This window comes from Rhopilema esculentum, chromosome 1 (genome assembly GCF_057945365.1).
Source record: "Rhopilema esculentum isolate cy_ngs chromosome 1, ASM5794536v1, whole genome shotgun sequence".
Lineage (NCBI taxonomy): Eukaryota > Metazoa > Cnidaria > Scyphozoa > Rhizostomeae > Rhizostomatidae > Rhopilema > Rhopilema esculentum.
In genome coordinates, this window is record NC_142815.1 from 696,007 (window position 1) to 768,095 (window position 72,089).

Sequence of the window (72,089 nt, forward strand, 5' to 3'; positions counted from 1 at the left end):
AGATGATTGAAAGTGAAAAATTATGTCCAACAAAAGTATGGTATTGTCATCAATTTTTCTGGTCACACAGGCTATCATACAGCATTCAATTATGTTGTCAAGGTGGATAGTAGTTTCATTACCAGCAGCAATCACCCTGAAACTGTTTCTCCTCCAAAAACAAGCAAGGCAACAAGGAACAAAGCTGCGAAAAACTCTTGAAAGCAAAAGAAACTGAAATCAAAGCGTCTTTCAAACGTTGATGTTGCCAATATTATAGTTGAAAATAAGATGCGATCATGATTAGATGTTCTTGTTTGGGCTAAGTCCAGTTTTGAAAAGGGTGACAGAAGGTTGTACGAGTTTTTCCTGAACAGAGGGGATAAAAAGCTGAATGATCTTCTGGACACCGTATGGGAGTTGGAGACTGCCAAGGAGAAGCAAGAAACGGCTTCTTTGTCTAGAATAGACATCCTTAAGGAACAGCTTACCGTTGAGTGCATCTGTGAAGGCCAGTGGCTCGAGTGTGCTCTCCAAATCCTTGACAAAAATTGCATCGATACGTCTGTGTTTGCAAATGCCATTGTCAAACTGCTTGTTATGGGTCGTGGCAAGGGTCGTAATATTTACATTACTGGCTCCGCCAACTGTGGCAAGACTTTCATCTTGAACCCCCTTAGAGTGGTGTACGATAGCTTTCTGTCCCCAGCTACTTGCTCGTATGCATGGTTTGGAGTTGAGAACAAGAAGGTTATATTTCTCATCGATTTTTGTTGGTCTCACGTTATACTTCCTTGGGCTGACATGCTGCTGTTGCTTGAAGGCCAGGTGGTACATTTTGCTGCACCCAAAACTAATTACAGCAAGGACATCGAGTTCACGAGGGACACTCCAGTGTTTGCTACTGCCAATGCCCCCATCTCCTTTATCAAAGATTGTGAAACAGAAATGATGTCTGTTCGCTGGCGCATATTTTCATTCAGGCATCAGTTTTCTTTGGAAGAGCAGAAGACAGTCTCTCCATGTGGCCATTGTTTTGCAAAAATGCTCTTGGAATAATAATGTAACATGTTAAGGTTGTTTTCCATTAGGCGGAAAAATGTGAGCGGTCCGCTCGTAAAACCAAGCGGTTTTTCCTCCTGATGGAAATTGCTTGGCGGAAAATAAGGGACGGAGCGTGGGAGAGACGAGACAAGATGGCCGCCGTAAGTTCACAAATGAAAATAAAGCTTCTGTTGTTGGTTCTGCTGCGGAGAAGATTAAGAAGAAATGAAGAAAAATACAAGAAAAAAATGTGGGTCAGAAAAATTTACCAAGACCGTCACTTGAAGGGTGAATTTCACTTGTTAGTGAATGAGTTAAGATTATTTGATCATGAGCTTTTCTTTGCTTGTTTTGGCATGTCACCATCTACCTTTGAAAAACTATTATCTTGGGTTGCTCCACACATAATAAGACAGACAACAAGGTTTCTTGAGCCAGTACATCCAAATGAGCGCCTTGCTGTGACTTTACGGTACTTAGCTACGGGTGATGCCAAGTCAACAATAGCCTTAAGCCATCGAATTAGCCCTACTACAGTTGGAAGGATTGTTGAAGAGACTTGTAAAGTAGTGTGGTTGGTGCTTCTGGAAAGGAATTTTCTATCAGTTCCAAATAGTCAAGCTGCATGGAAAACAATTGCCAAAACTTTCAATGAAAAATGGAATTTTCCACATTGCTTAGGGGCAATAGATGGGAAGCATGTTGTAATGCAAGCCCCTTCACGAAGTGGCTCTGAGTTTTACAATTACAAAAGAACACATAGCATCGTTCTTTTGGCGACCTGTGATGCTAGTTATAAGTTTGTCTTGGTTGATGTAGGTGATGCTGGGAGACAAAGCGATGGTGGGGTGTACACAAACAGCAAACTTGGCTTTGCAATTGAAAATCAAAAATTGAATCTCCCCCCACCGGAAGTGATACATGGAACTCAAAAAGTGTTCCCATTTGTATTTGTTGCTGATGAAGCATTTTCATTGAAGCAGCATATGCTAGAGCCATACTCTTGCCATTGCCTTGATGAACATAAGCGTGTTTTCAATTACAGGCTATCAAGAGCAAGGCGAGTCATAGAAAATACCTTTGGAATCCCGGCTTCAAGATTTAGGATTTTCCGTCGACCTATAATTGGAAAGGTTGACACTGTCATTGCTATAACAAAAGCCATTGTGGCTTTGCACAACTTTTTGATGTCATTGGATGAGACTGACAGATGCATATACTGTCCTTCAAATTTTGTAGATAGGGATCAAGACGTTGGAATGTGGAGAGAAGAGGCCCAGTCTTGTGAAGGCTTAATAGAGATCCAAAGTCAAGGTTCCAATAACTATTCAAAGGAAGCTAAAATAGTTAGAGATGACTTCAAAGATTATTTTTGCAAAGAGGGCACCCTTAGTTGACAATAGCAAACAGTCAGATCAACTGCTAATAGATTTGATGAAGAATAAACTGGATAATCTCAAACATTTTATTGAAATATTTTCAAAATAACCATAAATATGCTTGCAAAATAAAGTTGTGAAGCAAAGGCCTTAGTTGTCTTCCATTCTGACCTTGAGAACATCTCTGTATACTTTTGGCACAAAATGTGAACAGAACAGTATTATTATAGCAAATACCATAAATTCTCTACTAAGCCCCCCAGGGGCCTTATTGATTTCAAGCACTCTAAAGGGGGCTTATTAAAGAGGGAAGCCTAAAAGAGAGAGGGGGCTAAATATATTTCTCAAATATCAAAAATTCTCAGTAGTGCAGTTTATTGAAAACTGTTGTCTATTGAGTGTGATCAGGCTTACTACAACTACTTTCTTCTACAACTACTTTCTTCTACAACTACTTTCTTCAAGCTAATTTATGACACTATTCAATGCTTTTGGGGGATGAGGCTTAATAGAGTGAGGGGCTTCTAAATTTTTTGCTTCTAAAAGGGGGGCTAATAGGAGAGAGGGGGCTTAACTGAGAGGGGATTTAAAAGAGAATTTATAGTAAGTAAAATTAGTCAAAAGATAACAATCAGTTTATGATACAAATCAATTTGGTGTTTCAAAGCTTTAGTCTGAAAACTCAATATTATGTAGCAATTGCTGGATTTCCATTTTGGCTTCACTGTTCTTCTTTGGAGGTAGTCTCTTCAGGGTGGCAACACAGCTCCTGCAGAAGAGGGAATCAGCATCTTCATTAATGGATGTCTCGGTATTTTTTTTCTCATTTTGTGACATATCCGTGATAGTTGATAATAACATGGCATCAACTGCCAATCCCAAATCTTGTCTTGCCTTTTTCCTCTTCCCATTTGGAATTTCTAAATTTTTCCTTTTTACAGGCTCTTCCTTTGATAATAAATGTGTGCTTGGACAAACATCTCTGTCTGTTAATTCTGAACAGGTTGGTTCGGTTGGTTCAAGTGAAACATTGCTCTCTGTCTGACGACTAGAAACCTTGTCATGCATGAATGAAAGCTGATCAAAATATTTACATTTTGGCAACTTTGCGTGTGAAGCTCCAGATCTTGTTTCCTTGTTTCTTTTGTCCAGACATCGTTTCAAATTATCTTTTAGATACTTTAACTGTGTCTTGAGAAAATCAACTAGAGAAAAAATGTCAAGTTTAATTCAAGGTTTATTTTTTTCAAAAATTAACCCTTTCCTAGTAGTTTAAAGCAAATCTTCAAAGAAATAAAGAATTTTTTGATTGTGGATTCTCACACAACATTGCAGAACAGTAATAGGCAAACCCCAAATAGTATAGGTGTTCCTGGGATGCTCCTGGAGAAATCCAGATGCTCTTGGAGGAAAAATATTGGTGACAGGCTGACTACTGAAACAAAGCAACTCCATCCTTACCATTTTTACCAAATTTCTCCGATAGAACCATCCAGGAATTTTGCTTCGTGTCCTTTTCGTGATAGCTTCTCAGTGAAGTATTCCACAAGCATGGGAAGTTCTTAAGTTCTTCGATGAAAATTTCCACATCAAATTCCCCAGTAACTGTCCTAGGCAACTCATCAGACAGAGGTTCTTGTTGCAAGTATGTGGCTTGTTGAGATGACATTGCATCCGACGACGAAGGCCCAGGTGACCCTTGTGATGCTTGAGCTTTTATCATTGTTGCAATAACAGATTGCAGATCTAGGGGAACCAAGCTTCCATCCATTGTTAACACAATTTCCACTCGGTCCGCCCAAAAAGTAGAACTTAATTCTACTTTTCAGCGTGCTCGAAATCTCCACTTGATTTGGACTAAGCTTACCAATGCGCATGTCCGATGAGCGTGCGAAGCGGACCGCTCGCAGTTTTCCGCCTAGTGGAAAACAACCTTTATGATTTCCAGATGCTGCTTCTTAGAGAAGCTGCCCCGTACAAAGTGGAATGGAACCCCGGCAGCCAAACGACAACGGTTTACCATCGCATTTCCCCCTTGAATTTCTCGTTTTTATGACAGTTTTAAAATAATTCCCCGCAAAAAGTGGTACAATATGATGTACATTCCACAGACAAAAAAAACCATTCTCGCGTTTGTCTATTCGAGTGTAATTGAAAGAAATCACCACGGTTTACCATTTTCCATTTAAGAACAGGAACAGGTAAGATTCATATTTTTCAAAAATGATAAACCGTGAACATTTTTGGCTTTTTCTCAAAAAGTATCTGTCCAGTTTCTTAGAAAGTTATGAGTCTTGTGGTACGTTGTAATGTACCTCCTTTGGGAAAACTACCCAAATATACCTGCAACCTGTTATTTTTTATAAGCTTTTTTAAAATGGTAAACCGTGATGGTAAACCGTGGCCAAGAGCATTTTTCCAATCCAATTAAACTCTATCACTTTTTATTACGTAAGCAATGGACGTTATCCAGAACTTTGAACAACAATACTAATTAGTCAGTTATAAAGGGCTTTTTGAAATTTTTTCCTGATAAACAATAAGCAATAAATTCAGATGAACTGCTAGTATGAGTATTTTAAAATAATCTTCAAACACGCAGCTTAGGGAGGAGCTGTCAACCACTACAGAGAAACAAATCCATAGAGAACAAAAGCAATTTCAAAGTTGCAGTTCAAATTTCATGATACACAAGTTAGAAACTTTCATACAAAAAAACACTTTTGAGTTTTTTTGAATTAGTATTTAGTTCTATATCCATCATTTATGGCTAGAGTGCTCAAACGATCATGCATGCTTCGAATAGTTCTATCTATAACAGTTGCATCAAAGTCACTAAGTGTCTGCAAAACAAAGTCTGAAAGTCCTCTTTCACGATTTTTCCTCTCAACGCCTCCTGTCGCAAATTACATTTTATAATATTGAATAAATTCTCAATAGGATTCAAGTCCGGTGATCTTACTGGTATCTCAACAAGTTGAGCACCCACTTCTTATAAAGCATCTCGTGCCAATTCGCTCCTTTGACTGGGGTCATTGTCCATAACAAATAACAGTTTTTCCGTCTTTTTCATTGCTGCACATTCTCTGAGAGTGCTGTCCAATGTTTCATGCACAAATTTTGCGAACCACTGGGCGTTCATCTTCTCGTACTCCTCCGCAACAACAACCCATGCTGAATAGGAAACACCAACCAAAAAATGTAGGGTACGCCCTCCAGGCAAGTTCTTTGATCCTTTACTTGTAAACACAAGGCCCCCTTTTTTTTGTTCTCCACACTTGTCCCCTTGGGCACAAAGCATCGTTATACGGATTTTGTTTGTGATGGAATGAAACTCTGTCCAGATACATCAGAATATCGTCTGTCCAAAAATTTCTGTCATGTTTCTTTAAAGCATCCCTGGCATACGATACTCTCTTCTTCCTATCCTTCGCTGACAGTATACTCAAAGCTGCCTTCTTATGTTGTGATGTTTCGCTATGTCTTTGTAGAGATGTTTTTGAACAAGACACAGATTTTTGGCAAAATTTGCATGAGGCATCGCTGATTCCAGGTCTAGGGCACCTAGCCACCAGGCTTTGAATGTAGAATCTGAAAGCCATTCATTGCATACTTCTGTGTGTACGTCTTTTTAGAAAGAGCTACTTTTTTCTTGGGCGAAGTTAAACATTCGTCATCAGAAGAAACTGTTGCCATCTTTCAAGAAAACACTCAGGAACAGACTAGATATTTGCAATGAAAAATTTAATAGCACTACCAGAACAGAAATAACTTTAGAATAATGACTGAACTTCAGAAAGCTTGTGGCACTTCCCCACCAAAATATATTGGTATTGGTTGCCTAAATCATTAGCAAATAGATTAGTTGGGTGTTAGATGTGTTTTCCGGCTTATCATGCATGCAGCTGTTTTGCGGTTGACCATTTGTAAATAATGGCAGTTGTGACTTTCCAGTTATGTGACAAAAAACAGGGCCAGCGGAAGCAAATCTCAACTGAATCCAGCTGGAATTTAATTGTGCTGTAGCCTCCATGAGGCATTTGGTGTAGTAGCACAGTGACATTCTTGAACTTCACCAACCTCTTCCTTGATTTCAATTTCAAGCCTTGGATCATTGCATTATTATAAAAAACGTTAATTCATTGTTGTTATAATTTTCATTCAGTAGAGTTTCAGTTTCATATAATAAAATTCCACTACTAACAATTTATAGTCATAAATATAGAAACGAAAAACTAAACTACAAAGATAATGTTACAGAAAATTAATACAATGATACGGAGAATTAATAAAATGATACAATGATACAGAGAATTAATACAATACAATAAACAAATTAATACAAAAAGGAGCTAGATAAATTTCATTCAAATATATTTTCAGTATTAAAGTTTGTACATACATTGCAAAAAAGTGGTGCGGCTGTAGCAGGCCACCCTAAAAAAACCAAAATTATGCATATTAAGCAAATTTATGCCTCTAAGGAATTTTACAAAAATCTATGGATATTTTGGTGATATTCTAATGATTTTTTTATGAAGCGAAGTGAGAGCCCTGGATCATTCGTTATTGGCAGCAAAATCACCATCTTGCTATAAGGAGATAACAACAAGTGGGATACTGGTACTGCCAAGCCAAAGAACACTGAGAGATTATAAAAACTTTATTTGACCCAAAAGGGGCTTGCAGGAGAATGTGGTTCAAGAACTAATAGCGTTAACAGACAGGTACTTTTAAGTGCAACGACATGTTCTTTTGCTATTTGATGAAATGAAAATCATGTCAAATCTTCACAGGTGAATTGATCTATTTTTGATCTACTAATTGATCTATTTTTTCATGCCTTTATATTATGAAAATCACGCCATCCATCAGTTTAGAGTCAGCCGCCAAAAAATAACAATGAAAGAATATTATAATGTTTAACTAGTTTTTATTTCTAATGTTTCAGTTACATGTCTACACAAAGAGAATTTTAAAATTTACGCAGAAATCAATTGCATATCCTATCTATATTCTCTGAGCTTCAGTAGAACATACAATATATATAAATGAGGTTTTACAAGAAGAACATATTTTTAAATACATTGGACCATAGTATGACTGGAGTCATCAACAAGAAAATAAGATCAGTCACAGTTCACATAATATTAATAAAAGAATGCGATTTTTTACAAATTTACAAAACATTGTTGAATTGTTATGGTTTATAATATGGAAAAAACAACAGCAACTTTAAATAAACTTATATAACAAGAGTAAAAACATACCATTTTTCTCTGCCTATAATTTTCCCTAATGCATGCATTACTCTGCCCATAAGCTAAGATTTTCTAAACACATCATTGCTGATTTCAAGCCATGGCTACAGGAGTACTTTTCAGATCGAAACAAAGAGTTAACACAAGAATAGGACTGTACCTGTTCTTTTCTTAATAGATAAATATTTTGTTTTTCTTATCGAGTTTCTAATGTAATGTTCTTTTTGTTCATTTTTCACCAAAGAGTTAATAGTTTCTCACTGAACTTTTTTTGATCTGCGAATAATCCCCCCTATGGATAAGCACCCCACAGATCGGCCTGCCAAAAAAAGCCTTATTAACACAGATAAGCCCTGGCCTTGTAGGCAGAGAAAGATGGTATGTACGTTGAAGTTGTCTTAAATAACAAGTGGTGATTGTTATTAGCAAATCAGTCCAATTTTACCTTTTTAGTCAATTTCTGTGGAGGATCTACTGATGACTTTGCAAAGTGCTTTTGATTTCAGCTGTTTTAGTTTTATTTTTTGTTTCTGTATTATGTCCTTTACAAAAGAAAATGAGCGAACTTTTACATACAAATTTGTGATATTGTAAAAAACATCTCTTGCTAATTTACTGTCAATTACAAGGTCAGAGTCAGATAGCCAGGCATTGTATGCTGCAACAACTTCTGCATCATGAGTGGATGTTGATATGACACTAGCAATAGGAATGCTTTTCAAATCAGTTGATGAAGTGCCCTCTCTGAAGTAGTGTTGAGTTCTTCCAAAAATGATCTCACTATTTTTTGTGATTGTTCATAGACCAACACAATTTAAGGATGTAGTCAACTTCTGTTCCATAGCAAAAGGGTCTTCTAATTTTCCAGACTTAAGTACTGACAGTGATTGCTCAGTTTCTAATGACTTCTTTGCAATTGCATGCTTGTTGTAAAGCTTTGGAAGCACATAACCTTCAATGTACTGTAATCCAGGTTTTCTTTATCAGACAGTTAGGTCGAGGGAATACATGTATGACTCTCAAGTTATTTCTCTTCAGCACTACATGCAAGTATGCTGTCAGCAACCTTAGTTGATAGTAGGGTAGCAGCCCTCCTTGATAATCCTTCAAAATGCTTCATAGCATGCAAAACAATATTTGAGTAAAGGCAGCATATAATCTCTCAGCGTTTCCAGAGTCGACTAAACAGTTAAATAGGTTCTGAATTTCAGAGAATTCTGATGTTATGTTGCAGTTGAAGGACTTGATTTCTTCTCTTATTAGCTGTGGATACATTTTGCAGTCGCACAATTTTAATTTGGCTTTCTCAACAATCCTTCAATAAGTTTCGGCTGTTAAATAGCTTTGTCGTTTTCTTTGGTCTTCCTTTTTGATAACTTTGTGCTTTACAGTTCTGTGGCGTTTCAGTCCACTCTTGCTCTTGCATTCCTTGTGACATTGTTGACATTTAATCCTTTTGAGTTGCAAACAAGAAGAACCTGTCATTGGTGCAAACAAGAAGTTAGTTAGAGTTAGCCTTCGTTTAAATAAGGATAAAAACCAAGTACAATCAATAAAATTGATAAATGATAATAAAGTTGCTGCTTAAGTTCTGCTTGTATTTCATGCTTAATCGAAAAAAACGGTTTCAAGCAAGAGCTAAAACAAATCAGAATTGATCTGGTGATCTTTTTCTCACTTAGGCCGAAACATTGAACTTTTATCACTAAAATTGCCAAACTTTCAGCAGACTTAAACACATACTTCATCGATAGCTTCTTCAAAATGTTCATCGATCTCTTCATCTTCATCTAGCATTTCTAAGATTCCGTCGAAATCGTCTCCAAACAAAAATAAATCATCCATGTCAGCCATGTTTGCCTTTGTTGTTTTGGACTTGAGATTGACGCCTGCACGGTGATGGTATGTATGGCTCAACCTCAAAAGCAAAACTATAAGTCGCTCTTTTGAAGTTCACCGGCTTTCCAAACAAGTCCCCCTCTACCAACTATTATGATTGCCAGTGGAACCCCTGAAATACCTTTGTTTAGTCTTTCTTCACAATTTGAAAAAATTGTATTCTTCTTGCGCAAGGCTTTAACTAACTACACTTTTCAATGATTTAATTTTGTTTTTTTCGACAACGCGACTTTTGGTTGGAGCATTTTAACTTTTCCTTTGGTAAGTTAATGCGACTCTTGCATTAATTACATGAAAAGAGTAAAATTGTTAAACAACGATGATATTTGAAGAAATAAGAGCTCAGTTCAAAATACACTAACTTAAACAGTTCAATATATACATGTTTGCATCATTATGAAAATCTCTTTACATTGTTTTATAACTTTTTTATTTTGTGCTCCTCTCACAGAAGATATTATTTGGTATATCGTAAAATGTATCGGTTATATTGTCAGCATCAAGTCTAACCTTTCTAAGACATTTTGGGAATTGTTTACATCTTGTCCGTACTAAATCATTTTTCAATATTGCCTTTCTACCAACACGCTGAATACTTGATTCTTTGAAATGGTCTGAACAGATCCTTGAGTATTGACTTGGACTCCAGTCTTGAGTCTTGACGATGCATGTTTGCTAGCCAAACAGATCTTTTTGGGTAATCAGATAGGAACCTTAAAGTAATTTGAAAGTAATGTGAACAAACTAGGTGCTCTAAGTAACACTGATAAAAAACGATCGGTACCTTGATTCAAAAGTAATAATTTTGTAAATTTATCAATAGTTATGAATAACAAAGTCAGTAAAATGTGTCTTTATATCATTATTTTAGGGCAAGGTTAGATATCAGACCGGTTTACAGTGCGAGCTTTCTCTTCCAATAGTTTGCTGAAATAAGTTTGTGGTGTTGATTGGTTTCAGGTAATGCAGTTTTTCTAATTAACAATTTTTCTTTTTCCAATATTATTCCCTTGGAAATAAAACAATCCAAAACAAAACAAAAATTTGTGAAAGCCTTGAATAAATGGATTCAAAACTAATTTTGTCACCTAGAAACTAATTTATAAGTGATTTCTAGGTTACTATGGTGTCTAGGTTTATAAGTGATTATAAGCGATGACTAATTTAAAACTGCCAGTTCTCAATTTATAAGCATTTGAATTTGATATTGAGTTTTGGCATCCTTTTTTTCTTTTATTTATTTTTGTTTTTATTTTGCATAGTTTAGTTCTTCATTGTTTTTCTTTTTATTAATTTGTATTTGTTAACCTTAACCTTTATCCAAAAATTGTGCCTTAATGTTGAAATTTTTCTCTAGTTCATGGTATTCAATTTAATTTATGCATGCAATATAATAGGGCAAATAACTTGATAGCTCATCTGAGTTCTTTTTATTTGCCCTAGGCTTTATCAATTATAAGGATGTTTAATCATGTAGCCTGTAATTAAAAGCTTTAGTATATTATAATTGAATTGAAAAAAAATTATTATAATCCTAGAGCTTCGTTTCCAGTTTATACCATCATTACCAACTAGGAGCTATGATGGTGACACCAATAATGCAAGCTTAGTTTCTTTTAATATATGTGTATATGTGCCGCCCAATTTATCTTTGGCTTGTTTTGCTCTTGATACACAATACTGTCTTGTCTGTGTTGTGAGGGGGCCGAGAGTTAGGGACATTTTTTTATTTCCATTACTTTATTTTTGAATTATTACACATTAATTGCTATTGAAAAACTTAATTTTGCAATAATAGCCCCTTTAGCCTCCTCACTTCACATGGGCTTTTTTAATATCTACATCTAAAGCTTGGTTCCCACTAGGCGACTAAGTGCGTTCAACTCTGAGTGTTCAAGTTTAACGCCAAGTGGGAATGCTATGGGCGTTTAACTTGGAGGAGATGCAATTGAACGCTCAAAAGAGTTAAACGCTAAGATCAAAAAATTTTGAAAGCATAGTATACTGAAAGCATAGAACACCTACAATGCAAAGGAATTGCAAAATTTGTGCCACGAAAATGCAAGGGAACTTAAGTTGCGAACCTGTTTCTCTTGCGATACTTGATCGGATAATTATGGCCTTTACATAATTTTCAAGAGAGGGTTACAACATTTTACAATTGCATAATTCATAAGTGATAAAAGAGCAAAAATGATAATTATCTTAGTGTGATGCTCTGTGAATGAAGTAATTTGATTTTGAAAGTCATCTTAGTCTTTAGCACGCAGCAACTCTTGCAATTTTGTCTCAATTTCCAAATCTGGAATTTCTTCTACCTTAGGGCGAATCTCGGGACCATTCAGCAAACGTGACACATTGCAAGGCATCATGTAGCGTGGTCCTGCACAGCCAAGCAACAATGCCAGTGCAAATAGTGCCCAGATCGATAAAACTCTCCATTTCTTACTTTCTCAACATCATTGATTAAGCCTTATGTTTGCCCATCACCTGTGCACAGAATGTGCTTCTTAGCATCTTCAAGTACCAATGTAAAATACTCTTTGAAAGGTCCTTCTGTATCCACAGCAGCTTTGCCAACAAACTAGACCTTAAATTGCTTGGCATCGTCCGCAAACAGGCGTTTCACCTTTTGGGTCGTATCCAGCCACAGAATGATCATATATGGATCTGCTGTTGAAACACAGACTGCTAATCTTTTGCCACGCTTAGGTTTAAGCTTCTGCTCATACTAGTGCCAATACATCAGGCCAACTGAAATAACCACCATTTCGATGTGCTTCTTGGGAGGCTGCTTCTTAGTTACACGGGCTTTCCATGTGTTTTTCTTTATCCCCCTATATTGCTCAAACGACTTTATCTCTCTAATAGACTGGAGGCAGTCAGCTTTGGGAATTCAGTAACACATTCATCAGCCTAGCAGTATCTTTGACATAATTGGTATGACATATTTGGAAAGTATGACATAACTGGAGTTTTTACAACAGTAGACAATGCCATCATACAGACAAATGGACTAAATCTACAGGGTCTGCAATTAAGCCCAGCCTTTGCCTTTATGCACTGTTCAAAGCTCTTAATTTCCTTATTGAAATGATTTTGTGCTTCAAACGTTATGCATTTTGCAAACAAGGAAGGAAAGATTTGCGAAGATTCTTACTCATTAAAAAGATCAGTGACTTGAGAAATTGTTGAATAAAAGTGGGAATGAAGAATAGCTCAGCTGATGTCAATGCCCTCAAAATAATATAGAGTTTATTTCTAAGCCGTATCTGCAATCAGAGAGCTTCCCTCTTTTTCCTTCATTTCTCGTTTTTCTGACATTTTTTGTACTCTTTGCATAATTATTTGTTCTTTGATGCCAAGCACTTATCTCTTTGCACCTTTTAGATTTCCTTGCAATTTCTAGGAACTTATTTCTTTTCTCCTATGATAATTTCTCCCTCTAATCCCCCTGTCTTGTTAGCTTTGAACATAATAAAGCTTTCAATTGCAAAATCACTTGCTTTTGGTTTTTAACTTTATTCGGTTGTCTGGCATTCCAAAATATCTTTCTGATTTAACATAACTTTTCTCTACATTCTTTGTTTCTTTACTAAAAGCTTATTCTCTCTCTTTATCCTAAAATTCACCAGACAAATTCAGATGCATCTGACCCCAACAAAATAAATTTATCATATAACCCTTGGTAAAAAACATTCATATCTAAAATATGTCTATCTTTTAAAATTGCTCTCCAGAGTGGTCCAGTTATTAATTTATCTATGATACCTAAAGCTCTGCATGCTGTTAGAAAGGATGTAAGATCTTATTTAATTGCTGTGAGAAACGTGTTTTCTTTCCCACAATGCTAAAAAAATCTTCAAATGTCCTCCTAAAAAATAAGTTCCAGTAGCATTGTGGAATAAAATATTGAATTGATTACAATATTTGCTCTCCAGAGCGGTCCAGTTATTAATTTATCTATGATTCCTAGAGCTCTGCATGCTAATAGAAAGTAAGTAACTTCAAGATCGTATTTAATTGCTGTGAGAAGCTTGTTCTCTTTCCCATAATGCTAAAAAAAATCTTCAAATGTCCTCCTAAAAAATAAGTTCCAGTAGCATTGTGAAATAAAATATTGAATCAATTACCAAAAGATGGTGCCAAAGGAATTCAATTAAGATTTCTTTCTTGCTCTAAAAAGGTTTTAAAATTGATCATCTGTCCAGACCTCTCGCATCCTCTCTCTTGCAATGATTTACAAACAGTTTGGATCAACCTGTATGTCCTTGATTCACCTTTGCTGTACCCCCAGGTTGCCAAACAACTAATTTTCTTGTCCTTTCAACACAAAGAATTCCAGATTTTGCAACAAGCCACTGCTTGAACTGCTAGTGCTACAAACTAGTGTAACCCACACAAAAACTCGTTCACTCCACTTAACTTTGCTTTTTCCACATTAGTCAGAGACTCCCAACCCTCAACAACAAAATATCTTTCTGATTTAACATTACTTTTCTCTACATTCTTTGTTTCTTTGCTAAAAGCTTATTCTTTCTCTTTATCCTAAAATTCCCCTATATGATTCCCCAGTAACCTCTTTGTCACAGCTGCAAATCCACAAAAAAATATTTCTAAACATTGCTTTGTCGTCTGCTCATGTTCTTCATCTCTAGGCAAAAAAAGATGTTCAAATACACAATCTTTGTTGACCAAAATGTCATCTCCAAATAATTTCATATCACCAGACAAATTCAGATGCATCTGACCCCAACAAAATAAATTTATCATATAACCCTTGGTAAAAAACATTCATATCTAAAATATGTCTATCTTTTAAAATTGCTCTCCAGAGTGGTCCAGTTATTAATTTATCTATGATACCTAAAGCTCTGCATGCTGTTAGAAAGGATGTAACTTCAAGATCTTATTTAATTGCTGTGAGAAACTTGTTTTCTTTCCCATAATGCTAAAAAAATCTTCAAATGTCCTCCTAAAAAATAAGTTCCAGTAGCATTGTGGAATAAAATATTGAATTGATTACAATATTTGCTCTCCAGAGCGGTCCAGTTATTAATTTATCTATGATTCCTAGAGCTCTGCATGCTAATAGAAAGTAAGTAACTTCAAGATCGTATTTAATTGATGTGAGAAGCTTGTTCTCTTTCCCATAATGCTAAAAAAAATCTTCAAATGTCCTCCTAAAAAATAAGTTCCAGTAGCATTGTGAAATAAAATATTGAATCAATTACCAAAAGATGGTGCCAAAGGAATTCTATTAAGATTTCTTTCTTGCTCTAAAAAGGTTTTAAAATTGATCATCTGTCCAGACCTCTCGCATCCTCTCTCTTGCACTGATTTACAAACAGTTTGGATCAACCTGTATGTCCTTGATTCACCTTTGCTGTACCCCCAGGTTGCCAAACAACTAATTTTCTTGTCCTTTCAACACAAAGAATTCCAGATTTTGCAACAAGCCACTGCTTGAACTGCTAGTGCTACAAACTAGTGTAACCCACACAAAAACTCGTTCACTCCACTTAACTTTGCTTTTTCCACATTAGTCAGAGACTCCCAACCCTCAACAACACTTGGCAAAATATCTTTTCTGAAACAAGTAAACAAATTATCAAACTTTGTTTGAACAGCACAATGATCTGACATCACATCCTTAATACTTTTAATAATTTTCTTAATCCAACCATCAACAACAAGACCAAAATTCCCAACATCGAATTAGTCAGAGACTCCCAACCCTCAACAACACTTGGCAAAACATCTTTCCTGAAACATAGAAACAAACATCAAACAAACATCACCAAGTACATCTTGCAAAACTTTTATCTGTGTAGCAGAATCTTCACTTGCAATTTCCCTCAGGCCAGTTATTAAACATACTCCATCATATTTGAAAATATCATACGTTATAAATGACCTGCCTTTCCTTTAAGTTCCATCAGAAAGCAAAATCCTGTTCTCTGTGCTCCAGTTTTCTTTTAATTCATCAAAAACATGAAGCTGTGCCAATGCCCTTGCCTCATAATAACATCTTCAACATTATTTGTGCTAACACCTAAACAAAGCAGGTCTTCATACAGCATACGAATCTCATCAACATATTTCCCATTTTAGAAAAAAAATCTTATCTCCCTTCAAAAGAATATTTATTCTTTCCTCAATTTCCAACTTCTCATTCTCTAGTTCAGTTATTCTTTCTTTCAAATCATCAGTCTTTGAATTAAATATATTGGTGCTACTTTCAATAGATTTATTTCTTAATTGTGTTTTGTAATGAGTTTTAATTTTTTTGTGCACATAATTTTTCATGGATGGCTTTGTTTAGATTCTCTATTAGTTTGTCTATCTCCTGGTTCTTCTCTGCAAGCTCTTCATCTCTGTCAAGTAACTCTGTGGATAAATCTACAAGCACATCTTCTTTCTCCTCTTTTAATTTATTATGCATCTGGCATATTCTTTTTATCTTCTGATTAACATTCTTTGCATATAATGTACCAATTTTCCCAACAAGATCTTTTAACACCCCCTCCCTAGCCTTCATATCATTGACAGCATCATTGAACTCCATCTTAAATTTTCTCAGCCTTCTGCAAGTATTCTTCCATATTTCTCCTCATTCAATCTATCAATTAACTAACCCATTCTAACTTCACTTTCATCTAACCTTTCTAATAAAATTGTAATCATCTTTGTTTTCTCTTTAACATTAATGTGCTGAGAATCTGACACACCTGAAACTAACTCATGCTTTCTTTTCTCATATCTATTAACTGGTTTAATAAAAAATCATTAAGAAAAATGTTTACATCTGGCCTTTGTTGGTGCTATTTGGGGTCAGTAACTCTTTTCTTCACTTTTAAAACTGCTGTGCGAAGACTTTCCTCAAAAATTATTTCATTATCATCACAACAAAATATACAAACCCAATCTTTGAAGTTAATCCAAGACGCATTAAGTTTAACCTTGGCGTCCTTAGGCAAAACAACATTTCCCTTGCACAAAGAGTCTAAAAAATTCAAGCTGATACCCCTGCTTTTCAAAACAAAGCAATCAGAGGTTTTGCCTGCATCAGCAATCTTATAAATGGGCTAATATATTTTGGAAAAATTTTTCTTAACTTTTCCAAGTGTACTGAAAATACTCCTTTTAAGATTGCCTGGTTTTTTTATTACCTTTACAACCATCTTCTAAAAGGGTAGAGCTTGCGAGTTAGATTGACAAAATGCATTTCAGATGTTTGTGACAGCAACTAAAGTATTCAAGGCAAAAATTTTATATTCAGATAAATTTTTAGTCCACACCCTCCCAACAAGGCTTGCCTTGCGACAACCCTGATTCTTCCTTCCTCGAATCATGCTCAGACAAAAAGCCTCTGGAACCTTTGTTAAAACATGTACACATTTGTCCGAATATGATGGTTACTCAACTTCTAAGGCTCTCAATCCATGATGGGGACTAGTGTCATAAAGTTTGGGCCTCCTCGTAACATGTTTCTCATTGAAAACAACATCTACATTTAGAAGCTAATTGATATGTTCCCTTTTATTGAGGTTGGTTAGAGATCTCTGTTCCAGGATATTGAAATCTATGACATAGTTATTTTTACTCGAAGAAAAACAAGCTATTACTTTTTTGGCAGGTTCTTCCAAGTAGTTCTTCAAGTACAAAAACTTATCAATCTTTGAAATATCGTCTTTTTCATTAACAGCAGTCTTGTAAATATCTTGTAAATAAAACTCCTACCTGCGAATAATTTGCTGTGGGTGGCCAGTATTTTATATCTATCTGTATCTCAAGCTGCTTCAAGTTTGATTTATGGTCCAAATTATCCTTAATTTGCCTGATAACCTATGTTGCAAAAGCTTTACGCCTTCCTCCAATATTTCTTTTCTACCCCAATTCATCCATTATTCATTCAGTAGAACACAAATACATGCAGGATCGATGGACCAGGTTTTTTGACCTGTCAGGATTTATCCTTGCTGATTCTTTTGAACTTTTTGTTTAGGAGAGGACACCAAAGAAGCATTCATCTCTGCTTTTCACAGATCATTTATCAACATATCAGCTAAGTCTGCAAAGTCACTGCCAGTTGCACCCACACAAATAAACCCTTTACGATCTATATATACTATAGTTAATGCAAAATAAACTACCAATGACAATGCTGCATTCAATTTACGTCAAATGGCTCAAGCTTCAGTGTAATTGTTATAAACAATAAGGAAATAAGGTAAACAGAAAAACTGAGTCAGAAAGTCACAAGATACTGCTAAGTCCTAATTGCACTAATCTAATAACCTCATTTGACTATGTAATGAAAAATTCGTTAAACCCGGACATATACATGGAACAAATGGATGATAAAGTCGTCATATTGTTGTTATAATGAACAAAACATTCAAAACCTATATGGTAGACCTTTATGTTTCAATGTTATAAACATATATATCTATTAAAAAGAAGGATTTCAATGAACAGGGATGTGTCATCGGCAAATTTTATAAGGCTTTTCTAGTGTGAGAAGGGCGAGTGTCAAATTACGTCGGAAGAGCAAGCTTGGAATCTTCTGCTCAGTAGCCTTACAGAATGTGATATAGGCATTTGCGATGGTTCTGTCAATAAGGCCGAAAAAAGTTTTTTTCCACCAATTCATTTTTTTTCTGTTGATGCCTCAAATTGCACAGTAAAATCTGCCTTATGATTTCTACTCGTGTTATTGTTGTAACTGATGAATGCTTTTGGGCAACTAAAAATCTTTCTTGAGCTATTCTTTTGTTTGTGCATAACAATACTGTGTCCTGATACACATCTTTCTGAATCACCTCGCTTCAGAGCTTTGTCATGTTTAACAAGCCATTGTCATCACGTTTAACAAGCCATTGTCATCACGTTTAACAAGCCATTGTCATCAAGACCCCTTTGCAGCACAGCTGAATTTCTGATATCTAAAATAAATTTTGGCCTAAGCACCTAAGTGCATTCGACCAGCGGTAGTTGGTAGAAGTTCAATAGCGGATAGAAGCTAAACCAAAGAGAGAGCAGGGAAGGCCTAGTTGTGAAAAGGTTATAGAAAAAAAACAGGTGGTGTGTCAATGAAAACAAAGAAAATGAAAACATCATTAAATTATCTGATAAATTCTACATAAGAGGGCACAAAAATGAAAAATGGTTCACAATTGAGAAAAGAAAGATTTTTACCCAGAAGCAAGGGCCTTAATTTAGAAATTATAACTTTCATAATGTTAAGTGTGTGACAAGTTTGATCCTAAAACTAAACCGACTTAAAAATATTATAATATCCTGACCGGGCTGTAACCTTGGAATTTAATTGAAACAAGCGTTATATTCTTGAGGTTAAGATCTTGAAACTCAATTGGATATTTGATAAAGTTTCTGTTGAAATGAATTTCTGCAATGAAATGAATGCAAAATGCGGAAATGCGACTTAGATTGGCTTTTAGAACTGAGGTTTTCATTAAGGTAGCTAAATAGATTTCAGGGTTGCAATACATACTTACCTGGTGATCAAGTAATGAGAGAAGCAAATTAGGCATATTATCGCATGATAGAGAGGTTTTTTAAGACAAAAAGTAAGATGAATAAAGCGAAAACAAATTACAAAACTTTTGTAATTATGTTATTGCCATTGTGCTTTATGTCAATGTCTTCCAGCTCAAGCAGGCAAACTGTGATAGTTTCAATATCTCTCTCAATATCAAGGTTTTCTTTCGCTTTTTAGAGATCTTGAATTGGCTCGGAGACAAATATAACTGTTTGCCATTTTTTTCAAAGAGCAGCTGAATTAAGGCTTTGCGTTTTGAATTTCAGGCTCTCTTTGGGCCGTGTTGCGTGCATGCACAGACATGCCCCTGATGATTCCATGCAAGATTACTTTTCGCTTTGGGTTCATCTCGTTGATTATTGAGATAATTGCATCAATGGCTTGAAGTGAGACCCATCGTGAGCAGCAAAAAGTAGCAAGATCTTCTGTTAATGTGCATTTGCCATATAACACTTTCCCATTTGGATTTGATAACAACATTTCATCAAACGCTTTGACTACCATGTTGTCAGGAATGATGCAAGCTTGGGTCGGTGGTTGAGGTTCTTTCTGAAACCATTGCATTTCCTGCTCTACATCAGTCTTTACCTTCATAAGTTTATGGGCAGTAATCATGTTTCCAAGGTCCTTAATAGAGTAGCACTTTCCCCAAGCTTTTATTGCATTGTAACCATTAGCCTTGGATTCAAGGGTAGACATTGCAGCTTGACAATCAAACAGTGGGAACATACAATCAACATTTTCAAACTTATTAAAACCAGGGTTTTTGGACTTTGGTGTATATAACATCTGCAGCATGCCTTGTTGTTGGAAATTTGATGGCAGTGAGTTGCCCTCTTGTAATTGTGTCATGTCTACTCAAGTTATCCTAAAAGATAAACAAAGATCATCGCATTTTCCTAAATTTAGCAAGGATTTGGATAGCAAGAAATATTTCAACTCACAAAATAATTCCTGTAAGATTTGTCAGTTCTATGTTTAATAGACTGAGGAGAAATAGAAATAATCAAACATAACTAAATCTAACCAAATAAAATAAAGTGGTGACAAAGTCATATGATTTCTTTGCTAAAAACTAAACAGCCTTGTTATACAGATTTAGACACAGTATTGATCTTCACCATTTAGAAGTAAGCAGTAAGTAAAACTATTAAGCTGGAGGAAAATGAGTGATGCAGAGGTTCATACCCAGTTATCAATTTTATTTGGAAATAAACTGTTCTGCTAATGCTCGCAAAATCAATGTATCATTGAAAGAGAATTGAAAATTGAAAGAATCGAAAGTTTTTTGTTACTATTTCTGTTTTAGGCAAAGTACTATATCTTATCCTTAAGCTGTGCTTTTTTTGTTTTTTCCGTTGTGGAATGTACAAAACATCATGTTACTTACCTTTGACAACATTGTTCCTCACAAAGATGCTCCACAGTGTTCACATTGTTTTCTGCAAAAGGAAACAGAAGGATTATTAAAGTTTAATAGGTAATGATAGGAAAGAGGGAAATTTCGGCGATATCTTATGCTTTCTCTCTTCTGGGTCTTAATACTAGGCAGGTGGAAACACAGAATTTGTATGCATTTGACAATAGAGAGTTTCCGATTCAAGACGACTCAAGTGAGGACGGCTCATGGAGGTCTGGGTACTAACTGAGTTGAGGGGCCCTTATTCGCGTGTTCAATTTAAGTTACGAATGCGGAAGACGACTCAGAATAGGCGCCAAAATTGATTTTATATCGAAAATGGAGGAGGAAATGTTAGTTCTCATGCACGATGACGGCGAGATCGATGATGACGAATTCCTTGTTTTTCATGAGGCAAATAGACACGGAAACCTGCATGTTGGACTTCCATATTGGAAATATGAACGTTTTAATCTGGATGGGATGCGAGAGGACGAATGTGAGGTCGAGTTTCGGTTTAAGAAACAAGACATAGCCAGGCTCGCTGCTGCATTACACCTTCCAGATGTTTTTAAGTGCTCAAATGGAGTGGTAGTGGGGCCAGTAGAAGCACTATGTGTTTGCCTGAAACGTTTTGCGTACCCATGCAGATATGCAGACCTGATACCAAGGTTTGGAAGATCCGTGCCTCGACTTTGCATGATAACTAACCTTGTTGTTAATTTTTTATATGATTCATTTTCTGACCGGCTTCAAAACCTGAACCAGCCATGGCTTTCCCCACAACACCTGAAGATGTATGCACAGGCAATTCACAACAGAGGTGCTGCATTGGATAACTGCTGGGGATTCATTGATGGCACAGTAGGACCGATTTGTAGGCCCAAGGACAACCAGAGGGAAGTTTACAATGGACACAAACGGGTTCATGCCCTTAAGTTCCAGTCAGTTGTGACTCCCAATGGTCTCATTGCAAATCTTTTTGGTCCAGTTGAGGGAAGAAGACATGACAGTGGCATGTTAAATATGTCAGGCCTCTTGCATGATCTGGAACATCATTCATTTTCCCCAACTGGCCAAGCATTGTGTCTTTATGGTGACCCAGCTTATCCCCACAGAGTGCATCTCCAATGCCCATTTGCCAGAAGGGCTGACCTTACTCCAGAGGAAGAGGCATTTAACCAATCAATGAGTCAAGTTAGAATTTCTGTTGAGTGGGTATTTGGAGATATTGTGAATTACTTTAAATTCACAGATTTTAAAAAAGATCTTAAAATTGGTTTGAGCGCAGTTGGCAAGATCTACATGGTGTGTGCATTGCTACGCAACGGATTGACATGTTTATATGGCAACAACACCTCAAAATTTTTTGATGTCGATCCTCCAACTATCGAAGAGTATTTCCAGTAGGTTGTACCAATCAAAGATCTAAAAAACAGCTTTTGTAAAAGCTACCAAGAATTCTAAGTTTTCCTTTTCTTTCACACAGCACACGATTATCTGTTTTGTTTTTCTCTTTAAAGAAATCATGGAAAGGAAAATTTTTTGTAACTACCATAGGATGCATTCCTGCTGTAGAATATTTAAAAAGTAATGATCAAACCTTTTGGGTACCAAAGTATGTAAAAAAAACAAAAGCTTTAACAGATTCCAAAATTTTGTCATCATGAATATTTTTAACCATTAATACTTGACTTGATCGTTCCTAGGTTTCACTTAAAAATTTAAACATCAATCTCTTGACCACATGACAAAGAATTATAGAAATATTCACTTTCAAATCAAGGTCCTGGTTTTGTTTGCCTGTTTCTCAAACTTAAAGAATCTTTTGAAAAGACATGTAGCATAGTGTAAGTGAAAAGGCAAACAGGAAAATAAATTGTTAATCACAGGCAAGAAAAAAATATTTTTAAGGCAAAAAGTACCTGCTTTTTAAACTGAAATTGAAGATTAACTTATTTGAAACAACCAATTAAATAAATAGCACTGAATAGAGATAATCAAAACTTTCATAAGTGATGTTACTGTACCATATTTATACAAATCTGTGTTTTAGAGGGGCGGAGGGGTGGTGCTTATTTACAACTCTTTTGGATGGAGCACGAGAAGATACCCAAACATTTGTATTTGTACAGAGTTAAAATTTGAGATCAATTATCCAATATTTCTCTATGAAATGAGTTGGAAAAGAATTTAGAATAAAAAAATTCAACATAATTTTACCTTTTGACTTTTTTAATACAATTAAGCAAATATCAGCAAACAATATTACTTTTCAAATCTTTCTAATATTTTTAAAATAGTTAAATTTTGTTCCTCAATAATTGTCAATTTATTTTTTATGCACGCTATTTGAGCATTCATCATCTTTTGCCCTTCCTCATATACTTTAAACTTCTCTTCAAATTGTTCATGCTCCCTTGCCTTTAATTCTTGACTTTTCTCTTTCACCTCTATCTCCCTCACCCTCAACTCAAGTTCTCTCTTTCTCAACTCAGTTTCTTGGTCCAACTTTCTTTCCTTTATTTCAACTTTCTTTCTTTCCAAATTAACTTCACTCTCTCTCAGTTTCATGTTTGATTCACGTTTCTCTCTCAGGTACCCAACATACTCACTTGTCTCACCACCCTTTTTCCTCTTAGAACATTCTCTTGCCTTAGTTTCTGAGAGACTCTCCATAGCCCTTTTCCTCACAGCCTGTGCCATTTCCTTCTCTGCCCCTGTTGCCTGTCTCTTACCATCATCACACTTTGCTTGCTGCTGCTCTGCACTGTCTTTTCTTTCCAAAATATCCTCCATTGCTTCATCTAGCTCACTGGGTTCTGGTGCTACCCCACTAGCCGTCATTTCTTCGTTCATTCTTCTTCTAAACCCCCTTTTTCTTCGTTCATTCTCCTTCTAAACCCCCTTTCTAATTTTACAAATCTGTCCCTAACAGCTCTCTGATCAACACTGAACTTTGGCCTTTCTACTCCATTTAATGCATCTGCAATTTTGTCCCAGCATTTCCCCCTTTCCCTTGACCCATGCTTATTTTGATAAGGCTCCTCTGCCAGAATTTCACGGCAAAGTAGCACATCATGATCTTTAGTCCATGTCATTTTAGGCCTATTCAAAATAAGTTTATATCAACACATATACAGGAAAGTTTTGGCTGAGACCTTAAAGCCCATCCATTTCAGGAGAGACCAGGAAAAAATTTCAACTATTTCAGCAAGGTAAACTAACCACTTGTTCTACTCAAAACAACATAAAACAGATTTCAATTTAAATAAAGTTTATTCAAAATGTAAATTCAAAAATGCATCAAGTACAAAAGCAAGTAATTCCAGCAAGTTAACTTTTTACTTTAAGAGTACTTCAAGATACAAAGTTGGTGACCATTCAGATACTGATCATACATAGGCTTTCTCCTTGTATGTAGTGATAACTTCAACAAAACATCAGGAAATCTGGCAGGCTTTTGACCATTATTTTGCTGTCTCTCAACGGTAAATGCCACTTGATTTCGGTTTCAGGATAAGTAAGTTTCAATTAGGGCTGTCCAAACCTTCGGATATTCCTATTCGGTTATTCGGCTTAAAATTTAACGAATATTCGGTTATTCGGCGAATATGGGTGTGGCAAAATGGGTGTGGCAGGGTGGTGGTAAAAAACTGCAATCTGAAAATTTATTGTAATTTGTTGTGCTTAGCTGTGAATATAGCTAATCAGTCATTACTATTCGATAAGTTAGAACCATTAATTTTTTGTTTTCCTATTGATCTTTCCTGTGTTTTGTGCTGCAAAGCAATTTTTAAAACGATTTTTCGTCAAAAATAAATGTTTTCTTGAACCTTCTCTAGCATTAGTCACCCCTAATGGCCAGAAAGTCAATATCAAATTGACGAGAAACTATAGTCGTAAGTCTTCAAAAAGGGTCGTTTTCCAACATTTTGTGAAATGTAAAGCTTTCTAGCACGGGCTTCGACACAGGTTGGAAAGTGGAGAAAGGGGGGGGGGGCAAGAAAAAATTTAACACTCACAACAGAAGATTTTGTGAAAAGTTATATTTTTCTGCAAAATAGTGATAGGGACATAGCCCCCCGGCCACCCTTCGTCTGAGGCCCTGAAAAAGCCCCATGACCCCCACCTGCAACCCAGGCTCCACTCCCCCTGCCCCCTCCAATCTTGCTTTATTCGCTTTGTAATTATTTCTTGGGTTTGCGATTTTTGAAGAAGGCCCGTATCCATGAAACTTTCTCGAAGATTGAAGATAGGAAGTTGCCTTTCCCTTTTAGAGCAATCCTTGCTATTCGACCAGTCAATGCTATTCGATCAGTCACGGTTATTCGAATAGTCACAGCTATTCGATCAGTCACGGTTATTCGAATAGTCAACGCTATTCGATGAGTCACGGCTATTCAAACAACCATTGTGGACCTCCAACAGTGAGGTTATTCGCACTATTCGTCTCCAACCGAATAATCGTACTATTCGAACTATTCGTTTGTAACCGAATAATCGTACTATTCGAACTATTCGTTTGTAACCGAATATTCGCTTTGGACTTCAGCTAACCGAATAGTGAAACAGGTAACCGAATACCGATTATTCGACCTTCGGTGGACAGGCCTAGTTTCAATGCATTTGTTTAATAATGGAATGAATACAAACATGAGTGTTCTTTTGTGTGAATCTTCACAATTGGCGGCCATTTTGAACGATTGAAATGTATCCTGGAATAAAGATGTAAAAACAACGTTACTATATGTCTATTGTGGCACTGGAAATTTAGATATTTACCAACAATTCAACTTGAAAAACATATAATGCTCAGTGCCATTAGGATAGGCAGAGCTGAACACTCCGTGGTGTGTAGAAAAGAAAGGTTCTGAGCAAAAACTCAATAAATACACTCCAATTTTCACACCTAATGCGATCATCAGGTAACTGTCAATGAATTATCTAAGTTTATAACGATGTATTACAAAAGTGTTGAAGAAAACTCACCTTTTATTTCTGCGTCGAGCTCGCAACGTAAAAATCGAAAATTTGAGTCGTCCTCAGGAACAAGACGGCTCAAGCAAAGTGGGATTCCCCTTGACCGCGCTAGTTTCTAGATCCCTGTGAGCCGTCTTCGCTTCCCGCGTCGTGAATCAGAAACTCTCTAATGGCTTTTATTCTGCTTCTGTTTTTGATATTATTTTCCTTTCATTAATGTTTGCTCTTTCTTTTACCACTGATTTCTGAAATCTGATGTCTCAGATTTGTTTTTTGAATTGCACCTATATTATTGTGAGACAGTAAACACCATCTGCTCTGTCACATTCTATTCTCTACTTTTCTACAATCTTCTCTTCTGGTTCCTCATAACAATTTTCGTTTTATACATTTAACAATATCCATCGTACTAGGTAGGTTCCCCTTAGGTTTCTTTTGTTTTTATTGTTCTTTTATGGTGATTTAGGTTGATTTTATTGATGAAGCGAAAGCGAAACAACGTACGAAAGTGTTTTCTTTGATTCTATATAATATCATCGAAACATTTCACACAATTGACTTTTGAATCTATATTTAATGTTCATGCAACTTTACACTTGATTATCCAATGATTTGCAATCTCAATGATTTCAATGATCAATAATCATGTCAATGATTTCCATAACAATGTTTGAACAAAAGAGCCTCGATTCAGAGAGGTATTAGCCTCTTATTATGCTTGGGAGGTGAGCTACGGCTAATGGCCAGTTTCTATTACCCCTACCTAAACGTCCATACTTGCATAGCACGAATTGGCGGTACCCTGCTTTGCGAAAAAGGACTCATGTTGAAATCCATGTTTTCTGCTTGAATATCACAATGAGCTGTTATGTTTAGCTTTAGGACATCCTTGTCAAGGCATAACTTGCGGAACATATGATATGATGTCAAACAAACTTTCCTTCCACAGCATTAATTTTCCTCTTCTTTGCCCATATCGATACAAACACTGTAGTTCCATGTCTGGATGTAAAGATATATCATCGATGAATCTTTTTCAAAACATTGGAGTATGCCCTATTGGGGCATTGTGTAAAATATGTTGTTCTTTAGTTGTCATAAATATGTTGGCATAATTGGGAGGGAAGGGGCTACCCATTGCAGTGCCTTGAATTTGTTGATAAAATCTACCATTAAGGATAAAATATTTGTGTTTAAGTATGAATACCATCATTTGTTTGATGTAACTTGTATGCAATGGCGGTTTGTCCCCAAAATGGTTCCGGATGGCCTCGAGGCATGCCTCGATACCCTCGTCGTGGGGGATGTTGGTGTATAGAGATTTGACATCTAGTGTAACCACCCATGAGTTTGGTAGAATGCTAGTGTGTATTTCGAATATTTGTTGTAAAAAGTGAGTGGTGTCTTTTATATATGAGGCACTTCCTTCTACTATCCGTCTAAGATAGTGATCAAGGTATGACGAGAGTTTCTCCGTAGAGGAGCTGCAACCTGACAGTATAGGCCTCCCTGGGATGCCCTTCGTGTCAGGTTTAAGATATTCGAAAAGTGTTTCATCAATATGGTAGTTGTGGAGGAGATGTGTTAAAAAGTTGTTATCTCGGCGGATGTTTCAATTGTGTGATCTACTGGGTGTTCCTTGCAATAGTTTGCATTTTCATGTTGTTTTGTGGCCTCGCATAAATACATGTCTTTAGGCCATATTACAATTTTGCCTCCTTTGTCAGCCTTTTTTATTGAAATATTGTCTATTTGTTTTAGGCTACGAATGGCCACTTGCTTCTCTTTTGAAATATTTTGAGGGTTATAGTAGTTTTGTGTGTATAGGTTTAAAATGTCTGAGTGTATGTTTTCAAGATATGTGTAAATGTTGAAGTCTAAATTTCTGCTGCTTTACATCAGAGGCATATCACTTTTCTTAAAAAGTTTACAAGATTTTATAAAGCAATGAAAGAGGCGGGCGGCAAACATGACCTGACTATCATTCTTGATGACAGTGCCATGCTCAAGTGTCATGTCTACCACGGCTCCCTGATGTCTAAGCGCACTTTTCTTAGGAAAAAATCAAAATGTTGAGTTTATATCTAAATTTCTCCTGCTTTCTATGAGAGGCATATCACTTTTCTTAAAAAGTTTACAAGATTTTATAAAGCAATAAGATAGGCGGGCGGCAAACATGACCTGACTATCATTCTTGATGACAGTGCCATGCTCAAGCGCCATGTCTACCACGGCTCCATGAAGTCTAAGCGCACTTTTTCCTGGTTAAAAATCAAAATTTTGAGTTTATATCTAAATTTCTGCTGCTTTACATAAGAGGCATATCACTTTTCTTAAAAAGTTTATGAGATTTTATAAAGCAATAAGAGAGCCGGGCGGCAAACATGACCTGACTATCATTCTTGATGACAGTGCCATGCTCAAGCGCCATCTCTACCACAGCTCCCTGAAGTCTAAGCGCACTTTTTCCTGGTTAAAAATCAAAATTTTGAGTTTATATCTAAATTTCTGCTGCTTTACATAAGAGGCATATCACTTTTCTTAAAAAGTTTACGAGATTTTATAAAGCAATAAGAGAGCCGGGCGGCAAACATGACCTGACTATCACTCTTGATGACAGTGCCATGCTCAAGCGCCATGTCTACCACGGCTCCATGAAGTCTAAGCGCACTTTTTCCTGGTTAAAAATCAAAATTTTGAGTTTATATCTAAATTTCTGCTGCTTTACATAAGAGGCATATCACTTTTCTTAAAAAGTTTACGAGATTTTATAAAGCAATAAGAAAGGCAGGCGGCAAACATGACCTGACTATCATTCTTGATGACAGTGCCATGCTCAAGCGCCATCTTTACCACAGCTCCCTGAAGTCTAAGCGCACTTTTTCCTCGTTAAAAATCAAAATTTTAAGTTTATATTTAAATTTCTGCTGCTTTACATAAAAGGCATATCACTTTTCTTAAAAAGTTTTCGAGATTTTGTAAAGCAATAAGAGAGGCGGACGGCAAACATGACCTGACTATCATTCTTGATGACAGTGCCATGCTCAAGCGCCATGTCTACCACAGCTCCCTGAAGTCTAAGCGCACTTTTTCCTATGAAAAAATCAAAATCTTGAGTTTATGTCTAAATTTCTGCTCGTTTACGTTACAGGCATATCACTTTTCTTAAAAAGTTTACAAGATTTTAAGTCGTTTTGGAGTAGTGGGTATGGGTTCGGGAGGGGCCAGGGGTGGGGCTTGGTGGGTTAAGGTGGGATGGGTTCACAGACTTGACTTTTTTCTTTTTTAGTCCCAGTGAGAGGCCTTTGTCGGATTTTGTTCTGGTGTAATCCTGCTGGGCAGGTTTTTTCTGGGAAGATCGTACGGGGGTCAGGTCGATGTCCATCAGATTGGTCAGTTTGGTGGTGGCTGACAACACCAGTGACGTCACCATGGTGGCAAAGGCAATTGTGCTGGTCGCCATGTTTCGGGATACCAGATCTGCAGGGCACTAAAAGTAGGAGGTGGTGGACGTTTATGGGGTTTGGATAAAGAGAAAGGAGGTCGAGGAATGGAGGACACAATGGGTAGGGTAACAGTAATAGGGAGGTGGCCTAATGGAGGCCTGTGCTGTGGATACGGAAGGAGGCCTATGTGTGTATATAGGTCGCAGACGAAATATAAAATAGTAGAACAAGGTATCAGCTAGAAAATTACGATATTTAGCAATAAGATTGGTAAATATGGTTGGCACGGGCGTAGGGGATAGCAACTAGTCAACAAAAGTGTGGAAGAATAAATGAAAAAATTATGAAATGTATAAAAAAGGGGAGGGGGGACGGTGAGAAGAATAAAAGGGAGGAGGGTCGTTGAAGATAGGCGGGGGTTTGTGAGGAGGGGGAAATCATGCAAATTGCGTGGGTGGGCATGAAAGGGCAAACCATGGGAGGATATGGGACGGAGGATGGCAGCGGGGGGTCAAGCTTGTGGCAACTGTAATGGGCCTAAGGTGTGGGTGGGGTGTGCAAGGGTGCTAAAAGGAGAAGATGCAACCAAAACGTATACAAGAGAAATAGGAGGTAGAAGAATAAATAAATATATATAGAAAATGAGAAGTGGAGGAACGCCAGGTAGACCTAAAGGCCCTAAAGGGGCGGGCACCAGAAGCTAACTGCGATGTGTACGGAACCGCAAATAAAAACAAATTGCAATACTAAGGTGGATGCTGGAGAGTAATATCAATAAGTAATAAGTAAATAATCGGAGCTGATAGGTAAGGAACTACTAATGTAGACAATACCGTAGTGGGAAATACAAATTGTAATGGGACGCAATTGAACGCTGGCAGATTGTCCAGCGTGACTTACCACTGTCTGTGATGGATTCTGGTGAGGATAGGATGTCTTCCTCCATAAAGTTGGCCATTTCATATGTTAGAATGACGCGCCTAGTATGATAATAAGTAACAGAACGTAGGTGAACTTACAATCTTGGCGGCGTGGTGAAACAAACAAGTAAATCATAGAACTAGGCCTGGACTGTTTTAAGGTAAAATAGATTGTTGCTGACAGCAGTTGTCAGGTAGACAGTATGAGATGACTCCTTATAGCAGGGGAGTATTAGCACAGCGAGCAATGAGGCACGCTGTGAACCATGTGTAGTAAGCCACACCCCAAGTGGGAGAGGTGCACACAGGGGCGGCCCGTCAGGTTTAAAAAGGCTAAGAAACTTTAATAATTAGCAGTTTTAATTTTCCAAGTGTACACTCTAAACACTCTTGAAATTGAACATCACTGTATATTGCAACTTTACACTAGACATGTAGTTTGCATTCATTCTCAGCAAATTGCAAACTCCAGAAGTTTCCTTGAAAAAAATTATTTGACTTCAGCTTGACAATGATGAAGTTAAATGAACTTAACTGTTTACAGATCTCAACAGCCATGCTAGGAAAACAAAATTCCTTGATGACTTTGTTAGTTTATCTTTTAATGTGAGTGAACTATTTAATTTACCTTTGAAGCATGACTATTCAATACTCATGTGTACAAAGTCAATAGACTAAGGTTGGTACTAGGCATTGAACGAAAAATTGTAAGCACACAAACACAATAACCTAAGGTACCTGAAGCAACGTCTCTCGGCACCCCGGTACCTTACTTCAAAGTGCCAAGTTGTGGAGACCAGTCTATTTCGCTTCAGGTGGGCAACAATTTTAAAAAATGTCTTAAAAAGAATATAAGCTATTGCAAGTAATTAAAAAATTGACTATTAACAATAAAAAGCAAGTATAATTAAAAACAAGTATAAGCATCTAATGAAATAGTGTTGAAAGTAAAGGTAAATCACCTGTTAAATTCACTTTGAAAAGTACGTATGTCTTTCTCTAACCACAATAACCGCGAAAAGAGGTTGATTGCTTGTGCTTCAGTCTTTTATGCCGGTGTACTATGCGTTTCTGCATGGGCATGCGTTTCTGCATGGGCCGAGACGCATATGCGTTTCAAGTGTTACAGTGTAATGGCGGACATGCAGGGCCTAGCTGTGAATGGCGTGAAGCGCATATGCGTTAGACAGGACACAAATGTGTTTCAACGGATGTGCGTTTTCTGACAACTTTTAATAAAGCTTTGTGAAATGATCCATCGCCACAAAACTTTAAAAACATATTTAGACTTGTAAGTTAGAAAACAGCAACTAGTTAATATAAAGCTAAGAATATGTGATATAATCATGCGTTATACGAATAAAATTATGCAGATTTACACAAAGAGCTTCCTCCTAAAATGATTCCCAAAATTCAAAGCCAACGATATAAAATTAGTTGCTGATTTACGACTATTCTTTTGGCTAAAGAACCAGATAAACTTGTTACACAGGTCAAGGAATCAAATTCTGGGCAATTTTGAATAAATCACAGATAGTATAGAATTCCTACCATTCTGATAAAAAAGTAAACCAGTTAAAGTTGATTTACATCCTCCACATCTCTATTTTCAGTAATATATTAAGGTTTGCAAATAAATAAGGCTGAAGATGCTTACCAATCACTTACAAAAATATAAAATTTACTATTAAAAACATAAAATTAGTGAAATACTTGTTACAATAAAAAAAACCAAAATTTGAATAAAATATCTTACACTATCTGCTTTTGCAAGCTTTGCATTTATGGGCTTTTATAAATATATATTTTGAATATCTAAAGGGAGTCTGAGTTTTTCAACTCTGGTTATAGTGTTTCTCGTACTTTTTCCTACAAAAATAATGGTTTGATATTGATTCCAAGGCAAGTTGACAATTGTAGTTCATCAAGAGACGTTAGATTGTGAGGAATTTTTTCCACCAAAGCTAGCTTTATGAAGCTAGAACATAGATGTGATATTGGTTTGTAGACCTCTACCAAAAGCAAATACAGGTTCATTTGATGAAGGCTTAAAGAGCTATCAGTTTCAAATAATTTTTCAAATCTAGAAGCATCACAAATATATGCTATTATAAGCCCCTCTCTTAAATTCACTTTATCTTATTGTTCAAATTTTCTTTCTCGAAACACCCAAATCAGCAGGCAATAGCCAATCTGAGACATCAACGGTTTTAGTTTCACAGGCTCCATGAAAATTGAAATACGAGTTGAAGCATGACTAGATGTTTTACAGAACAGTTGGACATGTTTTTAAAGCTCGATTTCTTATTCAGATTGATGCCTTATTGCTTCTTCTCATCACCGAGGGTGTCTCGATCGAAGGGTGTGGGGTTTGGGTTGTCACAGCCCCGCAATAGTAGTTTTATAGGAATTTTCAGGGAAAATGAGTTCAATGGAAGAAAGATTGTAAGTAGTTCAGACCCCCTACGTCTTCAGAGATCAATAAAGAATCTGAGGCAATGATTGTTACTCCGTTGGTTAATATGATATTCAGGGACAGATTTACCAGGACGGGGCTGTAGGGGGTGCGCCACCCCTCAATATTTTTGTGTCCTTTGGTAAATTTTGTTTTGATTCGGTTGAAAATATTTTTGGTGGTTAGTAGCTAAAAAATAATTGAACAATTTACTTTTTTTATTTCCTAAACTTCTTCACCTTGAAGCGAGAAGTTTAATTTCTAAAATGGGCCTTTCCATCATTTTCCAGTTACCTGAAAGGTGTGGCAACAATATCCAATCAAACACCCCCCAATCATTGCCGCTGAAATCCGTCCCTAATGATATTCCCGCGAAGGTTTTGAGATTTCTTGTTGGTACTAAATCGGAAAAACCAGGCCTTCTTCAAGTAATTTCGAAATTTCCTTACTGCAGGAATTTTTTTCACTCAGGAAGTTTCGTAAGCAACACCCCCCTCCCCCCTTTCCTAACAAGGCCTGTCTCGCTACGGCTCTATTAATCACTTTTCTATTTTGGCCTCTCCCAGTGGCAGCTTTTTTAATCGATTTGGGGGCACTACTTTTCCAAGTACCATTAATACTCGATTTGGCCCGGGGAGGAGGGCGGTTCTTGTAATTGGAGATGTTTCTGTAATGGGCTAAAGCAAATTTGCTTTTTTGAAAATTTTGTAGCGCTGCCTGAAAAAAATCAAAATTGTAAAAGCTATGAATTGAAAAGTGACTGTTTGCATCGTCTTTAAAACAAAAATAATATCATCAAAACAGATCTTTTTTAATACATGATTTATCACTGGCTAAAATCATGTACATTATTCAACGATAAGCCTCAAGTGGGGCTTAACAACATGGGAACTGATTTGTCGGGGGCTTATACAGGAGGGACCCATTGGTGGCTTTTTCTATTCTCTGCTGCATCGCACTTGCCTCTTACAGAGAGAAAAACAACAGAAATTATGACATTTCCAAATGAATGAAGCATTCTCGCAATAACTTTCTTACGCAATAAAACAGAGCGCCTAAAAACCAATATGGGTTTTTTAATCATTCATTATCTAAACGATAAAAATTGCTTCTAGTAAGTTAGTTTAATCTTAAGACAGCAACTTTTTTTAAGGATAGATCTTTTTTATAAGAATTTGATTTTAATGCGGGTTCCAGTTTTGGAAATATGATCGTGAATGAAGAAAGGGCTAACTGTTTTAACACCTTGACTATGTTTGTTGATTCCCAAATGCTCTCTACATCGAATCATGAGATTTCGAGATGTTTTGCCATAATAAATGGCGCTGCAGCCACTACAAGTAAACTTGTAAATAACGTTAGAGCACAAAAGTGGAGTGTCGCGGTCTTTAAAGATGAATGAATTAGAGATTGGTTTAGATGATCTGAATACGAATTAATAAGTTAATCTGTGTCTTTCTCGACATACAGTTTAAACCTACTACTAAAACCTCTGACCTTGACAGTAATAAACAGCTTCTCTTGTTCCTTTTACCATTTTAAAGAAACTATAGCCTCGGCATTAAGAAAAACATTACTACGCTCATGAAGAAATGCTACCCTGATGTTCAGCTGAAATTCTCTGAAACTCTTAATGAATTTTTAATAGTAAATTTAATAGAAAACCTTTATGAAAAGCACTCTTCAGTTATTCAAGTTGTCCTCTTTCAGTATCTTATTATTATCAATAACCGAAAAGAGAACAGAACATTTTACCAGTTTAACCACAATTTAAACCAGCAGAAACATCACTAATCGTTGAGTCTAAACCGTTAAGAAACATCAAGACATACAACATTTAGTGTTTGAAAGGGCATGGTTTTTATAATTTTTCCAATGTTTTTTATAATTTTTTATAATTTCTCGTTGGCCCCTCATTTAAATATCCCATCGACATTATCCCTATCAAGTCTTGCAAGTGTCCTTTAGGACGAACAAGAAGAGATGGTTCGAAAACTTTACCTGCCCCATGCAGAAACGCATAACACCGAAATTTTCTATGCGTTTCTGCATGGGCCTAAGGCAAGCTACAAAAAATGATAAAAAATTCAAAAATGCTACTTGCATGGAAAAGTTTGACCTATATCAGATTGTTGCATTCATTTCTTGTTAGTAAACAGTCATTTGCGATGAAATTCGATGGTGTTTTGATTTTAGATGCCCCATGCAGAAACGCATAACACTGAAATTCTCTATGCGTTTCTGCATGGGCCTAAGGCAAACTACAAAAAATGATAAAAAATTCAAAAATGCTACTTGCATGGAAAAGTTTGACTCATATCAGGTTGTTGCAATCATTTCTTGCTAGTAAAAATTAATTTGCGATGAAATTAGATGGTGTTTTGATTTTAGATGCCCCATGCAGAAACGCATAACACTGAAATTCTCTATGCGTTTCTGCATGGGCCTAAGGCAAACTACAAAAAATGATAAAAAATTCAAAAATGCTACTTGCATGTAAAAGTTTGACCTATATCGGGTTGTTGCAGACATTTCTTGTTAGTAAACAGTCATTTGCGATGAAATTCGATGGTGTTTTGATTTTAGATGCCCCATGCAGAAACGCATAACACTGAAATTCTCCATGCGTTTCTGCATGGGCCTAAGGCAAACTACAAAAAATGATAAAAAATTCAAAAATGCTACTTGCATGGAAAAGTTTGACTCATATCAGATTGTTGCATTCATTTCTTCTTAGTAAACAGTCATTTGCGATGAAATTCGATGGTGTTTTGATTTTAGATGCCCCATGCAGAAACGCATAACACTGAAATTCTCTATGCGTTTCTGCATGGGCCTAAGGCAAACTACAAAAAATGATAAAAAATTCAAAAATGCTACTTGCATGTAAAAGTTTGACCTATATCGGGTTGTTGCAGACATTTCTTGTTAGTAAACAGTCATTTGCGATGAAATTCGATGGTGTTTTGATTTTAGATGCCCCATGCAGAAACGCATAACACTGAAATTCTCTATGCGTTTCTGCATGGGCCTAAGGCAAACTACAAAAAATGATAAAAAATTCAAAAATGCTACTTGCATGGAAAAGTTTGACTCATATCAGGTTGTTGCAATCATTTCTTGCTAGTAAACATTAATTTGCGATGAAATTAGATGGTGTTTTGATTTTAGATGCCCCATGCAGAAACGCATAACACTGAAATTCTCTATGCGTTTCTGCATGGGCCTAAGGCAAGCTACAAAAAATGATAAAAAATTAAAAAATGCTACTTGCATGGAAAAGTTTGACCTATATCAGATTGTTGCATTCATTTCTTCTTAGTAAACAGTCATTTGCGATGAAATTCGATGGTGTTTTGATTTTAGATGCCCCATGCAGAAACGCATAACACTGAAATTCTCTATGCGTTTCTGCATGGGCCTAAGGCAAACTACAAAAAATGATAAAAAATTCAAAAATGGTACTTGCATGTAAAAGTTTGACTCATATCAGGTTGTTGCAATCATTTCTTGCTAGTAAACATCAATTTGCGATGAAATTCGATGGTGTTTTGATTTTAGATGCCCCATGCAGAAACGCATAACACTGAAATTCTCTATGCGTTTCTGCATGGGCTTAAGGCAAACTACAAAAAATGATAAAAAATTCAAAAATGCTACTTGCATGGAAAAGTTTGACTCATATCAGGTTGTTGCAATCATTTCTTGCTAGTAAACATTAATTTGCGATGAAATTCGATGGTGTTTTGATTTTAGATGCCCCATGCAGAAACGCATAACACTGAAATTCTCTATGCGTTTCTGCATGGGCCTAAGGCAAGCTACAAAAAATGATAAAAAATTCAAAAATGCTACTTGCATGGAAAAGTTTGACCTATATCAGATTGTTGCATTCATTTCTTGTTAGTAAACAGTCATTTGCGATGAAATTCGATGGTGTTTTGATTTTAGATGCCCCATGCAGAAACGCATAACACTGAAATTCTCTATGCGTTTCTGCATGGGCCTAAGGCAAGCTACAAAAAATGATAAAAAATTAAAAAATGCTACTTGCATGGAAAAGTTTGACCTATATCAGATTGTTGCATTCATTTCTTCTTAGTAAACAGTCATTTGCGATGAAATTCGATGGTGTTTTGATTTTAGATGCCCCATGCAGAAACGCATAACACTGAAATTCTCTATGCGTTTCTGCATGGGCCTAAGGCAAACTACAAAAAATGATAAAAAATTCAAAAATGGTACTTGCATGTAAAAGTTTGACTCATATCAGGTTGTTGCAATCATTTCTTGCTAGTAAACATCAATTTGCGATGAAATTCGATGGTGTTTTGATTTTAGATGCCCCATGCAGAAACGCATAACACTGAAATTCTCTATGCGTTTCTGCATGGGCTTAAGGCAAACTACAAAAAATGATAAAAAATTCAAAAATGCTACTTGCATGGAAAAGTTTGACTCATATCAGGTTGTTGCAATCATTTCTTGCTAGTAAACATTAATTTGCGATGAAATTAGATGGTGTTTTGATTTTAGATGCCCCATGCAGAAACGCATAACACTGAAATTCTCTATGCGTTTCTGCATGGGCCTAAGGCAAGCTACAAAAAATGATAAAAAATTCAAAAATGCTACTTGCATGGAAAAGTTTGACCTATATCAGATTGTTGCATTCATTTCTTGTTAGTAAACAGTCATTTGCGATGAAATTCGATGGTGTTTTGATTTTAGATGCCCCATGCAGAAACGCATAACACTGAAATTCTCTATGCGTTTCTGCATGGGCCTAAGGCAAACTACAAAAAATGATAAAAAATTTAAAAATGCTACTTGCATGGAAAAGTTTGACTCATATCAGGTGGTTGCAATCATTTCTTGTTAGTAAACAGTCATTTGCGATGAAATTCTATGGTGTTTTGATTTTAGATGCCCCATGCAGAAACGCATAACACTGAAATTCTCTATGCATTTCTGCATGGGCTAAGCGGATGGTAGTTGTTCATCTTATCAATAGCATGATTGTAATTTCGTTTTCTGAGTTTATCATGTCAAGAGGTTTATTTATTTGAGTATTTGATATTTTGTTAATTTCTAGAACTTTGATTTCGTTTTGTATTGTTTATATTGGATGTGCGCGTTGTGTGCCTCACAGCTAGGCCCTCCATGTCCGCCATTACACTTTAACATTTGAAACGCATATGTGTCTCAGCCCATGCACAAACGCATGCCCATGCAGAAACGCATATGACACCGGTGTATACGTGCTTAAGTTCTATTATTCGAAACCAATCAGATTCCTCCATTATTAACATTTCCTTTAGGGACACAAACGCTATATATTTCGATTTTCGAATTATGAATTCTAATATTCAACCAATCAGACTATTCAATAATTTACAATTTCATAAAAGCCCGCCAATTCAAATAAACCAATTAGATTCGTCTATTATTCACATAGACTAGGCACATATAGGTAATCACATACCCTGATGCCGAATCAGGTATCAACATCACCATAGGACCTATTGCCCATGCGTAGAACTCAACTTGCTCTGATCGATTTGAAACTTGGTAACTGTAGGTAATCACATACCTTGATGCCGGATCTGGTATCGGCATCACCATAGGACCTACTTCGCAAGCGCAAAACACCTAAAATCTCAAAAACTTTTTTATCTCAAAAACAGCTCCTCATCCTACATGACATCCTCCTACACAACCTCATCCTCCTCCTGCATACTATCCTGCTGCGCAGTGCCAGGTGAGGTGATATCCCCGTATACTTACCTACTAAGGTCACCCTTCAAATCGGGATCATTCTTCTTCAATTACAAGGGGACATTTAGTATAGTGTTGCTGGCATTGGTTGGTGCTGACTATGAGTTTATTTATGTTGGTGTTGGATGCAATGGAAGAGTATCTGATGGTGGTGTTTATAAGAATTTCTTTACTAAGCACAGGTCTGGAAAAGAAAAACTTGGAGTACCAGGTTCATCCTTCCTCCTAGGATCTACCATTTGCCTACTTGCTGATGACGCATTTCCTTTACAAACATATATCATGAAACCTTTTTCACAAAGAGGCCTTACAATTGAGAAATGCATTTTCAACTACAGACTTTGAAGGGCAAGGCGTTTGTCAGAAAATGCATTTGGTATTTCGGCTAGCCGTTTCAGGATTTTTATGAAACCCATCTGCCTTGAACCTTCTAAAGTAGTTTGCCTTACTACACCTCGCCAGGAAGTTTTGACACAGAAGATTATGAAAACCATTGGGTGCTCTATGGGGAATGGTGTAAGGATGACAAACCCCAAGGATTGGTTCCTCTTGAGAAGGTCCAAAATGGAAAGCAAAGCTCCAGTGCAAAAGAGTGTTGTGAGATGTTTACAAGATACTTTCTTTCTAACCCTGGCCAAGTTCCATGGCAGATGAAGATGATATAACCATATTTTTGAAACTACGTACCCAATCAATTACTAAGTTTGATGTTGTCTTCTTTGCAGTTATAAACTCCATCAAAAATTGTAAAGTTCTGTAACGCTTCCACTTTGATGCATACTTTCCAGCCTCAACTCCATTGCCTCTTTTTGGTAGTTTTGACTCTTTGGCCTTTTCTCTCCTGAGTATTATGCTCAGGTTCCTTATTTTGTCATTGATATCCTTCTCTGAAAATAAAAGCGATATGTAATATCATGGCGTGACTTAAGACAGTGGTAGAATATTATTGTTATTGGGATACAAGGAGTGAAATTCATTCCAAGGGGTTGCACTTTCACTGAAAGGGATCTACAGAGTTGGTTATTTGTACGTAGTAGCTACTTGAGCATGGCACAATTTTTAAAGACTAAGAAATGAGACTTACAAGAATTTTGAAAATACTAGCTGGAGAATTTGCTAAAGGATTATAAATAGAAACCAATGATGTGACATTTCAATTTCGAACGAAAATCTGCAACAGAGCCAGCAACACCTCCTCGGAGGTATTTCTGTAAACACTAGGCCTTCAACTAAAAACTATCCCCGAACAAAAGCCTGTCCAACCATACCAGGATATACTTTCACTGCAAAAAACATACCAGTAGCAGGAAATACTTTGACTGCCAGCAAATTAGTGTGATACGATAACACATGGTATTTGGCCTAGTATTATGGTCTTGCATGCACGTCACAGACAAGGAAGCCTGTTTTTAACATAGGCCTAGACCTACCTACAAAGAATATAAGGTGCACATCATAATATATATGACAAATCATATAATATTTAGGCATCATCATCTGATGAGATGGTGATTGGTGTTTGTAAAGGTAGATAAATTGGCGGAACGGGTGAAAATGGGGGTGACCATGGTGATTGTGATCTGATAGGTGATGTTGGAGGCGATCTAAGTGGCGATATCGGGAGTACCCGAAGTGCTGATGTTGGATCATCATCTGATGATGAAGGAGGTGATCTATGTGGTGATGATGGGGGTGGTGTTGATGTTGGTGATATGGGGGGTGACGTTGATTCTGGTGATTGTGCTTGTTGTTACTGCTCCTCCACCTCCATTCTCAGGGCTGTTTCGAGGAGGGTTGCCGCTCGCATTCCTTTCTCCCCACATCACGAGGAGGGTCTCCGCTCGCATTCGTCACTCCTCGCCAACCTCTCCCTGTGGTGCTCCTCCTCAATATCCGTATCATCGGATGTTGTTGTAGCTTCCGGGAACATGTTTGTTAGTTCCCTGAAACAAAACACCCTAACACCACAACCTGTATCTAAAAATTACCCTAAAAGTTACATAAAAGTTACTATAAAAGTTACACTAAATGTCAGAATCTGAAATCATTAAGTCAAGCCACACAAGAATGTATAGAGACCGAGCTACAGTGGCGGTAGGTACCACCTAAGAGGGAAGAAATTCAAATGGATATTTTCAGGTAGCTATGGGTCTGGTTACTTGGAAAAGTGATGGTGAACGGGAAATTGTTGGGGTTTAAGGGGTAAATACGGGGGTTGAAGTTCGTCATATAAGCATATTACCTCTGCGGAGGAGCCACTGTTTTGTCTACGACTTCAGAGCACTGCAAGTGCTTCTTATCATGAAAAACTGATCTAGAGGGAGTCTTTTAGAGCCTCTTCTTTAAATTCCAACATATTGCTTCAATAAGAGTAGTCACGTAACCAATTTTTTCCCCTTACCATATTTGGAAGGTGAGCCTTTTTTAACAGAATATCTTTGTTCTTTTTTTGGTACCACGTTTTCTTTTCTTTGATACTCTTAAATGTTAAAAGATGCAAGTTAAGGCAAAGATACCTGCATTTGTCATTGTTTATCCATTTTAGGTTTCATTTTCACTTTCTTTATCATCTCCAAAGGTCATGTCTTCTTCAAGATCCAGGAACAAGTCAGTCAGTATGTCTGGGAATGCTTGTCGTTGCCAGTCTATAGTCAGATTCCCTTTCCAGGCAAAAGTAGAAAGATCTGGCAAATTTATTGACTATTCACCCAATGACTTAAAAATCTTTGCAATGATGTTTGTTCGCAATATGTGTAGCCTTAGTGATGATTGACATGGGGGCAAGAGTGAAATGTCTATGGCTTTACCTTGCCTTACATACTTCTTGTCAAATAATTTTTTCCTCACATCATTGACATTTTTTTGCCGGTATCCATATAAATGGCAAACATATTCTCCAAGGTTAACAAATATTTGCTCATCAAGTTCCCATACCTGCCCAAGTAGCGAAAATGTGTTAACAAATCTGTTGTTCTTCTGGACCACCTCCCAACATTCTGATTTCCCTTTGCGGAAAAAAGATGACAGTCATTCCCTGTGAATGCATGAAAGCCTATCAGGCACTTCTTCAAACCATCTTTCATCTCAATATCAGACAAAAATAGTCCTTTTCTATTCAAGCCAACTCCAAAATAGCGATATACTTGACTTTGCTCTTTAATAATACTTAATAAAATTACCAAGATGTCGATGTCTGAGGATGGAGAGCGTACAACAACTTTTTTCGATGGATGCCGAGTTAAAGCGTTTCTTTTTCCTTGTAAACTCTTAGTAGCAGAATTCATGGTATTAAAATTCTTTAGCTATGAGATCAACATCTTTAATTTCATAATAAATGTTCTGATCGATATTGGCTTGATCGATATTCACAGGACCTCCTCAATACTTTAAAGGTACACAGAGTATCCAATTTTCAGAGCGAAAATAACAACTTACATACTGAAAATGACGCTTAGAGCAAAACAATTCTTTCTTGGTAATGATGCACACAGGTCTTTTTGTTCTGCTACGTATTTCCGTGATTTCTTGAGTTCATTGCGTTACATATTTGTGTTACTATTTGTACAAATATTTTCAAAGCGATTTGCGAAAAAAGTTGCCCAGCATCTGAAGGAGTTGTGGAGTCATCACTTAAAAACCAAATGCACATGAAATCAAACGGACCTAATAAATTATCATGTCTTCGCAACCATTATTCTACACATAGTTAAAAACAGTCATAAACGCAAAGTTATTCAGGGTATCTATCAACAACAGCTCGGTTGTAGAATAATCTTGCTGATTTGTACACTATTGTAACATTCAAGAGTATTCAACAAAAAAATTTCAGGTAATCTGTTAGAAAAGGCTCACCTTCCAAATATGGTTGGGGGTAAAAATTGGTCATGTCGACTCTAATTGTAGCAATATGTCGGAATTTAGAGATAAGGCTCTAAAAGTCTCCCTCTAAATTACTTTTTTATGATAACAAGCACTTGCCATGTTCTGAAGTTGTAAACAAAACAGTGCCTCCTCCGCAGAGGTAATATGCTAATATGACGAACTTAAACCCCCGTATTTACCCCTTAAACCCCAACAATTCTCCGTTCACCATCACTTTTCCAAGTAACCAGACCAATAGCTACCTGAAAATATCAATTTGAATTTCTCCGCCCTGAGGTGGCACCTACCACCACTGTAGCCTGGTCTAATATGGTTGCGACATTTGTTGTCTTATTTATGTGATGCATTCTTTTCTTTTTTTGTGGATTTCTACAATCCTTTGCGAAATTCCCCTTTTTTTCCACAGGCATAGCACTTAAAATGCCATTTTGGTTTCGGTTTTGTAGCTGAAGCAAAATTAGCAACAACTCGCTGGCTTTCTGTATTGCTATCTGCTAGACGATCAGCCTCATTAAGCAACAGAGCTTTCACATTATTAAAGCTTAAACTGTCCTCTCCAGCGACATCCAACAAAACAATCAGAGATTGATATCTTTCAAAAGGCAAACTGGCTAGAAGTGTTATTGCTAAGTCCTTATCATTCAAAGAATCTCCCAACTCCTTTATTTCGTCTTGGAGTTTACACAACTTTCTAATATGGATATGTATACCACAACCATACTGAAACTCCAATTGATAATATTGCTTTCGAAGACGTATCCTTTGCATAAGAGAAACACGTTGGAACTGATCCTTTATGACCTTCCATGCTTCCTTAGCGTTTTCCACATTGTATATGTGTACTTGAAGCTCTGACTCCAAGCTTGTTCCAATAAAATACAATGCTCTTTGGTTTCCTTTCCGCCATTTTGAAACTATATTTGAAACAGTTAGTTCATTCAAATTTAAAAATTGCCTTTTTTAAAATAAAATTTTTCTCTATAAAACTTTCAGAAATGTGCTTTGCATGCGACATAGTGGATCTTTTAACTGTGCACCTCTAGCAAACAAATATTATGGCGTCCCTGAGTCTAAGAAGTATTACCATTTTTTCAGCCTTTTAGTGTCTTATTAGTTAATAAGCTTATTTGGCATGTATAGAAATGCAAAATATAACGTTGATATACGTTCTAGGTGCTGAGTTACCTATTATGTTTCATCTTGGAAATTTTGTGCAAAGGGGCTTCCCATTGTACGTTTGGATTCAAGAAAGGTACGCTTGGAAATAAATAGCTTATGGATCTTTTATTGGTCAACAAACTTGTTCCAGGGAAAGTTTGTTCATTAAATTGTTAAAAAAACATTAAATTTAAGACAAGGCTTCTTTATGATATGATATGAGCTCAGTTTTCATAATTTTTCTTTGTAAAATTGAATACTATTTGCCTCCATGTTTCTTGTGACTGCCATCTTTGTTGAGTGTTGATGATTAATACTGTCATTAACAAAATATCTCTTTACTCATGATGTCAGGATGCTTATTACATTATGTTCTTTGATAAAGAATCCTTAACTTCATAACTAAAGAATTTCATAACTAACCTTTATGAATATTAAAAATATCTTAATTCACACACGAAATTACTGGATATGAAGTATATGACGTCAATAACAAAAAAGAAATTCTGAAACGAGCATAATTTTTATGTGGCAAAAGCAATTAATGTTTTACAATAGAATTACAATCAACAATTCATATATGTATATATCAATTACACAAGTATAAAATCTGTATCAGCACCACATCAGAGGAAATAATTATAGGTGAAGGCCAAGGCAAAATTTTCGTGCCAGTGAATATAAATGTTATTTCTTCTTAAATTCTTGGCCTTTCCTTAAATGAATTTGTTCATGTCGTTTATTATTTATCATTATTATTATTATTATTACTATTTATTATTAATTTGTTATTCGTTATTTTAATGTCGAATTGCTTATTTCTGCCATAAATACATACAGAATTGTTTGGCTTTTGTTTATTTTTCTGCATTTCTCAACAATATGAAATAACAAAGTTTTTAACAAAGTTTGAAATTTTTACATAACAGAAGAACTAGTAAAAGTCCTTATTTCTGTAGTGAAGCCAGAAATGCCCGCATAGCTAGAAAGTAACAAGAACATATTATTACATTGAAAAAAGTAAAATAACAAATAAAACCTATTAAACACAAACTCATTCTTTATTTTGCTTATTTGAAGTTGATACAATCTCTAGCCATCCTCATGGTAATCACAAACAACTAACCTAATTACCATTGCTAAATAAAATCTATAACCAATGCTGCATACGTACCCTGCAAAGATCACAAGTATACCTGAATGATGAAAATTCTGAGATTTTTCTGGAATAATTGTTAGGTTGGAGAGGACTATATCTCGTTTTGAACTGAGTTCCCTTTTTAGCTACATCTGTATGACTCTGTATAAAATCTATATATTTTGTAATGTGGTTCTGCTGTTTTAAAATGAGAGTTTCTTCACCTTGGAGAGAGTTTATGAAAACAAAAGACCAAAGAACATAGAAAGTTAGAAAACCATTTTTCGTTGTGTCATTGCATAGGAATTCAGAAATATAGGGGTTTTATTTCACACCCTTCGCAATGCAGTACCGGTTTTTAAGGGTGGACTGGGAATGAGATCCCATTGAGGACGAAGAGTACGTTCGAAGCTATGAAAGGGCTATTCAGGAAAGTTGAGAAGAAGAAAGCATCTTATCGAGACGTTTTGAAGGCACAGAACAACTGGAGTCTTGGTGAGTTTTTAGTCAAAGACTCTCTACCCCTAGAGACTGTATTTCTACAATTCAGAAGAGATAGGCACAGACCAAAGTAATGACGTGTATTTGAACATGGGCATGAGTGCTCTTCCATATCAAATTAATGTATTTAGGAATCTAATTACAGCATTTTTGGTTCAAATCTTGTTGCTCTTCAAGTTCTGTCATTTCTGTAAGAGTGACAACCCTAACATTAAAGCAACTAAATGTGGAACAATGCTGATTGTCAGGAGCCACTGTATTAACCCAGCATGTCTGAAAGAATATCTTTGAAGAAGTCAACTGAAAACGACTGGAACTAACATACCTGCCAGCAACTTCCTGCCCTGTATGTCAACATTGCTAGCTGGCGGCTCAATCTCAAAAGTCAAACAGATCTTCAATCACATGAATCTTTGCACAATCTCGTTCACAACTTTCTTCAAACACAGATCTATCCACTAATAAGTGTGTTTGATCCAAAAAACTGGACAGACGAAAAGGAATTTGGATGCACAATGATTTTAGAATTAGCAATTCATTTCAAGACTACACTGAGCGTTGCTGGTTACAGCAAGACAAAGGTTCTCGGTGAGCGGAAAATGCTGCGAAACTTTGTTAAAATATGGCTGAAAAAATCGGAAACTGCTGACTTATGGAAACACATTTTAACACACAAATGGAAAGAGTTCCCAAATGTATGTTTACTTGCAGAAATTGTGATTGCTGTAAACAGATCAAATTCGTCAGTGGAGTGGGCATTTAGCATGCTCACAAATATGCTTTCTGACAGAAGGCTTTCCATGAAACATAAAAGTAAGAATCATTTCTTAAAATTGTGGGATTGACAAAGATTTGTCAGCAAGAGAAAAAGAAGAAATTCTCTAGAGGGCTTTGAAAATTCATCTGATGAAACGAAGAAAAACCAAAACATGTGAACCACCACAGAAAGTACGAATCATCCAGTTGAAACAAAATGATGGCGATTCTGTGGAGAACTTTGACATTTTTTCTGACAATGAAGAGAATGACGATTTTCACAAAAGCTTGAGTATTTCTGACAGGGAACTGTAATCTGTTATGTATTGATTGAACTGAGTTTTTCTCTTGCACGTATTTATGTGGCTTTTACCTTTCTTGCTCCTTTAACCAATTTTATCAGGTATGCACTTCAAATTTTCTTAAAAGTGCGATCGCACATGCAAATTTGTTGACATGAGTGATTTGCCATACTCGCGTAATTTTGCTCAGGAGAAGGACTGCAGTTGCTGTTGCTGAGAGTGCTAAGGAAAGAGATAAAATGAAACCCATCTTTTAATATCAAACTATCTTTCTTGAGAAGTAGTTAGAAACTTCAAGATATCATTCAACAAGTTGCAAAATAGAATATCCTTACTGGCTCTATAATCTCCATGTTTCAAGACATTTGAAGACATCATTTATATGGTAGAAAAATAGGTGACTCCCAGAACAAACTTTTTACTTCACAAGGCAGAAAAGTTAGCAAGATATCATAATTGCAAAGCATCATTGTAACTTACTTGGGGAACCAGGTGAAGTTGATGATGCAACTAAGAAGAGAAAGGGCAATTTATTAACTACAGCCGTGACAGCTAGAGAAAATATAGCTTACAACTTAAAGAATATATAAATTTTTGTTTAATACTCTTGTAAATAAATTAAATAAAAAGAAACTTTCTTGTCTTGGTTAATACCACAAGAAGTAAACAATTTTCAACCCGAAAGTGAATGTATGTGGGACTCTTCAATCATTTGGGACCATCTTTGTGCAGTCTGGGTGCTATTTGAAAGATAATCTTTAAGAAGGTAATAACAAACGGAAGCATCACAGTACAAAGGTATAAAGGGATTCAATTGAAAGCACGACCCGATAGCTCAGCGGTAGAGCACTCGACGTACAAAGTCAGGGGTCGTGAGTTCGAGCCTCGCTCGGGTCGGTTATTTTCCCGCACTCTCTATTAATTATCTTCGAAATCCTGTTGTCTGTAAAGGATTCAATTAAGTACAACAGGTACAAACCAGTGCTTTAGTGCTATGAAAAGGGTCAGCCTCAGAGCTTTTTTTATAAGCAACAGGATCCAAATTCGGACATGGTTTTAAAAGCTCCGTTGTAGGGCTAGTTTTCCAATCTGAAAAATTACTTTACATGCATTTTATAATGAGCATCGCTGTGTTAAAAGGATCCAGAATTTTTTCCTTTGTTTATTTGAAATGTTACTTTGATCTCTAACTGTTTGATGCATAAATTTCGGTGGAAAAATCATACACGTGTAGCGACCTAAGTAGCGATGACAAGCCATCAAACACGATCTCAGTTGTTGCAGCAAGCTGATGATAGTCAAGTGAATGAAAAGTCATGATCAGATGAATCACTCCAAAATGAGCTGAGCCAATCCAAAATGCTGACTGAGGACGCAAAGATGTACTTGAAGCTAATGAATATTCTGAGGGTTCAAATATCAATATGGTGCAACTTCTTCTGTACTTAAACAAAAATTTGCCCTCAGAAGCTAACAAATTAATCTTGAATTTACCCATTAAGTGCATTTCTGGAACAGAATGCTTTGGTTAAAGGTAACTTATTTTGCTAGCTAGAACACCCAATTCACTTTTGTATGTGTTCTGTGTGTGTCCAGTTCATTAGCCGTATAAATATTTTTTTCCTCATCGATGTCTTAGGGAAGTTTGAAGCCAAATATAGTATTTGTCACTCTTTGTTACTGAGCCCTCAAATCTTTACTCGCACTAATTTGGCTTCAAAGTTTCCCTAACTTCGTTTTGTGTAATGGCCTCAGGGTAGACATAGCTTACTGCTTCCTGGGGTTTTGTTTTAGTAGTATTGTATAGTAATTTTGTAAGTAGAGTAATTTGTAAATTGCAACTTTTTAGAGGAAGAAAAAAAAGCCTCAGAGCCTCCCTAGCACTGCACCCTCTAGCATGTCATATATAATAGAGCACAATCTCTGTCATATATAAAATGTGCATAAATCTCATTCCATTAAGCTCACCAAAGGGTTTAATATATAAAATGTACATAAATACTCTTTCTTGAATTATCAACAAAAAAATTTGAAGGCCTTTTTTACAATTTTTCCATGACTTGATTTCAGGCAATTTTCCCCTAAATTTCCTTCTGGTCTATATGAAAAGCAATTGACCCTTTTTGCAGTTCTGTGGGCTGTCAAAAATGTTTGTTTTGAAGTAGCAGTTAGAAATATTTGAATTCATTTTGAAGTTTCAAACCATTGAAATGTCATCTGTAATTTTAGAGCTGAAATGTTCCAAACAAAAATTATCAGAGTCTAAATTTTCTGCCTACTCTCGACGTTCAAAAAAGTTTTTAAGATTATCAAAAACCTGCTTTTATTGTGAGGTTGGTATTATTATTATGCTCAAAGTACATTCTTTCTATCTAGATGATGAAAAGATAATCAATCAAACTTATAGAATTTAAGACAGTATAGGGTTTCAACATTTTACTAAAGAAAAGGATTTTGTTTTACAAAATAATAAAAAACTGAGGAATATTTCTTTACTTATGCTCTCTAAAATAGTTTAATCTAGAAGATAATGTTCCAGTTGATTTCATTAACTTTTGTTTGACAATTTGATGAAAGCCCCACCTTTGACATGTAAGGGGCTCTCCACAAAAACATCAGTTATAATTTAGAACGATTTGTGACAGTTAAATATTTAATATGGAACAGTTAAAATGGAACAATTTAAAATGGTGTCCTTGGTTAATGAATAATAATGACATAATTTCATCGATCAAGAATAATGAATCAAATAATGGGTTTTTTTAATTACATCATGTTTGAAGCAATACCTTTTTTGCATCATGAAATTTCTGTTTCCTTTCCTTTTGAAAGTTGGGCTTCTGTCGCTTTTCAAAAATTTTGAAAGTTCCCCTCGTTATATCATATATCGTTATATCATTATATCTGAGTTTACACATTCTTGAATAAAGTTTCAAATATACAAGCTCGTTCTCTATTTTGGGTAGCTTCCTGACCTCACTCACTCAATATGTTTCATACAATGAGATCAAATGGCCTCATTTCCTGAATTTCCCATGTCCTGAATTTGAAAGATTATTGCGTACTGTTTAGATTAGGTGTTGTGGGTCAGAACGGTTTTGTTCCTTTGAAAATATATCTACTGCCTTGTAAATGATGCTACATTGAGTGCTCATCATTCTGTACAGCTTTAGGCTACGACTAGCTTTATCAGAGACAATGGCAATCACTTTCAGCCCTGCATATCCCTCGCATAAGCCTATAGCTCTCCATGTTAAAGGAAAAAGCATTCTTGAATTTGCAGTAGTAGTGGCAAAGTAGCCAAGTGAAAATTTGAGCCTGGGTGCTATACCACAAACCATAAACACAAGGGCAGGTGTCACAATTGTACTTGATGCATCCTTCTTGAAGACTTAATTTCCCTCATCTCCAAGAATAACAAATCCAACAATTTCATTAGTACTGTTCTTGTATAAGGGATCATCTTGCACAGATAGCTCATCTAGCATCAACATAACTTTCTGATTCTTTCAAGTTTAGCAGCCTGGTGCTTCAAATCTGCATACACCTCTCAATTGAAACCTGCTCGGGAATAAAAAAGGCTGGAATAACCCCAGAATGTTCTTTCTGATGGGAGCTTGATGACAGAGCTTTCTTTCAAGGCTTTGTATGCTACAGGGGATGGCAGATGTAGATGTAAAGCAAACCTTATCACCATTGGGTGCCATCTCTGCCCCTGGTTAGAATTCTCAAAAGCCTTTTTCTGCTTTTTCCAAAACAAGTTTTGAAAAGAATTATCAGGGAATTCTTTCACGCCACTTTCAAGGATTTGTCTGAAATCTTCCTCACTTCTGTTTCCAGAGCTATTCCTATCGATGCAATTTCTGCTTCAAGAGCTTTGATTTTCTCTTCCAGTTTTTTCTCTTTACCGGCAAGTGTGCAAATTGCTAAAACAAGTGGATTTTTTACAACTCTGTTAATGGGGCTTAAGTAATAAGAGGTTTAAATCTCTTTTTGTCTTCCACTTCTTGTTATCTTGCAAAGTCTTTAGCAGCAAGAGTACATGGCTTACGAGGATTTCTTTCACAAAGAACAGAACAGTTGCTGCTATTCAAGTTATGTACAATTTATGTGCCTTTTCTGCCATTAACCAAAACCACTTTGATGTCTTTCCAGAGGAAACACGCTTTAGCCCATAGAACTTTTCGACTGAGTCCTCAATGCCCTGGCATGGTTTCCATTGTGATGTTCTTTCTAAAATTGCATTAATTTTCATTTCGAAACTGTTTGCTTAAACAACCCTCCACAACAAAACCAATGGACTCATCCACAGTTACCTTGATCACAACATCTCCCAGTGTATTGATAAAGCCAAAAACCAAATTGTTTTCAGTGTGAAAAAGTTTGACCCAAGGAGCATTTACCTTTGACAGATTTTTCTCTAACTCTTTAAAATCTCTATATAACAAGGGTAATTTGGATAACAAGGGAAAACAACTTCCCTTTTGCACACCAGCTGACGTCTTTCAGCTGCCTCTTTTGTTTCTGGTGACTCCTCTCCGCCATAAAATTGGTTGGTATTAAACCCAAAACAAGGTATCTTCTTTCTGTCCTATCTGAAATACACTATTTAATAAATAAATGTCACATGTTGATAAAAAAGTCATATTGCTACTACTATCAGTATTCAGAAACAATTGCCTTTAGAAAGAAATGTAGAATTACAAACATTGATGTCTTAATAAAAACTTCATTGATGTTTTCAGTGTGAAAAATTTTGACCCAAGGAGCATTTATCAGTATACGTGGAGTCTAAGTCTCATAAAGTATAGCACTTTATATTTGACAAACATTTAACTGCAATATGCCCAGTTTTGAAACACATAAAGCATCTTACATTTTGCATCGAAATTCTTCTTCTATTTGAGGCCTTCGTGACAATTTGACACTTCTGTGACGTATGTTTACCTTTGCAAAATACGCAATTCTCTTTGCCAACACGATTGCCTGACGTGGTTGCCTTTCTTCCTGTTCTCTGTAAGACGAAAGTCTGGGTAACCGTTCCCTGCCGTCGTTCGGCATGGGAAAGCAATTTACTTTTAGCATCAGTTTTTCCTTGAAGGTATTCAATAAGCGCTTTAAATCCCACTTTTCGTTTCCTAGTTGTCTACTAATAGTGATCTTGAGTTCATTTGGTAATTTTCCAACAATACAGGGGTCAATTATGTTCGACAATTTTTTCAGTTATCCCGAAGCCATCAAGACTGCGAACACTCAGCTCCGTTTTTTCGTAAGGAGTTCAGAAGTTTTTGAAATAGTTACAACTTTGAAATAGCTACAGCTACAACGTGTGTAGAGATTGAGATTTGTTTTTGTCCAAATCTCTCCTTCAAAATTTGCAAGGGGCTTTCATAATTTGCATTCGTAACTTTTAGTTCAGTAATCACTTTCTTTGCTACATTTTTCAATAAAGACTGCAAGTATTGAAATTTCATAACATTCGACAAGTGAGGGTCGCAAAGTCCTGCCGATTCAAAAATGTCATAAAAGGAAGGCCACTTGTTTACCTTGCCGTCAAATGTTGGCATCAAGAGATTTTGCATCTTTGCTTGTTGTTTAAATTCTCCTTTTGTTTCCGCACTGGTAACCGACGAATTATTAAAGTTTTTGTTTCCAGTAGATTGACCATCTTTTAAACTGAAACTTCTAAGTTCTCCTTCTATGATGCACAAGGCATCTCCAATTTCACTCTCAAACTCCAGTTTCTCCTGTGTCTCCTTTTCGACTGCTTTCTCCGCTTAAAAAATCGAAAATTTCGTTCTTCAAAGTATCCAATTCTAACTTCTGTTTATTCGGTGTGCATTGATAAGATTCAAGTTTGTTCTTAGATAATTTGGATAAGTCCCATCCTTTTTCAGATAAAAAATCTCCATTTACATTACATTTTTAATTATTTAGGCACGATAGTCCTGTCAGTCCACCAGAGCTGCTTTTCAGGGGGCTGTGACAAAAACATTCATAAGTAAGAAGATAGATTCTACGAAAAAGGAATGATCGTTCAAGCATAAGCGTCAAATCTTGATTGGCTAGGAAAGGAATCCCCGCCACGGGAATCGTCTTCGAACTGAACCAATAAGGTTGCGAGAAAGTCTTTGAGAAGCACGTTTTTTGGCCTCTTGAACCCCCTCCCTTTAAAAAGAATCTGATCACACATACAGTGGGGGAATGGGATAAAACTTGGCTATTTTATTCCAATGACCCGACGCACATTTCCAGAAAGAGCAAACGCGCGATCTCAAGTTTTGCGAAAGTTATCGCTCTTGTAGATTTTGATAAATATCTAATGAAATAATATGGTTACTTGAATAATCTAAATACCTACATGACAATATAGTATCAACTTAAACCCTGAACATTTCTTTTCACACTTCTTAAAATTTTCTCTGCACAAAATGTTTCGCTAATGTTGATATGGCCTATTAGTATCGCCAATAAGAATCCGTTCAAATATAAGATCCATAGGGTGGTAAACTTCAATAGCATTTCAAATTAATTAGAAAATTAAAACCTGGTACTTACAAAGCTGTTGGTTTGGCAACCATAATCTTAGGTAATACAAAATTCATATAACTGTTTTGCAACATAAAATCGACAAACATGCAAACTTCGTAAAACTCACGTGACATTTACGATGGTATAGTGCGAATCGGAAAAACAGTTTTGGCGCGAAATGTTGATCGAATCCAGTTAATCCCAAACCGGGGGATCAAGAAGGAATAAATAGTACATCTGGTAAAACAAAATATATATTGTCAATTCAACAATATGTTTATTGTCTTAAAGTGTAAGATTTTATTACAAAAATCGAATCCCTGACAACGGGGTGTGTTACCCCCGCTGCCCATACACAGGTTGTAGGTGGGGAAAAAATAATCGAAACACTCGTTTTCGCTTGTTACGAAATTGATAATTTTCAGAAATGGGAAGAAAATATAATACGCAATGTGCCAATTCTAAACATGACGAATGGAGAAGTAATTCGAATGTTTTTCTTAATTTAAAGTTCATAGTTGGCCAGAAAAGTGTTTTTTATACTGCGTTTGAACAAAAAAGCAGGAAACTCAGGGACAAGTTTTGTACCGACTTCCTGATAAAGTGCTGGAACAAACGGACATATACATCCAAACTACCAACTAACTTTGAAGCTTTACACTCTTATAGACAGGTAAGGACACAATAATTATTATAATAAGAGGGGTGTGTCCTCAAAGGAGGCCTTTAAACACAGATATTTCAATTATGCTTGATTAATTGTCTCTACATTTTCATAACAAATGAATTACTAAGATTGCATTCATTTAAAAGTTTGAACAAAAGTTTTTAGCATTGAAGGGAAGGGGTATTTTGTTACATGGCATTTTAAAATGAGGGGCACTTCCTAGCACTAATACAGTATTTACATGAAAAAACTGCTAAACTTATTTAAACAAAATCTTGTCAAGTTTCAAAATTTAGGTAAGGGAAATAATGGAGTGGTTTTGCCCCCCTAAATCTGACATACCGTAAATCCTCAAATTAGCCCGTGTAGGCTTATCTATTTTTAACATTTTTGGATGGGGTTTATTCAAGGGGGGCTTATAAAATCATAGTAGAAATTTAGAAGACATTAACAAAAGACCTTGTATATTTTAGTAGGAATTTCTTTATGAACATTTAATTAACTATTACCAAAAGTACGAATTTCAATAAAACACCAAAGGCAACCTTAGATAGCAAAAATTAACAAATTGAGGGGGCCAACTCTAGGATTTACAGTAGCACTAGGGGCTTATTGGAGGATTGATGGTAATTCAGACACATGAAGCAGCAATAAAGCAAATGCTAATTTCATTTCATTATGAAATAATTGTAGTTCCACTAAGGTCTTCAAAACATCTACTTTTGTATGTCTTCTTGATATTTTCGTGTGTCTCTTCTTCAGATAAAACTATCTTTTAATAACTTAATTTCAGTTGAAGGAAAGCATTGTAGACTATGAATCAAGCCAATCATCTCAAGCTAGCAATTTTGGCTCGCAAGAATTTTCTGTGGATGTTCTCCATGAGGAACCTCAATCTGCAGATGAGATTCAACAGCCATTGTTTGAGGAAGCAACCATCAATGGTAAAACATTTTGCTTAGTTCCAAAAGAAATGATAAAGTATATACCAACAGAAGGTGTTCATGTTGAAGTCCTTGATGGCATAGGTGCTGTGGAGGTATCAAATGAATTTGTTTACATCCCCACTAGCATTCTTCCCAAGCTGGAAAAGGTCATAACAAGCAGCGTTGACTTGCAACTGGAGGCTAAACTTCTCCGTGAGCAGCTGTGGTTTAGCTATGGAAGTAGCGAAACCATTCCTCCATTTGAGCCAGAAAAGATCCAGGAGGTTTGCAGGACTGCAGGTGCAACAAAGCTGTTTCATGCCATCACAACAGCAATGTCACAGGAACACCAGACGCCTTTCAAGAAAGAGCAAAATGAAAAGAAAGCTGTGGCCATAATATACATGTTGGTGTATGGACAGTCCCAAAAAGCCAATTGGTTCCAGAAAATTTTTCATCTTTAAAACTCATCTTTAAAAAGTAATTCAAGATGACTTGAGTTGATTAAACTTTGTGTATTAGACATATGTTTATACACTTGACTTGCAGAATCTAAGTTTTATTGCAAAAAATTGCTTTTCTCCCTAACATCTGCATAAGCATATATTTGCATTGTGCAATTGTTATTAGCTTGTAAAATTATCATAGGTTTAATTTTTGGTTTTGTTTCAGGTAACTTCAACAGCAACAAAAATGGCAACCATACTTCTAAAAAAGTTTCCATCAATACCTGCTATTTCTTCTACTGATGCCAGCTTCTTGAATCAAGACGGGATAAGCATTGAAATCCTGGAAAATCATTTGAAAGAAAATTTACCAAACTTGCTTTCTTCTTTTGCAACCATCATGCCATACTGGGTCAAATCATCATTTTTCAACCCTGAGATTGAAAGAAGCCGCTTAGAAATCCATGATTACCAACAGGATCAAACCAGCACAAAATCTCTGCGAAAGATGGAAAATTGCAAACTTGTAGATGAGGTTGAGCAAAAATTGAGAAGTTTTGACGACTTTCTCAAAACTTCTGCTCATGCCTTGAAACTTGGTCTTCAAAAATATCTTCAGTACTTTCTTTGCCCCCAGCCTGGGGACTGGCCTGCTCAATTCTATATGAGGCAGGTTCAGTATAACATTCCTGAAAACTTTCCATCTTGCTTGAAAAACATTATACCAATGATTGGTCCTCTGCATATTCAGCTGAATGCGAGAGAATGTGTTTGCTTTCTAAACATTGACTTCTTTAAAACGTTCTATTCCTTTATTTTTGGGGATGAAAAACAACTTGCAAACAAGCCAAAACCATGGAGAATTTCTTTGCTGTTAGAGATACTTTATGGTGGGTGGACACTCATCAGAGAACAAGTAATTGTCATTTTCTCCTATTGCAAAAGCATAGAGTTCTTAACTCTCTTGAACATCTTAGACAATTACCTTCTACTTGTACTGTCTATCTACTCAGTCATCTTTAAAACTGGTAGAACCTCTGAGTACCTGCATGCAGTGTTGAGGTGTTGGTTAATGTTCTTTTGCTACAAAAGACATCATTATAACAAAGCTCCTTTGGTCTGGCTAAGTAATATTCTGTTTTGGAAGGCTAAAAATCATCCACTTTGTCAAGCTCTTTTAAGCAGCCTCAATGCTTTTGATGAATACCCAGTGGAGAACTTCCACTCTCTCTTGAGATCACAAACAGTGCAATCTGATGATGCTGAACTGATCTCAAGAAAGACCAAAGGAGTTGACAGCAACAAGACAACATCAGCTAAATTTTCATCAGCATTTGTGAGGCCAAAAAAATTTAACTTCAGCAGTTCAAAGCTCAAACAGCTGAAAATCAAGGCATCCAAATTTATTTTCAACATTTTAAAAAGTATAAAGGAACAGCCAAATGCAGCATCCCAAGTCAATCGCCCAGCAAATCGGCAAAAAGGCATGACATATTGGAAACTGCCTCATATATATGGAGAAACCGTTGTTTCATCAAAAGTGCTACCAGTAGGATTTCAGTTTGCAGGGAAGGAACCAAATCCTTTAAGGTTTGTAGCACCGAGAGCTGGGCAAACTGCCAAATAGATAAAAACACTTTAGCAAAAAATCTTTAAAAATTGTTTTTAGTGCATATATACAATATAAGTACTTTGCTTAGTATACAACTGTTTACAAGTATACAATATCCAAAATCATATACCCTTGGATTTGTTTCAATTCCTTGTCCTATTTACCTAGCCAATTTCAAGTTTAGAAATAAACTCTTTACTGATTATTTAAAATGAGGTGGTGTCAAAATCAATTTTTTTAGTATTGTCAAGTTAAAAATCTATAGCTACTTATCGAATAACAACTAAATGCAAAGTAAAATATGTTTTGAACCGAACACAAATTATTGCTAGGTCTCATTGTCTCATAATAATTGCCTTCAAAATTACAATTAAATGATATGCCCCACTTATATGGAAATTTTATAAAATGTCTGGAACTTAAACGAAATTTTCGTGAAGAGAAACGGGCATGTACAGTTTGCAGTGAGGAGATTCTCAAGGCCATGAAGACCCTAGCCTCAACAGCGAAGGAATCTATCTTCAATCCAGACATCAAAGAAACTCCAACGTCGAATGCGCACGAAGATGATGACATTACCGATGATGAAATTGTGGAAGAAGACAACCTGGACGCTGGAAAATCGTGCCTACAAATTCAACAAGAAATTTGTAGCTGGGCCTTATAAATGGTCCTATTTGAATTATTAAAAACTCGAAAATCGATTTTACTAAAGACAGAAAAGTGGCCTAGGCCTCTAAACTATGCTATAAATTATTGATACAGTAAACTCTAGTTGTTTTCACTCCATTTAAATTTCGACCAAAACATGTGAAAATTGTAATCAAAGCCCCGTGGGTATTAACATTCTGCTTCATCCAGCTACAACCCCCCATGCAACATTTTGTGTTTCTATGACTAGAGTTTACAGTATCGATGCACGTGAAAATACCTGTTGCCAATCCATCACAGATTCAAAACTCTTTGCAATAGTTTTCCCGTCAAAATACAGCTCCCTGTAGAATAAACTCAGCAAAACACGTCTGTCAAATCCCAGAATTCAACCATGATAACACGGAAAAGGCCGATGGCGCAAGATTTGACAATTCCCTCCATAACTTTCGCAAAACTTGAGATCGCGCGTTTGCTCTTTCTGGAAATGTGCGTCGGGTCATTGGAATAAAATAGCCAAGTTTTATCCCATTCCCCCACTGTATGTGTGATCAGATTCTTTTTAAAGGGAGGGGGTTCAAGAGGCCAAAAAACGTGCTTCTCAAAGACTTTCTCGCAACCTTATTGGTTCAGTTCGAAGACGATTCCCGTGGCGGTGATTCCTTTCCTAGCCAATCAAGATTTGACGCTTATGCTCAATAGACTAAGGTCGGTACGAAAAATTGTAAGCACACAAACACAATAACCTAAGGTACCTGAAGTGACGTCTCTCGGCACCCCGGTACCTTACTTCAAAGTGCCAAGTCGTGGAGACCAGTCTATTTCGCTTCAGGTGGGCAACAATTTTAAAAAATGTCTTAAAAAGAATATAAGCTATTGCAAGTAATTAAAAAATTGACTATTAACAATAAAAAGCAAGTATAATTAAAGACAAGTATAAGCATCTAATGAAATAGTGTTGAAAGTAAAGGTAAATCACCTGTTAAATTCACTTTGAAAAGTATGTATGTCTTTCTCTAACTACGATAACCGCGAAAAGAGGTGGATTGCTTGTGCTTCTGTCTTTTATGCCGGTGTATACGTGTTTAAGTTCTATTATTCGAAACCAATCAGATTCCTCCATTATTAACATTTCTTGTAAGGACACAAACGCTATATATTTCGATTTTCGAATTATGAATTCTAATATTCAACCAATCAGACTATTCAATAATTTACATTTTCATAAAAGCCCGCCAATTCAAATAAACCAATTAGATTCGTCTATTATTCACATAGACTAGGCACATATAGGTAATCACATACCCTGATGCCGAATCAGGTATCGACATCACCATAGGACCTATTGCCCATGCGTAGAACTCAACTTGCTCTGATCGATTTGAAATTTGGTAAATGTAGGTAATCACATACCTTGATGCCGGATCTGGTATCAGCATCACCATAGGACCTATTTTGCAAGCGCAAAACACCCAAAATCTCAAAAACTTTTTTATCTCAAAAACAGCTCCTCATCCTACATGACATCCTCCTACACAATCTCATCCTCCTCCTGCATACTATCCTGCTGCGCAGTGCCAGGTGAGGTGATATCCCCGTATACTTACCTACTAAGGTCACCCTTCAAATCGGGATCATTCTTCTTCAATTACAAGGGGACATTTAGTAAAGTGTTGCTGGCATTGGTTGGTGCTGACTATGAGTTTATTTATGTTGGTGTTGGATGTAATGGAAGAGTATCTGATGGTGGGGTTTATAAGAATTCCTTCACTAAGCACAGCTCTGGAAAAGAAAAAACTTGGAGTACCAGGCTCATCCTTCCTCCTAGGATCTACCATTTGCCTACTTGCTGATGACGCATTTCCTTTACAAACATATATCATGAAACCTTTTTCACAAAGAGGCCTTACAATTGAGAAATGCATTTTCAACTACAGACTTTGAAGGGCAAGGCGTTTGTCAGAAAATGCATTTGGTATTTCGGCTAACCGTTTCAGGATTTTTATGAAACCCATCTGCCTTGAACCTTCTAAAGTAGTTTGCCTTACTCTGGCATGATGTGCATTGCATAACCTTCTGCGAACGAAAAGCAGTAGCAGAACACTCTACACCTCACCAGGAAGTTTTGACACAGAAGATTATGAAAACCATTGGGTGCTCCATGGGGAATGGTGTAAGGATGACAAACCCCAAGGATTGGTTCCTCTTGAGAAGGTCCAAAATGGAAAGCAAAGCTCCAGTGCAAAAGAGTGTTGTGAGATGTTTACAAGATACTTTGTTTCTAACCCTGGCCAAGTTCCATGGCAGATGAAGATGATATAACCATATTTTTGAAACTACGTACCCAATCAATTACTAAGTTTGATGTTGTCTTCTTTGCAGTTATAAACTCCATCAAAAATTGTAAAGTTCTGTAACGCTTCCACTTTGATGCATACTTTCCACCCTCAACTCCACTGCCTCTTTTTGGTAGTTTTGACTCTTTGGCCTTTTCTCTCCTGAGTATTATGCTCAGGTTCCTTGTTTTGTCATTGATATCCTTCTCTGAAAATCAAAGCGATATGTAATATCATGGCGTGACTTAAGACAGTGGTAGAATATGAATGTTATTGGGATACAAGGAGTGAAATTCATTCCAAGGGGTTGCACTTTCACTGAAAGTGATTTACAGAGTTGGTAGTTTTTAAAGACCAAGAAATGAGACTTACAAGAATTTTCAAAATACTAGCTGGAAAATTTGCTAAAGAATTATAATTAGAAATCAATGATGTGAGATTTCAATTTTGAACGAAAAACTGCAACAGAGCCGGCAACATCTCCCCGGAGGTATTTCTGTAAACACTAGGCCTATAACAAAAAACTATCCCCGAAAAATGGCCTGTCAAACCATACCAGTATATACTTTTACTGCAAAAAACATACCAGTAGCAGGAAATACTTTGACTGCCAGCAAATTAGTGTGATACGATAACACATGGTATTTGGCCTAGTATTATGGTTTTGCATGCACGTCACAGACAAGGAAGCCTGTTTTTAACATAGACCTAGACCTACCTACAAAGAATATAAGGCGCACATCATAATATATATGACAAATCATATAATATTTAGGCATCATCATCTGATGAGATGGTGATTGGTGTTTGTAATGGTAGGTAAAATGGAGGAACGGGTGATACTGGGGGTGATCATGGTGATTGTGATCTTATAGGTGATGTTGGAGGCGATCTAAGTGGTGATATCGGGAGTACCCAAAGTGGTGATGTTAGAAGTGATCTATGTAGTGATGATTGGGGTGGCGTTGATGTTGGTGATATGGGGGGTGGCGATGATTCTGGTGATTGTGCTTGTTGTGACTGCTCCTCCACCTCCATCCTCAGGGCTGTTCTGAGGAGGGTTGCCGCTCGCATTCCTCTCTCCCCACATCACGAGGAGGGTCTCCGCTCGCATTCGTCACTCCTCGCCAACCTCTCCCTGTGGTGCTCCTCCTCAATATCTGTATCATCGGATGTTGTTGTAGCTTCCGGGAACATGTTTGTTAGTTCCCTGAAACAAAACACCCTAACACCACAACCTGTATCTAAAAGTTACCCTAAAAGTTACATAAAAGTTACACTAAATGTCAGAATCTGAAATCATTAAGTCAAGCCACACAAGAATGTATGGAGACCGGGCTACAGTGGCGATAGGTACCACCTCAGGGCGGAGAAATTCAAATGGATATTTTCAGGTAGCTATGGGTCTGGTTACTTGGAAAAGTGATGGTGAACGGGAAATTGTTGGGGTTTAAGGGGTAAATACGGGGTTTAAAGTTCGTCATATAAGCATATTACCTCTACAGAGGAGCCACTGTTTTGTCTACGACTTCAGAGCATTGCAAGTGCTTGTTATCATGAAAAAATGATCTAGAGGGAGTCTTTTAGAGCATCTTCTTTAAATTCCGACATATTGCTACAATAAGAGTAGTCACGTGACCAATTTTTACCCTTACCATATGCTGATTGCGACATTTTCAATATGGTTGTGACATTTGCTGTCTGATTTATGTGCTGCATTCTTTTCTTTCTTTTGTGGATTTCTACAATCCTTTGCGAAATTCCCCCTTTTTTCAACAGGCATAGCACTTAAAATGCCATTTTGGTTTCGGTTTTGGCTTTGTAGCTGAAGCAAAATTAGCAACAACTCGCTGGCTTTCTGTATTGATAGACGATCAGCCTCATTAAGCAACAGAGCTTTCACATTATTAAAGCTTAAACTGTCCTCTCCAGCGACATCCAACGAAACAATCAGAGATTGATATCTTTCAAAAGGCAAACTGGCTAGAAGTGTTATTGCTAAGTCCTTATCATCCAAAGACTCTCCTAACTCCTTTATTTCGTCTTGGAGTTTACACAACTTTCTAATATGGATATGTATACCACAACCATACTGAAACTCCAATTGATAATATTGCTTTCGAAGACGTATCCTTTGCATAAGAGAAACACATTGGAACTGATCCTTTATGACCTTCCATGCTTCCTTAGCGTTTTCCACATTGTCTATGTGGACTTGAAGCTCTGACTCCAAGCTTGTTCCAATAAAATACAATGCTCTTTGGTTTCCTTTCCGCCATTTTGAAACTATATTTGAAACAGTTAGTTCATTCAAATTTAAAAATTGCCTTTTTTAAAATAAAAGTTCTCTCTATAAAACTTTCAGAAATGTGCTTTGCATGCGACATAGTGGATCTTTTAACTGTGCACCTCTAACTAACAAATGTTTCGGCGTCCCTGAATCTAAGGAGTATTTCCATTTTTCAGCTTTTTAGTGTCTTATTAGTTAATAAGCTTGCATGTATAGAAATGCAAAATATACCGTTCATATACGTTCTAGGTGCTGAGTTACCTATTATGTTTCATCTTTGAAATTTTGTGCAAAGGGGCTTCCCATTGTACGTTTGGATTCAAGAAAGGTACGCTTGGAAATAAATAGCTTATGGATCTTTTATTGGTCAACAAACTTGTTCCAGGGAAAGTTTGTTCATTAAATTGTTAAAAAAACATTAAATTTAAGACAAGGCTTCTTTATGATATGATATGAGCTCAGTTTTCAGAATTTTTCTTTGTAAAATTGAATACTATATGCCTCCATGTTTCTTGTGACTACCATCTTTGTTGAGTGTTGATGAATAATTCTGTCATTAACAAAATATCTCTTCACTCATGATGTCAGGATGCTTATTACATTATGTTCTTTGATAAAGAATCCTTAACTTCATAACTAAAGAATTTCATAACTAACCTTTATGAATATTAAAAATATCTTAATTCACACACGAAATTACTGGATATGAAGTATATGACGTCATTAACACTCTAGTTCACAAAAAGAATTTACAAAAAGAAATCCTGAAACGAGCATAATTTTTATGTGGCGAAAGCAATTAATGTTTTACATTAGAATCACAATCAACAATTCATATATATATATCAATTACACAAGTATAAAATCTGTATCAGCACCACATCAGAGGAAATAATTATAGGTGAAGGCCAGGGCAAAATTTTCGTGCCAGTGAATATAAATGTTATTTCTTCTTAAATTCTTGGCCTTTCCTTAAATGAATTTGTTCATGTCGTTTATTATTTATTATTATTATTATTATTATTATTATTATTATTATTATATGTAAATTCTGTTGAAAAAGACAAATCTTTTAAATATCTTGGTAGATACTTCAACTTTCCTATGGATAATAGTGATCATATGTCAGAACTATTGGAAACTGTCAACTCGTTAATGTCCAGTATCGACAAATTGTCGTGTCATCCAAAGAACAAAATTCTGTTATACCACCGATATGTGCTATCCAAAATTTGCTGGAACCTGACCATCGCTGATTTAAGCAAGACATGGGTGACAGAGAATCTAGACAATGTTGTTTCAAGCTTTGTTAGACAATGGCTCGAGCTGCCAATAAGTGCTTCGCTAAGTAGCCTCGTCATTCCAAAATCGAAGTTTGGCATCAATCTCATTCTTCCATCTACCAAGTTCTTACAATGCCAAACAGTTATCCGCAACTCTTTAAGACTGTCCCCAAACCAAGAGATTCGCTCTTTATGGAAAGACTCTAGCACTGGTACAAACATACAATATGACGTTTATCGCAACACCAAACAAGTTCTCAAATCCATCCAAAGTGAACACGAAAACCGCATTGAAAACGTTCTTACATCTCAAGGATTTATTATCTTGTGCATCTTAAAATTTGCTTCTAAGGGAACTAATCAACTTTGGTCTAGTGTCCAGCAAAAGTTACCAAAAAAACATTTACAACTTTACCATCAAATACCTAAACAACACTCTTGCCACTAGGAAAAACCTCTGCAAATGGTCAATTACTCAGTCATCTGCCTGCTCTTTCTGTTTCCAATCAGAATCATTACAGCACATAGTCTCTAGCTGCAAGAATTATCTTGAACATGGTAGGTATACCTGGAGACATGATTCTGTACTTCTATATTTGGCTAAAATCCTTTCAACACCTAGAAACAGCTCACTTTACGCCGACCTGCCTTCATTTCTATCACCTTCTTTAATCACAGGCGACTCCTATCGACCAGATCTTGTCTTCGTAACTGAAGATCGAATCCTTTACATGCTAGAGCTTACTGTTGGGTTCGAAAGCAACATCGACGAAAACAGTACACGAAAAGCTAGGAAATATAGCGACCTTATCAAGGAACTGAGCCCTGCCTATAAACGTGTTACCTTTGTTAACCTTTCTATGAGTGCCCTTGGCATTCTGGGAACCTCATCTACCTCTCTCTCTGACATGCTACACCAACTTAATTTTGACTCAAATCAAACTAAATCCATCTTGATGAAGCTCATGAACATTTCTATCCGCTGCACCTACTATATCTTCTGTCGTCGAAACAAACCATGGCTAAGCCCCGAACTAATTGACTTTTAAATATTGTAATGCAGATAAGCCAATTATATGATGCCTGTAAAAGCGAGTCGTATAATTGTAGATTTAAAATGTATTCAATGAAAATGAGATGTTTAAAAAAAAATTACTATTTATTATTAATTTGTTATTCGTTATTTTAATGTCGAATTGCTTATTTCTGCCATAAATACATACAGAATTGTTTGGCTTTTGTTTATTTTTCTGCATTTCTCAACAATATGAAATAACAAAGTTTTTAACAAAGTTTGAAATTTTTACATAACAGAAGAACTAGTAAAAGTCCTTATTTCTGTAGTGAAGCCAGAAATGCCCGCATAGCTAGAAAGTAACAAGAACAATCTATTACATTGAAAAAAGTAAAATAACAAATAAAACCTATTAAACACAAACTCATTCTTTATTTTGCTTATTTGAAGTTGATACAATCTCTAGCGATCCTCACGGTAATCACAAACAACTAACCTAATAACCATTGCTAAATAAAATCTATAACCAATGCTGCATACGTACCCTGCAAAGATCACAAGTATACCTGAATGATGAAAGTTCTGAGATTTTTCTGGAATTATTGTAAGGTTGGAGAGGTCTCTATCTCGTTTTGAACTGAGTTCCCTTTTTAGCTACATCTGTATGACTCTGTATAAAATCCATATATTTTGTAATGTGGTTCTGCTGTTTTAAAATGGGAGTTTCTTCACCTTGGAGAGAGTTTATGAAAACAAAAGACCAAAGAACATAGAAAGTTAGAAAACCATTTTTCGTTGTGTCATTGCATAGGAATTCAGAAATATAGGGGTTTTATTTCACACCCTTCGCAATGCAGTACCGGTTTTTAAGGGTGGACTGGGAATGAGCCTTAGCTACATCATACCGGGAACCCATATTAGAATCATATCTGGAAGAAGACCTTGTCTGTGCATACTTTGTTCAATCTTTCCAATATTTTACCATGTCTTCTTCCAAAAGCGATGTGTCTAATGCAAATGGTAGTTATGATTATGAGTGAAGAGAATTATGCTATAGAGGTTGAGGGAAACGAGGAAATACGTGCCGCCGCTGCCGCTGATGTTGATTCAAGTACAGACGATGATAATGGCCTACTCCAATACGATCCCGTTGCAGACGAAGGGTACGTTCAAAGTTATGAAAGGGCTATTCAGGAAAGTTGAAAAGAAGAAAGCATCTTATCGAGACGTTTTGAAGGCACAGAACAACTGGACTCTTGGTGAGTTTTTAGTCAAAGACTCTCTACCCCTAGAGACTGTATTTCTACAATTCAGAAGAGATAGGCACAGACCAAAGTAATGACGTGTATTTGAACATGGGCATGAGTGTTCTTACATATCAAATTAATGTATTTAGGAATCTAATTACAGCATTTTTGGTTCAAATCTTGTTGCTCTTCAAGTTCTGTCATTTCTGTAAGAGTGACAACCCTAACATTAAAGCAACTAAATGTGGAACAATGCTGATTGTCAGGAGCCACTGTATTAACCCAGCATATCTGAAAGAATATCTTTGAAGAAGTCAACTGAAAATGACTGGAACTAACATACCTGCCAGCAACTTCCTGCTCTGTATGTCAACATTGCTAGCTGGCGGCTCAATCTCAAAAGTCAAACAGATCTTCAATCACATGAATCTTTGCACAATCTCATTCACAACTTTCTTCAAACACAGATCTATCCACTAATAAGTGTGTTTGATCCAAAAAACTGGACAGACGAAAAGGAATTTGGATGCACAATGATTTTAGAATTAGCAATTCATTTCAAGACTACACTGAGCGTTGCTGGTTACAGCAAGACAAAGGTTCTCGGTGAGCGGAAAATGCTGCGAAACTTTGTTAAAATATGGCTGAAAAAATCGGAAACTGCTGACTTATGGAAACACATTTCAACACACAAATGGAAAGAGTGCCCAAATGTATGTTTACTTGCAGAAATTGTGATTGCTGTAAACAGATCAAATTCGTCAGTGGAGTGGGCATTTAGCATGCTCACAAATATGCTTTCTGACAGAAGGCTTTCCATGAAACATAAAAGTAAGAATCATTTCTTAAAATTGTGTGATTGACAAAGATTTGTCAGCAAGAGAAAAAGAAGAAATTCTCTAGAGGGCTTTGAAAATTCATCTGATGAAACGAAGAAAAACCAAAACATGTGAACCACCACAAAAAGTACAAATCATCCAGTTGAAACAAAATGATGGCGATTCTGTGGAGAACTTTGAATTTTTTTCTGACAATGAAGAGAATGACGATTTTCACAAAAGCTTGAGTATTTCTGACAGGGGACTGTAATCTGTTATGTATTGATTGAACTGAATTTTTCTCTTGCACGTATTCATGTGGCTTTTACCTTTCTTGCTCCTTTAACCAATTTTATCAGGTATGCACTTCAAATTTTCTTAAAAGTGCGATCGCACATGCAAATTTGTTGACATGTGCGATTTGCCATACTCGCGTAATTTTGCTCAGGAGAAGGACTGCAGTTGCTGTTGCTGAGAGTGCTAAGGAAAGAGATAAAATGAAACCCATCTTTTAATATCAAACTATCTTTCTTGAGAAGTAGTTAGAAACTTCAAGATATCATTCAACAAGTTGCAAAATAGAATATCCTTACTGGCTCTATAATCTCAATGTTTCAAGACATTTGAAGACATCATTTATATGGTAGAAAAGTAGCTAACTCCCAGAACAAACTTTTTTCTTCAAAAGGCAGAAAGGTTAGCAAAATATCATAATTGCAAAGCATCATTGTAACTTACTTGGGGAACCAGGTGAAGTTGATGATGCAACTAAGAAGAGAAAGGGCAATTTATTAACTACAGCCGTGACAGCTAGAGAAAATATAGCTTACAACTTAAAGAATATATAAATTTTTGTTTAATACTCTTGTAAATAAATTAAATAAAAAGAAACTTTCTTGTCTTGGTTAATACCACAAGAAGTAAACAATTTTCAACCCGAAAGTGAATGTATGTGGGACTCTTCCATCATTTGGGACCATCTTTGTGCAGTCTGGGTGCTATTTGAAAGATAATCTTTAAGAAGGTAATAACAAACGGAAGCATCACAGTACAAAGGTATAAAGGGATTCAATTAAGTACAACAGGTACAAACCAGTGCTTTAGTGCTATGAAAAGGGTCAGCCTCAGAGCTTTTTTTATAAGCAACAGGATCCAAATTCGGACATGGTTTTAAAAGCTCCGTTGTAGGGCTAGTTTTCCAATCTGAAAAATTACTTTACATGCATTTTATAATGAGCATCGCTGTGTTAAAAGGATCCAGAATTTTTTTCCTTTGTTTATTTGAAATGTTACTTTAATCTCTAACTGTTTGATGCACAAATTTCGGTGGAAAAATCATACACGTGTAGCGACCTAAGTAGCGATGACAAGCCATCAAACACGATCTCAGTCGTTGCAGCAAGCTGATGATAGTCAAGTGAATAAAAAGTCATGATCAGATGAATCACTCCAAAATGAGCTGAGCCAATCCAAAATGCTGACTGAGGACGCAAAGATGTACTTGAAGCTAATGAATATTCTGAGGGTTCAAATATCAATATGGTGCAACTTCTTCTGTACTTAAACAAATTTTGCCCTCGGAAGCTAACAAATTAATCTTGAATTTACCCATTAAGTACATTTCTGGAACAGAAAGCTTTGGTTAAAGGTAACTTATTTTCCTAGGTAGAACACCCAATTCACTTCTGTATGTGTTCTGTGTGTGTCCAGTTCATTAGTCCTATAAATATTGTTTTTTCTCATCGTTGCTTAGGGAAGTTTGAAGCCAAATATAGTATTTGTCACTCTTTGTTACTGAGCCCTCAAATCTTTACTTGCACTAATTTGGCTTCAAAGTTTCCCTAACTTGTAGCTTGAATGTTATTTTATTCGTTTTGTGTAATGGCCTTAGGGTAGACATAGCTTACTGCTTCCAGGGGTATTGTTCTAGTAGTATTGTATAGTAATTTTGTAAGTAGAGTAATTCGTAATTTGTAAATTGCAACTTTTTAGAGGAAGAAAAAAAGCCTCAGAGCCTCCCTAGCACTGTTCCCTCTAGCATGTCATATATAATAGAGCACAATCTCTGTCATATATAAAATGTTCATAAATCTCATTTCATTAAGCTCACCAAAGGGTTTAATATATAAAATATACATAAATACTCTTTCTTGAATTATCCACAAAAGATTTTTAGGCCTCTTTTACAATTTTTCCATCACTTGATTTCAGGCAATTTTCCCCTAAATTTCCTTCTGGTCTATATGAAAAGCAATTTAGTCTTTTTGCAGTTTTGTGGGCTGTCAAAAATGTTTGTTTTGAAGTAGCAGTTGGAAAGATTTGAATTCGTTTTGAAGTTACAAACCATTGAAATGTCGTCTGTAATTTTTGAGCTCAAATGTTCCAAACAAAAATCATCAGAGTCTAAATTTTCTGCATACTCTTGATGTTCAAAAAAGTTTTAAAATTATCAAAAACTTGCTTTTAATTTGAGATTGGTGTTATGCACTTCTTCTATCATTTCTTTTACAGGACATTTCTTCTATCTAGATGACGAAAAGATAATAAATCAAACTTATAGAATTCAAGACAGTATAGGGTTTTATACATTTTACTAAAATAAAGGATTTTATTTTACAAAATAATAAAAAACTGAAGAATATTTCTTCACTTGTTGCTCTCTAAAAAAGTTTAATCTAGAAGATAATGTTCCAATTGATTTCATTAACTTTTGTTAGACTAGTTTGATGAAAGCCCAACCTTTGACATGTAAGGGGCTCTTCACAAAAACATCAGTTTTAATATAGATATAAGCGTAAATGGAACAATTAAAATAAAATCTCCTTGGTTAATGAATAATAATGACATAATTTCATTGATCAACAATAATGAATTAAATGATGGGTTTTTAAACTACATCATCTTTGAAGCAAAACCTTTTTTGCATCATGAAATTTCTGTTTCCCTTCCTTTTGAAAGTTGGACTTTTGTCGCTTTTCAAACATTTTGCCACAATTAGCACAAGTTACCCTCTTAATATTATTTTCATGCATACACCATGCACATTTTCTTGTTGCTGATGATAGCTTTAAAAAACAGGAACAACTACATCTTTGGTTTTACTATTTTCTCTTTAGGCATTTAGGCAGAAATGACCCCTAGCCATTCTACATTTAATACGTGGATGGCTACAAGGCAAACAATTTTTTACAACAATATATTTCGTATATATACTTACATTTCGACTAATTATTGCAAAATTAATTACAAATGCAGACATACATTGAGATACAGTTACACAAATATTAAATGCACCATGAAGCTAGTCATTTGTTAAAAATTACGGAAACACAAAAGCTATCCGTCAAGTTAACAACACTCACTCGCAATTTGTTCTTCCATAGCTGTGAACGGGCTACTTATATCCCGCTTTTTTCAAGTTTCCTTAAAGAAGACATGTGCAGAGCGAAATAAGACTACAAACATAAGTATAACCTGTTTTTAAGAACTTTCTGAAAACTGATATATACCCATTTTTGAGAGGAGGAGGTTCTGAGTTTACACACATTCTTGAATAAAGTTTGAAATATACATGCTCGTTCTTTATTTTGGGTAGCTTCCTGACACTCACTCAATATGTTTCATACAAAAAGATAAAATGGTCTTGTGTCCTGAATTTCCCAAGAAGTAGAGGCAAGGTAGCCAAGTGAAAATTTGAGTCTTGGTGCAATGCCACAAACCATAAACACAAGGGCATGTGTCGCAATTGTACTTGATGCATCTTTTTTGAAGACTTCATTCACCTCATCTCCACGATTAACAAATCCAACAATTTTATTGGTACTGTTGTTGTATACAAGATCATCTTGCACAGATAGCTCATCTAGCATCAACATAACATACTTTCTAATTCTTTCAAGTTTAGCAGCCTGGTGCTTCAAATCTGCATACACCTCTCAATTGAAACCTGCTCGGGAATAAAAAGAGGCTGGAATAACCCCAGAATGTTCTTTCTGATGGGAGCTTGATGACAGAGCTTTCTTTCAAGGCTTTGTATGCTACAGGGGATGGCAGATGTAGATGTAAAGCAAACCTTATCACCATTGGGTGCCATCTCTGCCCCTGGTTAGAATGCTCAAAAGCCTTTTTCTGCTTCTTTTGAAAAGAATTATCAGGGAATTCTTTCACCCACTTTCGAAGATTTGTCTGAAATCTTCCGCACTTCCGTTTCCAGATCTATTCCTATTGATGCAATTTCTGCTTCAAGGGCTTTTATTTTCACTTCTAGTTTTTTCTCTTTACCGGCAAGTGTGCGAATTGCTAAAACAAGTGGATTTTTTACAACTTTGTTAATGGGGCTTAAGTAATAAGAGGTTTAAATCTCTTTTTGTCTTCCACTTTTTGTTATCTTGCAAAGTCTTTAGCAGCAAAAGTACATGGCTTACGAGGATTTCTTTCACAAAGAACAGAACAGTTGCTGCTATGCAAGTTATGTACAATTTATGTGCCTTTTCTGCCATTAACCAAAACCACTTTGATGTCTTTCCAGAGGAAACACGCTTTAGCCCCTAGAACTTTTCGACTGAGTCCTCAATGCCCTGGCATGGTTGTGATGTTCTTTCTAAAATTGCATTAATTTTCATTTCGAAACTGTTTGCTTAAACTACCCTCCACAACAAAACCAATGGACTCATACACAGTTACCTTGATCACAACATCTCCCAGTGTATTGATAAAGCCAAAAACCAAATTGTTTTCAGTGTGAAAAAGTTTGACCCAAGGAGCATTTACCTTTGACAGATTTTTCTCTAACTCTTTAAAATCTCTATATAACAAGGGTAATTTGGATAACAAGGGAAAACAACTTCCCTTTTGCACACCAGCTGACGTCTTTCAGCTGCCTCTTTTGTTTCTCGTGACTCCTCTCCGCCATAAAATTGGTTGGTATTAAACCCAAAACAAGGTATATTCTTCCTGTCCTATCTGAAATACACTATTTAATAAATAAATGTCACATGTTGATAAAAAGGTCATATTGCTACTACTATCAGTATTCAGAAACAATTGCCTTTAGAAAGAACTGTAGAATTACAAACATTGATGTCTTAATAAAAACTTCATTGATGTTTTCAGTGTGAAAAATTTTGACCCAAGGAGCATTTATCAGTATACGTGGAGTCTAAGTCTCATAAAGTATAGCACTTTATATTTGACAAACATTTAACTGCAATATGCCCAGTTTTGAAACACATAAAGCATCTTACATTTTGCATCGAAATTCTTCTTCTATTTGAGGCCTTCGTGACAATTTGACACTTCTGTGACGTATGTTTACCTTTGCAAAATACGCAATTCTCTTTGCCAACACGATTGCCTGACATGGTTGCCTTTCTTCCTGTTCTCTGTAAGACGAAAGTCTGGGTAACCGTTCCCTGCCGTCGTTCGGCATGGGAAAGCAATTTACTTTTAGCATCAGTTTTTCCTTGAAGGTATTCAATAAGCGCTTTAAATCCCACTTTTCGTTTCCTAGTTGTCTACTAATAGTGATCTTGAGTTCATTTGGTAATTTTCCAACAATACAGGGGTCAATTATGTTCGACAATTTTTTCAGTTATCCCCAAGCCATCAAGACTGCGAACACTCAGCTCCGTTTTTTCGTAAGGAGTTCAGAAGTTTTTGAAATAGTTACAACTTTGAAATAGCTACAGCTACAACGTGTGTAGAGATTAAGATTTGTTTTTGTCCAAATCTCTCCTTCAAAATTTGCAAGGGGCTTTCATAATTTGCATTCGTAACTTTTAGTTCAGTAATCACTTTCTTTGCTTCATTTTTCAATAAAGACTGCAAGTATTGAAATTTCATAACATTCGACAAGTGAGGGTCGCAAAGTCCTGCCGATTCAAAAATGTCATAAAAGGAAGGCCACTTGTTTACCTTGCCGTCAAATGTTGGCATCAAGAGTTTTTGCATCTTTGCTTGTTGTTTAAATTCTCCTTTTGTTTCCGCACTGGTAACCGACGAATTATTAAAGTTTTTGTTTCCAGTAGATTGACCATCTTTTAAACTGAAACTTCTAAGTTCTCCTTCTATGATGCACAAGGCATCTCCAATTTCACTCTCAAACTCCAGTTTCTCCTGTGTCTCCTTTTCGACTGCTTTCTCCGCTTAAAAAATCGAAAATTTCGTTTTTCAAAGTATCCAATTCTAACTTCTGGTTATTCGGTGTGCATTGATAAGATTCAAGTTTGTTCTTAGATAATTTGGATAAATCCCATCCTTTTTCAGGTAAAAAATTTCCATTTACATTACATTTTTAATTATTTAGGCACGATAGTCCTGTCAGTCCACCAGAGCTGCTTTTCAGGGGGCTGTGACAAAAACATTCATAAGTAAGAAGATAGATTCTACGAAAAAGGAATGATCGTTCAAGCATAAGCGTCAAA

At 36.2% G+C, this 72,089-nt stretch overlaps 5 protein-coding genes and 1 pseudogene across 5 annotated transcripts; 1 reads left to right on the forward strand and 5 right to left on the reverse strand.

Annotated features, from left to right (window-relative positions):
* Positions 1-3,071: 3,071 nt before the first annotated feature.
* On the reverse strand, positions 3,072-3,626 carry LOC148960608 (uncharacterized; the record flags this gene model as incomplete). Its single annotated transcript, XM_089116147.1, has 1 exon — positions 3,072-3,626. A coding segment is annotated over one exon (555 nt), but the record flags the coding sequence as incomplete, so codon positions are not given.
* Positions 3,627-3,834: 208 nt separating this feature from the next.
* LOC148960609 (uncharacterized) lies at positions 3,835-4,220 on the reverse strand. Its single transcript, XM_089113961.1, has one exon. The coding sequence runs from the start codon at positions 4,171-4,173 to the stop codon at positions 3,835-3,837; it is 339 nt and encodes a 112-aa protein (XP_088970087.1). The 5' UTR covers positions 4,174-4,220.
* A 4,797-nt stretch (positions 4,221-9,017) lies between these two features.
* Positions 9,018-9,517, reverse strand: LOC148960610 (uncharacterized). The gene is made up of 2 exons (XM_089113992.1): positions 9,407-9,517; positions 9,018-9,141 (listed from the first exon to the last, which is right to left on the reverse strand). The coding sequence occupies exons 1-2, from the start codon at positions 9,515-9,517 to the stop codon at positions 9,067-9,069; spliced, it is 186 nt and encodes a 61-aa protein (XP_088970118.1). The 3' UTR covers positions 9,018-9,066.
* Positions 9,518-14,285: 4,768 nt separating this feature from the next.
* Positions 14,286-15,871, reverse strand: LOC148960611 (uncharacterized; annotated as a pseudogene).
* Positions 15,872-20,865: 4,994 nt separating this feature from the next.
* LOC135693655 (uncharacterized) lies at positions 20,866-22,217 on the forward strand. Its single transcript, XM_089113666.1, has one exon. The coding sequence runs from the start codon at positions 20,866-20,868 to the stop codon at positions 21,934-21,936; it is 1,071 nt and encodes a 356-aa protein (XP_088969792.1). The 3' UTR covers positions 21,937-22,217.
* A 392-nt stretch (positions 22,218-22,609) lies between these two features.
* On the reverse strand, positions 22,610-23,373 carry LOC135693713 (uncharacterized). The gene has a single exon (XM_089116156.1). It carries the CDS (start codon positions 23,371-23,373, stop codon positions 22,795-22,797), a length of 579 nt encoding a protein of 192 aa, XP_088972282.1. The 3' UTR covers positions 22,610-22,794.
* Positions 23,374-72,089: the final 48,716 nt, after the last annotated feature.

Excerpts from the sequence above, each read along its gene's own strand:
- LOC148960609 (XM_089113961.1), bottom strand. The coding sequence starts at position 4,173 with ATGGATGGAAGCTTGGTTCCCCTAGATCTGCAATCTGTTATTGCAACA.
- LOC148960610 (XM_089113992.1), bottom strand. The coding sequence starts at position 9,517 with ATGGCTGACATGGATGATTTATTTTTGTTTGGAGACGATTTCGACGGA. Across the intron at positions 9,142-9,406 it reads TTGAAGAAGCTATCGATGAA|GTTCTTCTTGTTTGCAACTC; the intron begins GTATGTGTTTAA and ends CACCAATGACAG.
- LOC135693655 (XM_089113666.1), top strand. The coding sequence starts at position 20,866 with ATGGAGGAGGAAATGTTAGTTCTCATGCACGATGACGGCGAGATCGAT.
- LOC135693713 (XM_089116156.1), bottom strand. The coding sequence starts at position 23,373 with ATGACGGCTAGTGGGGTAGCACCAGAACCCAGTGAGCTAGATGAAGCA.